General features: G+C 41.0%; 1 protein-coding gene and 2 pseudogenes across 1 annotated transcript; 1 reads left to right on the forward strand and 2 right to left on the reverse strand.

Annotated features, from left to right (window-relative positions):
• Window positions 1-21727: 21727 nt before the first annotated feature.
• LOC144251833 (olfactory receptor 2T29-like) lies at window positions 21728-22681 on the forward strand. The gene has a single exon (XM_077794537.1). It carries the CDS (start codon window positions 21728-21730, stop codon window positions 22679-22681), a length of 954 nt encoding a protein of 317 aa, XP_077650663.1.
• Window positions 22682-30698: 8017 nt separating this feature from the next.
• On the reverse strand, window positions 30699-31634 carry LOC144251829 (olfactory receptor 2T1-like; annotated as a pseudogene).
• Window positions 31635-65841: 34207 nt separating this feature from the next.
• On the reverse strand, window positions 65842-66528 carry LOC144251830 (poly(rC)-binding protein 2 pseudogene; annotated as a pseudogene).
• Between the last annotated feature and the right edge of the window lie 5561 nt (window positions 66529-72089).

The raw sequence follows: 72089 nt of genomic DNA on the forward strand, positions 1-72089 counted from the left end.
ACGGAAGGTTTCTACTCATCCTGGGGACAGGTAGACTTTGTTTCTATTTACATCAGCAGATCTGAGTAGGATGAGAAATTTGACTACTCCTATTGAAGGAATTCAAGACTTATGCTTTGTAAGAGAGAAAAACTTGAGAAGGTGTGCAGAATTTTATAATAGTGCTTCAATAGCTGATGGTCATCTTGTTTTTGTCCATTCCTGTCATTAAGGGGGGTTCTATTCAGTTTCTTTTACTGTTCCTATGTTCATTATTATCACTTATCATAGACCTGTGAAGATGATTTGTGTTTGGGGGGGTGGGGACCGAACTCATCTGTTCTAGAGCTTCTAGTTAGTCTACTCTGATACCTGTATCAATATTCACTCTTTAGAAATTCATGAACATTTTTTCCTATCCTAAATTTATTCTCTTCTTTTTTTTTGGGGGGGGGGTAGAGTATTGGGGATTGAACTTAAGGGAACTCCACAACTGAGTCACATCCTCAGACTTATTTTTTGTATCTTATGTGGAGACAGGGTCTCACTGAGTTGCTCAGCACCTTACTTTTACTGTGGCTGAGTTTGAACTTGAGATCCTCCTGCTTCAGACTCCCAAACTGCTAGGATTACAGACATGCAACACTATGCCCTTACTAACCTCATTTTCTTCTATGGAAACCTTTTTTTCCTATACTCAAGCAAGGAGAAACTGATGTGCATCATTTTTTGCCATCTCATGGAACCTTTGTTTCTTAGTTCCTTCCTGAACTCTGATCTAAGATAAGTTAAAGAAAACGTTATTGTGTAGAACCTCTGACAATTTTCATTGTTAATATAGGACTAGTCTTTTAGCTTTTTACATTCTAATAAAATCAGAACATCTGCTTTATTTCTAATACTATATCTGTACTAAATAAATATTTTAATGTAATAAAATTTGCTTCATAAAGGATAACTGGTAATGTAGATTTTTTCTAAATGTGATCATTCACTTCAAATTAGTATTTCTAAATTCTTTGGATAAACTTCCTTTCAAAATGTCAACCTTTACTATTACGGAAGTTGTAAACAGTGAAATTCAGCTTTCTAAAACCAATCATATACAAAATTTCTCCCTTCCATATCACACAAACACATATACACACATGTGTATACACATGTGCCTGTGCGATGCCATACACATTTCTATAAAGTAATGATATTCCTTTCATTTATGGAATATCTCAGTATTGTATGAGCTTTAAAATTTTTGTACTAAGTTGAGGAAATGTTTTAAACACATTAAACAAATGTATGTGCTATTAGTCATAAAACAACAAGGCATGTGAGAATGTGTTTGCAAATTCTATCTGGACTTCCACAAAGGTTTTGGTTTCTCTAACTCTTTTTTTCCCCTTCTGGTAGGAGTGCAAGTGTTTAATGCATGTATGAGTTTTCCCCTACAGAAGTTGGAGAATGTTTTTGTTGACTATTTCTGTATGCAAAAGTTGTATTTTTGTGTGTGTGTGAGTGCAAGACATTCTGCTTCTAAAGAAAAATTGGTCTCAAAATCCTTATTACTAAATATCTGATGCTAACTATAATATAACACCTGATCAATCAACAGAGGTTTACAAATTCACATAATCAATTATCAATATAGGAAATATATCATTTTTCATGAAATGATTCTGAAGGACAAGAATAAATTTTAAAATAGCAAATTTTTAAATAACTGTGTGGAGAACAATTACAGAAACATTTTATGGATACTACCTTCTACAGTGAAGGGAGACATATATTTTTGTTCATGTCAGTCAACTGCATATATCTAAAAGTACAGAAAACTCAAACTCATGCAAAATGGAGCTCATTCATTTCTTTTTTTTTCTTTTTCTGCATTCACAAAATGAGCTTGAATCACCCTTTCTGTGATTGCAGTTCATGGTTTCTGAGGATATAGGTGAAGCCAAACCACTAAAATAGACCACTGTAGCTTTCAAATTTATCAGAAAGAAGCAGAGTAGGTTTACTGGAAAATATACAGAAGAGTGAATAGGAAAGTGGTGGTGTTGTAAAATGCAAAGAATTCACTGCTATAGCACTGTTTTGGCTTCAATTAATTCTTTCAGTATGCATGTCACCAGCTTCTGCATCCTGTTCATGTCAGGTATAAGAATCAGAAGGATATGTGTAAGCATCTATTCATATGGAAAATAATTTAAAACTTATTTAGACATCAGTCCTTCTTTAGCTCTGTCATTGAAAGTGGAGATGTGCTTCTAATATGCTATCTGAGAAACAGTGAATTGGACAGAAACCTGACTGAAACTGAATTTAACTCTTTAAATTAAATATTTTATTGTACTAGCTTATTTCATTTTCTAAATTTTTGTTTCTTATTTTCGTTTCTTCCCTTTCAATAAGAGAAATGATGTGATTTAACAAATAAATTAACAGAGCTCCTTGAAGCAGTTTTGAAAACAGATTAAAAACACATTTTAATACCAAAGATGTTTTAGCCAGTTTTATTTTCTTAAATAAGAAGCAACAATGATATAAGAGCAACAGCAATAATAGCTAATATTTCATGTTCCAGGCTTGTGTGAAGAAATTTATTTAGTAACTTTTAGATTTGTGTCTTATGAATGGGAAATCTGAAGCAAGAGAAGTTATATAGATTTCTAAGGGATCTGTGAGTGCTCGTCACAGGAATTGAAATCAGTAGGATTTGAGAGCAAGCAGTCTTGTTTGAGAGTGAATATCTTTCATATTTATAAAATTTATACAAGGACACGATTAATTTTTTCAATATGGCACAAAAGGGCTATTATTTTCCACTAGAAAATAATTTTTAAGTAGAATAGTATGCCACCTAGTAATTTCTACAGCCTATACTTCAGGCTTCACAACAATCAACTACTTTGAAATGTTGGTGTTATAGTTCACTGCATATGTCCACTCCCCCAGATTTAACCTCCAACTTAATCAATGTACATTCTTCTTTTCTCAATAAAGGATATCACTTTGTAATTGTTCTCAATAAGAGATAACACTTTGCTGATGTAAAATCATTATGGTTTTAATAAAACTTGTGCTTAAGAGTGACAAATTATTTTGAAACACCTTATTTCCTTTATTAGCAAAACTCACTGAAATTGAAGATGCTGAAGATGAAACTATCAACTACTGGCCAGTTCTCTTCTCCAGGGCCCTTAAAATGCTCCCACTGTACTCCAGTGTTAAGTAGTCTGATTCTACTTAGATGACTGAGAGTTAAAATGTCAAGCTAGATTATTGGCGATTTGAAATTTACACAAATTCCCTCTGTGAATATTTGCAACTTCAATCTCCACTTTTAATTTACTCTACTGAACAATTCTCCCTTTAAATGCTTAGTGTTTTCTAGACCACTGTAATAAAACCTTTAAACATTTTGTCTCCTAATACCATATGTGTTTCCACTAAATTTTGGTATTAATTCGTCACTCATATGTTATAAAATATTTTAGACAGATAATTTAACTTTTCAAATTCCCTGTGAATCTCCAATAACATAAACAAAATACAAAGTAAGTAGGGAAAACACCTAATTGATTCCCCAGACACAGGGAGATAATGTTATGTTGATACTCACATAAGCACACATATGATAATGTAACTTGGGTAGACAAAATTGTCGATCATTTGATAAACTCATTTAAGAAAATGTAGCATGTGACAAAAATATTAGAGACCTACATCCTGGTTAGAACAATACTGCCATGTCATGTAAAGTTAATTTCCTTTCAGGGAAATTACAACAGTGCATTAACCCAGGTCATGTTCCTTTCTTTCAATTTCAGTCACTAATATACTGATACATACATGCTCATTTTTAAACTTAACTAGTTTTATCTATTTCTTATAATTTACTATCCTTTCTAGGAATTTTTAAAAACATGTATATTGAATAATGTACTAATGGCAAATTTACATGAGTTGAGTTACCCATATATTGAAAATAAAGATAAAGGATTGAGCTGATGAAAACAAATGTCATTACTCTCTGGAATCTTCCCACTTCCAAAAGTGTATATTCCATCACACATTAATTTTTATTATTATATACCATATTTATACAAACATATTCTCTTTGAATGGTACTTTTCTTGTACTCATATTAATATATTTATAAAAATCCCAACATGCCCAATATTAGTAGCCTAAGATACAAAGCTAAGGGAGCTCAAATATTCTTCAAAAGAATTAAAGAATACTGGCTTACTGCTATAAAATTTCACACATAAATCTGAGAGTATTATATCACACTCTAGCCATCATATTTACTATCAGTGGAAAATAGATTTGGGAGTTATTCCCAAGTGTTCTGACCTCCTCAATCAAACATTTATTATATCAATAGCACAATCACCACCATAGGGTAGGAGTTCAGGATATCAAGTATAAGCTTTATGATATCAATTTTTGCCATTTCCTAGTAATGTTTGCTAAAATAATATTTTTTTTCTGCCCTGTATTGATTTCACTGCATCTACAACCACCGAAATCCTACTAGCAAGGAATATATATAAAAGAAAACTTTAATATATCAATATAGATGTTTCTTTTTTCCTGATAAATCAAGTGTGAGGTCTTCATGTATTTTAAAAGATTAAACACTACTGAATTAAATCAAATAGTTAAGGAAGCATAGGGACATATAAAGAAAAGCCCATGATTTTAAAAAAAGGAAAAGTAATCTATCTGTCTTAAAAATCAGTGAAGCAGTGTAATTCTGGAATATGAAAACACTTAGTATGAATGTTATACTATGCCTTATGCATGAAGTATGTAAGATTTATAAAAAGTCATATATATATATATATATATACACACACACACACATAAACACACAGAGATTCATATTTCACTATAATTAGAAAAATTCTGATGTACACCTACATTTTTATTATTGCCTCTAAATTATGGAAGTGTCAGCTGATCTTGCTTCTTGGCTATTAACTTCACTTTCTTTTACACATTGGTTGACGCTGTAGTTTGCCATCAAATAATACATATTGGTTTTGATGTTCAGATAGGGTATAGGGTGGTGTTACATTTTTTAGATAATCCACAAAAATGTTTTTGCTCCTTTTTTTGTTAGACTTAATACTTCATAAATTAACTCACTTGATATTCTAGGCAACAGTAACCTCTTGAATATTAGAGATATAAAGGAGTTCAGAAATTAGAGGTATAAAGGAGTTTCTGAACTCCTTTATATCTTCGCAGTCCTGAATTAACCACTCTGAATTTGCTCCTATTCCAATATTGGCACAGTCCTTTCAAGACAAACACTGTGTACACATACCTCACACCTCATAGCTTTCAATTGTGGATTAGATTCATGGAATGGGTCTGTGTTCTTTTTGCTGTACTTGTATCCTGTTTATAGTTTCTTGTTTAATGATTAATTCATTACCTCAAGATAAAGACTGCTTTGCTAGTCCAATTCTTGGTATCAACGTGGGACAATCCAAAGTTCCAGATAGACAAACATCCTAGCCCTGTGAGATTTTGGTCTTCAGAATCTTTAATTACCACAGCCATATCTGATTCTTATTATCTTTGATAACTATCTGTATCCAAATTCAGATGTTACTACCCAAGTGCAATTATGCATCCTATTCTATTTTATTTTCATTTTTCATCCACTGATTAATCATATTATATCTTATTTAATTTTGGGGACCCTTAACTTTCCCTTGATTTGTTCATCAAACTTAGTCTTTCCTTCTATCCTTTCTTGTTGAGTTTCCAAAGTTCATTACATTTATAATTTTGTTATTTTTAATATTTAACAGCTTTTAATTTTAATTTTATTTTTATTGATTCTAACTAGTTAAATGTAACACTGGAATTCATCTTGACATAATTATAAAAGCGTGGAATATAATTTTCTCTAATTCAGTCCGCAGTATTTCCCATTTCCTTCCTCCCTTCCTTCACCTGTTCCCTTCCTTCTACTCCACTGATTTTTATGCTACTTATTTATAGTTTTATTTTTGTAAATTTTTGTCTTGTGGATACATGTGATGGTAAGATTCACTGTAGTGTTTTTATATATGTATATTAAAAAGTTAAGTCAGATTCATTCTATTGTTCTTCCCTTATGCTATCTATGCCAAGCCATCCCCTTCATCTGCTGTGCTGATCTTTGTTCTAATTTTGATGGAAGTCCCCCTGCCTGCAAACACACACACACACACACACACACACACACACACACACAGCATTTTCCTTTCTTTCTCTCTCAGCTTCCATATATCAGAGAAGATATTTACCTTTAACTTTTGGGAGCTGGCTTATTTCACTTAGTATGATAGCCTCCACTTCGATCCACTTAGCGGCAAATGGCCTAATTTTATTCTTTTTTATGGCTGAGTATTTCTCCATTGTGTGTATATATAAATTTCATAGTTTGTAATTTCTTATTTAATGATTAATATATATAACAATTCATATATATAATATATATATACAATAATATTAATATGTATACAACATTTTCTTTATCCATTCATGTGTTGAAGTGTACCTAGTTCATTGCTTGACTATTTTGAATTGAGCTGCTATAAACATTGATGCGGCTGCATACATATAGTGTGCTGATTTTATACCTTTTGTATATATATCAAGGAGTGGGATATCTGAGTTGTATGGTGGTTTCATTCCTAGATTTTTGAAGAATCTTCCTACTGACTCCAGAGGGGTTGCACCTATTGGCAGTCCCACAAACAATGTTACTTTTATGGCAAACTTCCTTGATACTTAGTCAATGTCAAACAACAAAACCAAAGATAAAGTAGTCTAGCTATACAGAATATGAACCATGCCAGAATATGTTCAGAAAGGCTGGTGGAGATAACACAATCAATCATGTGTTACTAATATTTGGCTTTCAAATTATACTGCTGACTTTGCCACACAAACCATGTATATATGTTCCTAATTAACATTTATTTCAGCTTTCTGCAGCAATTTTTCAAGTTTCTCCACTCTCTTGACTCTAAGAGATTTCTATTTATAACCCATTCCTCAAAGGTTATGAATGAGAATGAATAAATTTAAAGGAATTAAAATGACTGCTTCTGTCTTTCTAAAAATTAATACAATGTTAAACTGAAAATAGAATATACATAAATATGTATATGCAAAGATATATATTAAAAACAATATATATATACATATGAAAGGCATATATGTGAGATATATTTATAAAGATACATGAAATATATATTATAGAGAAAAATATATATATTAGAGAGAGAGAGAGAGAGAGAGAGAGAGAGAGAGAGAGAGAGAGTGTTTGTGTGTTATCTCCACCAGCCTTTCTGAACATATTCTGGCATGTTTCATATTCTGTATAGTTAGGTTACTTTAGCTTTGGTTTTTCCATGTTTGACACTGACAAAGTATCAAGGAAGTTTGCCATATATGGAAGATAAATGAAATCTTGGAAAAAATCAGATATACAGTATTGCATTTAAGAGTCAAAACGGTGCATAGAATCTTAATTGGTAGAAGGGGAATATAAAATTATGTGTATCAAATGGGAAAAAAATTGTACTCATTTTACTTGGCTGAATATTCTAATGAAGAGACAAAATTCACAGTATATATTATCAAAAGAAAACTGGATGTGATGACACACACCTGTTATCCAAACTACTCGGAAGTCTGAGGAAGAAGAATCACATAATTGATTCCAGACTGGGCAATTTAGTGGGAACTTGTGTCAAAATTAAATTAAAAATTTTGGAGATGTTGATCAGTAGTAGAGTGTTTACATAGCATGTGTGGGGCCCTGGGTTCAATGTCTAGTACAAAAAAAAATAGAAATTTTGAAAACATTAAAATTATTTTCTACTAGCTGTTTTGAAGCATACAGTTAATTGTTATTAACCACAGTTATCTTTTTTAAATTTTTTTAATTTTTAATTTTTTTGATACTGGGCATTGATCCCAGGGGCCTGGTCACATCCTCTTACCTTTCTATTTTCAAACAGGGCCTTGCTAAGTTGTTAAGGCTGGCTTTGAACTTGTAAGACTTCTGCCTTAGACTCCTGTGCTAGGATTTCAGGTATGCACCATCACATCTGGTTCCTCAAATATTTCATTAGTGCATTGTAGTTGTATATAATGGTGAGATTTGTTAGCACATATCTGTACATACACACAACATAAAATATCTGGCCAATGTCTTTCCTTAGTATTTTGTCTTTTCCTCCTCCCTGCACCTGGTCCATTTCCTTTAACTATCTCCCTTTCATTTCCCCCTACCCCATTTTATTTTAATCCTTTTTTAACCTGTTGCATAATTTATAGTATTTTAGGGGCAATAAGTATACTGACTAAACTATTGTTACAAATTATTATAGAATATATCATAGAAGAATAACCCCTTAGAATTGCCCCATCTCAATCCCTTTATTCTGTGAATGTTACACAGCAAAATGTGCTTGACATAAATAATTAAACTAAGAATCTGGAGATGAGGTTGCTGACTGTTCAGACAGGTCCACTATAATTACAAAAGACCATATGAGAGGAAGGTAAAAGGGATCAGAGTCAAAGAAGGAGAAGCTAAAATGGAAGCAAAGATCAGAGTGACAGGACGAAGAGTCCACTAGCCAAGCCATTAGGAAGACTCAAGAAGCTGGAAAACTCAGAAAAATGGACTCTCCCTGTAGCTGAGGACAGTAGCACAGCCCTAGTTACACCTTGAATTTATAACTTCTGACTTCCAAAGGAATAAATTGGTAAAATTTGTAAATTTATGTGATTTAGAGACACTGAATTTTTGGTGATTTGTTACAGCCATCACAGGAAGTTGCCCCAAATTCCAAATATCTTCTAACTCCACCCATGATTTACATTCTTTTAGATTCCATAAGGTCACAGTGCAGATCTTGTCCTCCAACTCTGTCACAGCTTGCCTCTTGACAGTTATGAAATGCATGCAACGATGAAAGGCAGAGTCATGGAAAGCAGTAAGCTGAGCTTCTCCCTTTTCTTCAGACAGTGCCAAGTCCTTTCCTGAGGGAAGCCACCCGTGAAATGAGTGTGGACTAGATCGGCATAGAAGCCACTGAGTGGGAAGATCTGATATCTGAAAACTCAAGGGGCACTCCTCCTGGTGAGATGGCCCAATATACTATGAATTCCCACCAGCTCTGCCAAAAGTTCCGCCCAACTGCAAAGAAAATTCTATCAAATCCTTTAATCTGTGCCTGTTTGATATAAATAAACCAGGTATGGGTTCTTTTCTTTGTTAGAAGCTGCACCCCTCTGGTCAGCTTGGCCCTTTGCTACCCCCTACTCTAAAACTATGTTCCCATGCCCTATGGCTATTGCATAGTACTATTTTCGTAACTTTTATTTCTCAGCCAGCCCATTCCTCTGGAGGGGAACCCTTGTCCCTCGCCCACACGGGACATGTGTGAGACTTTCCCATACACTCTTTTCCTTTTCTTGGCTTTGGGTAACCATAAAATTTATCTGTTCTAGTTATATTCAAGCTGCAAAGTTTAGTTTCTTACTTTGAAACACTCTTCACTATTAGTTAAGAGAGTCCACTAATTCAAGGCAAATAATATCTTGGTATATTTTTTAATCTTAAAATTTTTATTTCTCCAAATAAGCATTTATAGAAGTATGGTACTTTGAAAATTTCTCGGTATATCCTTCAAATTATGTCTCCTCTCAGTGGAGTCCTGGGGAATGAAAATTAAATTAAAACTTTATAGGAAATCACCCAATGCTCATATTGCAAATGAATATAGTAGAATGTGCAACAAAGATTCAATGCTTCAAATGTTATAAAAATCCAATTCTTTTTCATTTTATAGTAGATGGAGAATGCAAAACATTCTGTTTAGAGAACAGCAAAGGGACTTCAATAGATTTGCACAAAGCTTCTCATTATCAAGAATACATGTATTCTTTGAAACTTGATGTCCAGATAATATAAGGTCTCAGTGTTCTTTATAAACCAGTAAGGAGTTGATATTATTTGTTGAAATATTGCTTACATTATCTATTTTTATATCTAGAGTTTCTCATCATAGACTTAGTACTTTTAACTTCTCCTCCATATTTTCTAATTTTTAAGATTCTTATACAATGTTTTATGAGTTATGGCCTTCAATCAATAATTCAGTGCATTTTAGACAGTTATCTGTTAAGATTTAATTATATATATATATATATATATAAATTCATGTTAGAAGGCATATTGGCTTCTTTTGTATATTTCTCTATATTTTCTAATTAATGAATACTGCTTACTGGTATCTATGATTTTGTGTAATTTTTGGTTAATTTGTATGCTTCTTTCTTTACTCCTTTAGGTTTTCTGATAGACATAATTTCTGAAAGTGCTAATGCTCCTGTTTATAAACATTGACTCTCCCTCATAATAGTTAATTTCCTTTTGAAGTAGGAGACATTTTTAACTTCTTCTTGAGAGAAGCATCTTTTTTTTACTTCTTTTTATTACTTTCTTATAGAAATATCATACACCTTAGACTTAGAGATATTCCTTTAAACAATATGAAACTCTAGTTTACATCATTCTAAGGTCATACTGAGTTTGGACATGTGGCAAGTTATTTTTTCATTTATTTGGGAGTGATTATTCCCAAGTGGAAATGCAATTACACTTCAACCTTCACACCCAGGAGTGGGTACAGACTAGAATTTTCTACTTCTCATTGTTAACTCTTCCATGGCTTCAAACATGATCTAGTATGAAGCATCCTTTCACATGAAAAAGTGGAAATTTTCAAGAGTTACTTTACAATATTCACACAAATTACATAACAAATCCAAAGTAAAAATGGAAGAGGTTTATCTGGTACAGTGGCACATGCCCATAATCCCAGTGACTGGGGAAGAAGAGAATAGCAAGTTCCAGGCTAGCATCAGCAACTTCATGAGACCTTGTCTCAAAGTAAAAAAGGCTCTGTTATGGTTGCCTGCTTTTCCTGGACCTAATATTTTACCTTTTATTATAGGTAGCAATTAAAATTCCGGTCCTCAAGCTTCTAATCATATCCACAGATCATAAAGAGTTTCACCTCTAGCTATAATTTTGCTTTTTATTCCTTCGTAGTTTCTGTAATTAATGGGATTCTTTTTTCTTAAATTTAAAGTGTATTGTTTTTGTTTTAAACTACATATTATATTGAATGGAATTTTTTTATTATACTACTATTAGCTATTTGGACATAACTCTGGGGACAATTCAGCATAATTATTCTATATGCTATTCTGAAACTGTTGTATATACAGACATACCTTTCTCTGACTGAATATCTGATAAAGGACTATACTAATTATCCTCTGGATTATTCTTTGAATGTGGGGGAAAAGAGCATCATTGAAAAGGATCACACAGATATAGGAACATTGCACTCATTTAGAATGCTAAGGATAAGGAAATCTCTTTGTGATCAGTGGATCCTGTGAAGAAAGCCCACTCTGAAGTCTTATAATGTACCCCTCAGGAAGCTGGCTGCTGAGCAAATAAGCTATGGTATGGACAATTGTGGAACTGAACTGGACAAGCAGAATTATGTTTTACATCAGGGAATGCTGTAGAGTCTGTGCAGGGTCTTTAGTCTGCAGGGTTCCCTGAAGTATTTACACAAGGCATCCATGTAATAAATAGCTTTCTGTTCCCTGTCTTACAGGAAGTACTGCACATGTTAATCAAAAAGGAAACACCAGCAAACAGGGGTCATCTGCAGTGGATATGTAAATATGTCAGAGCTACTTAACATCTCAAATATATTCCTCTGCCCACATGAACATAGCACAGTAGAAATAGATAAGAGGAGAAGAGGAAACATCAGTCTCTGGAAGAGCAAGTGCTGAGTCTCTCATTTCCAACTCATTCCCACTGAAGCCTGGCCCATGTGCACAAGAGGGAGAAAAGCTAATAATAACTGGACAAGGGATATGATTCTAAATTTGACTAGGCCTCTTACATGCTTGAGCATGAAGAAATGCAATAGAAGCTGCCCACAATGTAGTTAAGGGAACAGAGAGAGAGATTCAATGAAGCATAATAGAAGGGTGTGATTGCAGAAAAAAAAAAATAAACTCAATTAATTTTGATGAATTGTGCAATAAAACAGTTACATATGCTTTTGTGCTGGGAGTGAAGCCTGTCTTTGTCAGCTCAGTCCTCATTATTGATGACATGTCATTTATTTTACAAATGAAATTATCTTTAGTGTGGTGAGAAAAGGATTTTGCAGAACTTCCTAGTGAAAATGTTGATTTATGTAAAGAACATTTCTGAAACTCTGGAAGCTTAAAAATATTGAATTTTTAAATGTATTATACAGCATTCATTACTGGGAATACATGTATGTTCTCAAACTATAGGAACAACCTACAGAGACACAGAGTCTCCTGCCTGTTGAACCAGAAGATGCATATTTTTACACAGAGCTGTTCCTTATCTACCCAACCTTTTTTCTAGTAAACCCAATATTTAACCAATGTGTTATTCCAACTGCTTAATGCCAGTATTCTGCTTGGATTATATCCATAAATCTATATATTTTTTCTTTATAGAATTTTCCTGATACAAGCTCACAAATCTATTTTATTTGCTTATTTTTAATGAGGAGCATAATAATAGTGCCTATGTAGAATGAAAGGGATTTTAAAATGTGACAATAGATTATGGTAATTGGTAAATTGATTGTAAAAGTAGTCTACTAAAATTAAAGTCATATTCTAGTAGATAAAAATCATATGATTTGTATCATATTTTCCTTATGACCAGCATGTTGTAGAAGAACCTCATTTCAAATCTTAGTTCCATATTTAGTTTTTAGGTAAGTTTAGACAAAACAATCACACTTTGAAATCATGCCTTGCTTTGTACTGAAGAGGTAAATGTGTTTGTGTGTGTGTGTGTGTGTGTGTGTGTGTGAGAGAGAGAGAGAGAGAGAGAGAGAGAGAGAGAGAGAGAGAAGAGATGGATAGACAAGGAGAAGAGGAGGCAAGAGGCGCGCGTGTGTGTGTGCACACATGAATGTTCACATTCATAGAAATATTCTTAGATAGTGCTTCCCTTAATAATCTATCTTATTGTATGACTACCACAGTGCAAGACATGTGATAGTCATACAATAAGATAGATTATTTTCTATGAATTCATATTCTCTTTGCATTGAGAACCAAGAAATCCAAATGAGAAATATGCAAAATAGGGAAGATTCTTGGGAAAAACGTGATCTGTTTTGAAACTACATATCCTCTAATTGAAAAAATAAATATATCACAGCGAAACATTCTCTTAATTTTCTTGGAATAATTGATAATGAAATCCTCTCCCAATCCTACTTCATATAATAGATACTATAACCACAGGCACTGACAATTACCAATGAAAAGACTTAAGGCAGATATGACAAGAGTAGTTTTCAATATCTTATACTTGGTGTTTTCATATAGGACCATAAGAATTGTCTCTTGAATTTTATAGGTCATTAGGACATTTCATAACACACACAACCAATGTGGATTAAGGCCTTACTGTGCAACATGATTTTAACTTCCTGAACTATCTCAACTACAGATCCTGAACATTAATAGTTTATCCTTGTATTTGTTACTTCTCTTCAGAATTTTTTTTTTACCCAAAGTGTATATTTTAAACTGATTCTACAACTATTTCCTAGTCATGTTGCAGTTAACTTCATTATTTTAATCATAGTGGGACACTATAAATAGTCACACTATCATCATGGGGTATGGATGTCTTTATAGCAAATAAAGATATATTCAAATTTCCCTAATTGTATTCACCAGTATTTTTCTTTTAATTTTTAATTTAATAAATTTATTTTTTCATTTTTTTTTGTGGTGCTGAGGATTAAATCCAGGGCTTTGTAAATGCTAGGTGATTGCTCTACCACTGAGCCACAATCCCAGCTCCTTTGTGTAGTTTTACGCCTGTATTCTCTCATAACACATGTATGTACTTTTAAGAGGACTATTTTCATTTCATGAAATTATTCATGTTACCTTCAAAGTCTTAGGATTGGTCTTTTTTAATTGATTTATTTGTGTTTCTGTGTTTCTTCATGTATCTTGTTATTTCTGTTACAATTTTTTTGTTTGTTTGTTTTTGCATTTGAAAAAAGAGCTACCTCTTCCAGACTTTGTGAATCAGTTTTGTATGGGGGACAAGTTTTCCAAATTAGTTGGAAATGTTGGAAGCCCCTCAAATCTTTTAAGAGAGTGCTTCTTTGTGGACTTGAATTATGGTTTCTGAATTAGACAGGTTTGCTTGTTTCTTTAGGAAGATCTTGTACTCTATTCTTCCCCCTGGTGTCTTATTGCAATATTCTAGAGTCTTAGACAGTCCTTTTGAGCTCTCTCTGGTTCTGAGCCCAACTCAGGTATTGAAAGTAAGAGATTTCCTCATATGAGCATTGAGATATGTAAGAAAAATCATTTCCTCAGACACTGTCTCTCCCTAAACAACACCTTGAATATTGGAAGCATATCCATTCTTCCTCCTAAGAAAGTAGTCATGAATTATGTTTATCCTGCTAGGTTGGGCATGGGGTTGACAACAGGTTAAAGTAAATGGCTTCTTTCCCTTCTTTAAATAAAACTGTATATTCTATGGAATACCCCAATTTCATAACTGGCTTCTGGTATGTTCCTACAGGATCATTGGACCATAATCTTGCTATGTCAGTGTTTGTGAGAAAGTGAGTTCTGGGGCTTTCTACTCTGAAAAATTGCAGACACCACTCATGAAAAAAAAATTTATTTTAATAAAAAATTAATACTGTTATTCATATTATAATGTGCCTCTCATTGAAGTATAATTTCTTAAATGTGAGCATAAAATTCATTTTATGGGAAAGCTTAAATACACTTCAGCTGCTTTTATCTTGTAACCCATTGAGTAACTATAAATAATAACATCATGATATTTGTGGTATTGTTTAAATATCCTAAACCTGTTGGGTTTTTCAAGTTGAAATATTTCATAAAATATGTAACATTTAAATTATTTTTCAATGCTGAATAGCTGAATATATCCAATTAAAGTCATATGCAATCTCCAAATTTATAATCCAATCTTCTCAAAAAAGATTAATCAAATAGTATTTTTCTGAGCCCTGAAATAAGGGAATCTGATGAGCACATTGAAGGTTTTTATATTCTAAGGTGTTAGATTATAAACCAAATCTGAAATCCATATAAATCAGGAAATTTGGGGAAGATAAAGGTTGAGAATCTTGGCAGAACAAGAAGAACTTTCTGGTTCATTTCAGAATATCAGATCACAAGTGAAGTTTTTCTTCAATGCTCTTATTAACTTCCAATTCTTTTTATTTTTCTGATACTCCCCTTGCCAGCTTTGCTGTTTTATACCTACGCTTCCCATTTAATAGAAACTTCATGATTTATAACGCCTAACTTAATTTTTGTCTTCCTAGCTAAAAGATATCATATAATTTAGATATTGATCTTTATTTTTCTATCATACTGTAATATCATGAAGTGATCTTTTTATGAATTAATGGGAAAAATTACTTTCTTTTACATTGAATGTTTTCCCATTTATTGTACCATATACATAATACATACATTTCATGGTTGCACATTTGCAAAGTATCTTGACTGAAATCAAGATGTAAGACACTGAATCTAGGGCTGGGGATGTGGCTCAAGCGGTAGCGTGCTCGCCTGGTATGCATGAGACCCGGGTTCGATCCTCAGCACCACATACCAACAAAGATGTTGTGTCTGCCAAGAACTAAAAAATAAATATTAAAAAAATTCTCTCTCTCTCTCTCTCTCTCTCTCTCTCTCTCTCTCTCTCTCTCCTCTAAAAAAGAGACACTGAATCTAGTTTTCCTAATAATAAGTAGGTTAATATTAACTGAATTGATAATTTATCATATACAAATCAGCATCATAGAAAAAAATATACTATATATCACATGCTGTGGTGATAATAGATTTTAGGCTATGGAAAACTGAGGTATTGTTTCATAGCTTTAAACATTAACTTTTATCTTATAATCTGCTCATAAGTGTCAGAGTCATACTCTAAAATACTTTCCTAAGATAACAATGAAGGATGGAAATTAATTCCAGTTGTGGATTTTGATTAGATGATTTTTGAAAATATATTAATGTCTCTGAACAATTTGTAGTTTCTGAAGTTCTAATTTACATAATTATTTGGAACTTATTTTTCTTCCAGTGTGTGTGAAGAACTTGTAAGTCATCATTCCCATGCTTCAACTAAGAGAAAAGAGTTAAAAACTGAAAATAAAAAAGTCTTCTTAAATACATCACAGAAATGAGATTCTATGACCAAGAGATGCTCTTAAAACTGGAAAGGTTGACAAATACAGAGAACCATAGCTTGCAAGGAACAGAAGATGCTGGAGCAGAAATGGAGGAATGGTTGAGACCCATCATTGCTTTGTGTGAGATAGCTTGAGAGCAACAAACTCCTGAGAATTCAGTCTCACTGTTCATGCAGAGTTGTAGTTCCAGGAGCTCTTCCAAAATTAATGGTAAAACTCTGAAAAAATTTCATGCTTCCAAAAGAGGCAGAGAAATTCACTTGTGTGGAATATGCTCACGGTAAAGAAACCATTGTGAGAGATTTTCAGGGCATTTGTTATTCTCTGCCTGCCCACAGAGAAAACAATTTTGTCAGAGTTTGTGACAATGTAGTGGTAGAGAAATCACTAGAGCCCCTTCTATCTTTTCTCACATCAACAGGCAGGTGTGGGGATGGGAGGGAGTTGAGAAACTTGAGAAGATTTCAAACCACTGACAAGTGCCCACTGAACTAGGATTTATAAGTTTATTTCATGATTGTTCTCTACTCATGAATTGAGATAACTATGGTTAATATGCTACAAATTGTGAGAAATAATTTATTTGTGTCAACTTGCATAAATGTGGTACTTAGTGTTTTAAATGTTGAAGTGAAGACATTTTTAAGATATGCTTAATATCAACAATCAGATTATTTTAATGAAGTATATAAGCCCCATTAATGTATGTGGTCACATCAAATCAGTTAGAAGCCTCAACAATCATAACTACTTTTCCTGGGAAAAGAATTCTATCCCAATGTTGGAACACAGAAATACTGCATGAATTTCCAGTTTGGCAGAGGTTGATGACATTCTGACTTGTGAGCTGCGACCAGTGGTTTTACTACATGTTTACAAACTCAGAAAGAGCACAATTTGAAAACTGGCAATAAAGAATTACAGGGAAGAGGTAAGGGGATCCATATCTCTGAATCGATTAAAAAATAATCATATTTGTGAGAAAAAATAACTGTGTACTGTTATTTCATATCACAAATATTTGAGATTTTTAAAAATGTTCTTTTGCAGATGTATACCATTACTCTTCCTCATTCTATGACTCTTCTGAAGTATTAACATTTTTTGGCCAGTGAGCTCTTCTCTCTGGTAAGAATAATAATGATGATTATAATCATGATGATATTAATAATATCCCTTTTTTCAGTGGGTTTTGAGTTAGCTTTATTTTCTTTATGCAATAATCTTACATTGAAAGCACAAATTAAAACAAAAAATGAAAAATTCAAAAAATAATTAGAAGACATTTTGTTTATTAAGAAATTTTAAAATTTTATTCAAGTCTCATTATTTATTTATTTTAGATGTAAAAAGAAATGAATTTGCATAAAGATTATATTAATAGTATGCAAAGATAGAAGATACACAAACAAAATTGTTGAAAACGCGGAACAAGAAAGTTGCAAAATATTTTACATTAAGCAGAGCGGAAAAATACTAATTTTGTCTAAAAAGTTCTGACAAGGGAATAATATAATAACTTTTAATGTTAACAAGAATTTTATTTGAAGATTCATTCAATGCTAACATGTAATTTTAGTTTATTAAATCCCATGAAGTTAGGAGTTGTTTTTCTAATTCCTTAAAAAAATTACAATGATGCAGGGAGTAAAATTGCAAAATAAATATTGATAACATGAACCATAATGTCTATTTTTTCATTAACTAATTCATAATCTATAGGACTATGTTTAGAACTATGTTGATAAGCAAATTGTGTTCTTTTAAATCTCTAGATGACATGTGATTTTAAGTGTAAAAATACATATTTCTTTTTTTTTTATTTCAAGATACTTTATTTTCAAAACAGGTCACAACTTTAAGCTTTTGGCCCATTCTGCCACTGTACAAGCTACAAATGCTTGCTGGGCAGCTGAGGGGGCACTCTTTAGTAGCTTGTTTGAAAAGTGAATAAAAATCCATATAAAACAAATATTCAAATAGTTTCCATAGGAACACAGATAAGTGTGACCCCATCTTCTAGTCATCCGTATTGCTGCATTTGTGCCAACCCTACTCTTACAAAGACATTTCAAAACTAGCAGTAATTAAGTTAAATTGTCCCCCCAGATCCCTTAACTTAAGCTAAATCTGTAATGAACAGCTACAGAGCGGCATCTATACGTTGATACTAGTGGAGGCACCTGCTGCCGGGTGAGGTTTCATGCTGCTTTCCTGAGCACAAGACATGGGCAGTGTGCCATCGTCCTGCTCCTCCACTTCGGGTGGGAAGCCATGGTTCTGGAATTGCTGCATGCACTGCCATGTTGGTCCTGACATCTCATAATAGATAGTTGGCCTCTGGAATCTATTGAAAGTAGAAGCAGCAGCAACAGTGTCTGCACCCATGTTTTCAAAAAGCATCCAAATAGAAATGTGTTCTCATCTTCAAATTTTCATATAGAATTTATTTGCTGCAACATCTTAAGAAATATGTTTTTATTTTGGATTATTTTTGGACATAGGAGGATATATTCCTTCTTATGCTTCAGATGGTGGTAGAAAGCTGCATTAGTTGTCCAGAGACTGCAACTTTGCAGAGGGAGAATTGCTGTCCTTGCTTCACATGGGGGTCACTCCTGAGGTCGCAGCAATGCTGAAAGCAAGTGTCCTGAGCATGTTAATTTTTCCCTGATGACACACACAGTGGGTGGACCAGTCCCGAGCTGTCCATGGCAGAGAAAGAACACTGCTTTCCAAGGACACTGAGGCAGTGAGGTGCTCTGCTGCACCCTGGGGTGGGACATGGCCCTCCCTTGGATCACTTGTGTGATGTTAGGCAGAGACCCTGAGACCCTGGATTGTCAGTCTGTACTAGGAGGAAATAAGAAGAGTAGGACCTCAGAGGCTCTGGGGAAGGCAGAGCGTGGTCAGCAATTCCTGGGTGCTGCTGGCTAATAAGGTGGCTCTGTGTTTTTCTACCAAAATTGTCACCAATTCCCCAAGTTAAAAGTGCATCAGGCTGTTGCCATGAAACGTATGCAGGTGCCTAGAGAAGAGTAAGAGAGCAGGTGGGACAGGCCCAGGATGTAGAGCAGACTGGGTCCCTGGTCCTGTTTGTTCTCGGGGTTCTGGTCTCTGGAACAGTGGCAGAGCCTCTCCATCACTGCCCCCTCTCTCCCTCTGTCCTGTCAGAAAATTCTGTCCCTGTATTCATTGCAGCTGTTTGTGTCCATTCCTTGCTCCACTTTGTCCACAGAGACTGACAGGACAGAAGGTGTGATTTCAGTTCATGGGAAAGATCTCAAATTCTCCAAAGAGCTCAGCCTTCATCTGCCAACAGGTTAGGATTTCATGGACAGGAAGTCTATCTGTCTATCATGTCTCTCTCCTCTGTCTGTCATCCACCTACTACCCCCTACCCACCTACCATCTCTGTCCCTGGGCCTGCACCTCTCCTGCTTTCCACCTCTGCAGTGGGTCTCAGACATGCTGGACCCTAGAGCTACAGCATATGAAGCCATGTAGTGTGTCCACTGCTTCAGTGCCTCCCAGCAAGGGCTGTCAAAAGTGGACTATCACATCTGATTTAGGAAATATCACAAGGGAGAAAATGTGCTTCAACTTTTCTTTCTTAAAAAATACCTCTGTATTGTAGCTACTGCTATTCTTTCTAGAGAGAAGATACATCAGACCCTCAGGCTGATAGAGAATCAAATTTAACAGTTAAGCTTTCAGAGGCAGAAGATTGGAAAGGTTTAATTTCTTTAATAAAAAATGTGGAAGAAGCCATTATTGATTTCCTTAAGAAAGGTGGGGCAATTTTATGTTCATTGCCCTTTTTACTTATTTTTTCACTATATAAAAATCCTGCCTCAAATATTATGGATGCTGTTTTCCCCTGTAGAGATTGAAAATAATCTCTAGAAGTGCAGACAAGGTTAACAAGCCCTTGACCTGTGTTCAGTGTCTACACAGAGGTGGCTGAACATCAAGACAAAGCAGGCAACAGTGAGCTGCCCCTGAGACTTCTCCATGCAGTTCTGTTAACTCTCTGTCTCTCAGTGTCCGTGAAAACTGATGTGGCTGTCAATAAAGCAGATGGTGTTGGTAAAACAGCTAAAGCCTTTCTGATGCATAGCAGTGATCCCCGAATGCTTGTTCTGCACCTGAAGATGGACCAGGAGGAGCCCTGCCTGGGCTGAATTATCATAAGAGCTTTTCCAGGAAGCTGTGCATAGTGAGGGTCAGACCAATAACTATCTCAGACAGTTGTTCATATTTACATTTATTTAAATATATATTTAAAGCTTCTTTATTTTATATAAAATAAATAACACAACATAAAAAATGTCAAATCCAAATCCTTTCCTTTAAAGTTGATTGTAAGCTTTACTTGCAGATCTTTTCTCATGAAATCTTAAAAATCAAGTATTGGATATATAAATAGGTACCCAAATTGGAGAAATGAAGGATGGTATCTCATTGTACAATAGCAGTGACAGCCAGGTCTAGGACAGGTTCTGAAGAGTGGGTAGTGCAGATGTCAATCAACAGCATGCCTGTTTCTTCATTTGTCAAAGTCAGAATTCAGGGAACTTTCATTTGTTTTCCTCACTTCATCCTCACCACACCTGGTGTCAGGTGTCATTCTCATCATCTCTCAGGCAGAGTGGACAAGGAAGGGGAGGTCAGAGGTAGCAAGAGTCAAGGTTGGAAACCAGTCATGACCTTGGATGTTTATGGGTGGGTGCCCTCAGGTCTCAAAAGGTTTAGTCCTGTGTGTAGAATGCAGTGTGCTGGAGAGAACAGCAGAGTCATTCCAGACTCACAGAACCTCCTGGCATGTCCTGGTCCTATAGGCTTGGGGGGTTCAAATGTTAAATGTGCATTCCACAAATTATGTCTAAGCAACTTTTTAAACATTTTGAATATACCATATAGATCTGAGAGTCCTTAGATTCCAGCTAAAACCAGATTATTAAACCAGAAATATTAACACTTATTTCACACTTGAATAACTTAAACTCAGGAATTAGTGATTCCCCTTGTTTTCAAATGTCCCCTACTTTTTTTAGCAATAATTCTAAAAATATGCGCTTGTTATTGACAAACTCCTTTTTTCAGGAAGCTCATGAACCTGAACTGTTGCAACCTCACTACAAGTTACCAACTCACTTCACCCACAGGTGAGCTTTCAGATACTTTTTAAAAAATATTGTTTACTACAGGTCATCTGAACTCCTAGGATCTGCAGGCTCTGGTACGACCTCTGGTTGGCACAATCAGACTGTTGCACAGGTGTGTGGCAGCTAAGAAGTCACTTCAGCCCTCTGTACAACATTAACTCAAAGATTTCTTGGTGACCAAGGTGGAACCTCATGGACATCACCACCTGGATGACCAACCACACAGGGTGGGCAGATTTCATCCTGGTGGGACTCTTCAGTCAATTCCAATACCCAACTCTGCTTTGTGTGGTCATCTTCATGGTTTTCCTGATGGCTTTGTCTGGAAATGCTGTCCTGATCATCCTGATACACTCCAGTGCCAAACTCCACACCCCCATGTACTTCTTCATCAGCCAGCTGTCCCTCATGGACATGATGTCCATCTCTATCACTGTGCCCAAGATGCTTCTGGACCAGGTGCTGGGTGTGAGTACCATCTCAGTCCCAGAATGTGGGATGCAAATGTTCCTCTACTTGACACTTGGTGGTTCAGAATATTTCCTTCTGGCAGCCATGGCCTATGACTGCTACATGGCCATCTACCATCCGCTCCATTTTCCTATGCTCATGAACCACAGGGTGTGTCTTCTTCTGGCATCTGGCTGCTGGTTCCTGGGATCAGTGGATGGCTTCATGCTGACTCCTGTCACCATGACCTTCCCATTCTGCAGATTCCGGGAGATCCAGCACTTCTTCTGTGAAGTCCCTGCTGTGATGAAGCTCTCCTGCTCAGACACCTCGCTCTATGAGACACTCATGTACCTGTGCTGTGTCCTCATGCTCCTCATCCCTGTGACAGTCATTTCAGGCTCCTATTCCTGCATCCTCCTCACCATCCACAGGATGAACTCAGCAGAGGGCAGGAGGAAGGCCCTGGCCACCTGCTCCTCACACATGATGGTGGTCACACTCTTCTATGGCACTGCCGTCTACACCTACATGCTCCCCAGCTCCTACCACACCCCTCAGAAGGACATGGTGGTGTCTGTGTTTTACACCATACTCACCCCTGTGCTGAACCCCTTAATCTATAGTTTCAGGAACAAGGATGTCACTGGGGCTCTGAGGAAAATGTTGAGTGTTGAGTCTTTCAGGAAACAGTAAAGTAGAGGATTTGGGTTCCATGGTTTCTCCTTCTCTCCACGTCAGATGATGAAGATCTCCTGGTGCCACCTCCTGGGCTCCTACTCCACAGTGCTGCACCCCTATGCTCCTCTCAGGGGTGATCCTCCTGTCCACTGCTTGTGCATTCAGGGTCCTCATGCAGCTCCCCTGGATCCACCTTATATACCTAAGTTGACAAGGACTTTCTCCTTCTAAGGGAACATATTCATATCATTACAAAATACATAGTGGATATTTAGAGGAAATGGTCATGAGGTGTTCTGGTATAGTGGAGAGAGAGGATATAAAAAAAAGGTGCAGGGTTAATCAGAGGTTAGTCTAGGTTTAGGTTTCATTGGAATTAGTTGTATTATTGTTTTTCTTGCTAATTATCTGCAAAGTTGAAATGATGTATGAATAAAAAGTTAAATAACAGGCTTTTTCTTTTTATAAAAAAGCAAATTTCTACTTTCTGCTTGGGGGCAGTGTGACATAGTATCTAGGAGACCATGCTCTTATCATTGTTTCTAATCTTTATTGAGACAGTGCAGCTGTTTCTCCACATTCCTTGGGGAACGTTCTCAAGGTCCAATCATGAAGGCATCCAGTGGATGATGCTGTCTGAGATCATTAGGATTGAGTAGTGTGATGAAGAATCAAGACCACATGAATGACCACGGGGGGAATGCCAGTCCTGGGTGGAAGGAGGGTTGGGGTAGGCTCCCTACCTGAAATGCATCTGAGGTGGCTCTTAAAACATGGAGCTTATTAAGGAATGTGGTTTGGATGTGAGGTGTCCTCAGAGCTCCTGTGTCAATGCAGGGATATTCAGGTGGGAAATGACTGGGCTATGGCAGGTGTAACTCTGTCAGTCCATCTTACTGTGAATGGACTGACTGGAAGTTAAGTGTAGGCAGGTGGGTTTTGTTTGGAAGAGGTGGGTCCCTGCAGGTGAGCTCTGAAGGGTGCATCTTCCCTTTGGTTTAAATAGCAGACATTTATAGCAGAGAGAGTACATCCTCCTGGCCACAATCCTGGCACTTACCCTCAGGACAGCTGACCTCGGCAGGAGGGTTCCTGGAGAGTTGAGGAAAACGGTTTAACCTGCAACCCTGGGAGACCTAGGGTGCACACTCGCTTTCTGCAAGGAGAGCTTCCCTGCATTTTAAATGCACCTGCACGCAGTGTCTCCCTACCAAAGGGCAGGTTGTTCATCTCGCTTGGAGGGTGACACACCCCTGCTCCAGGCAGTCCAACATTGTCTTCTCCAGGTCCCTTCTAGTGGCACCACTGAAGACAACTACCTGCTGTTGTATATTTGTGCTTCCTTTTGGATTCCCTGAAGCCTGCTTACAGAAGTTGGTTTTCCATATCCGTGATTTTGTTCTAGGTTTCAGGAGTGCGCCTGTTGAGTCAGAATGGCTTCGGCATTTTGTGCATTTTGGGTTTCCACTCGCTGGAAGTGGAAGTCAGCAAAACCTGTCCCGAGTTGGGGTCCACGCTGAAGCCCCAAGGTTGAGGCCTGGTCCCTGCTGTGCTGCTCATCTACCCTCGATTGCTGTCTGCCATTAACATGACCACAGTATTAGGGCCAGCACAGAAGCCCCTTTGAGAAATTGGTATGAAAGGAACATGAAGCCAAGGTCTCTGGACACATTGCGCTGCTGTCTCACACTGCTGTCTCACACTGCTGTCTCACAGTGGTGAGAAAGTTTGGGGCATCAGAGGTTAGCAATCTGGTCACTTCCCTTGAGGTCAGGTCCATTGTCCTCCAGTCAGACCTGTGCTGCAAAGGGAGCTTAGGCCTTAGCATGGGCTGTTCCAGGCACTTGGCTCCCAGTTCTCACAGGACAGCCTGGGGCCAGAGCTGAGGGAGGACCCCTGTAGATGCTGCTCAGCACGCTGGGCTTTAGGTCCTCGATGGGGTCTTTCCAGCTGACACTTGGAGTCTCTGAAATTTTGTGGCTGGGTACCGGCCACAGCACAGAGGGACAGCCTAGCTGCTGTCCAGAAGTTGTTCAGCCACGGCTTTGGCAGCCTCCCTGAGGGGATATTAAGCCTCCTCTCACAAGAAGAAGCCCTGAGCCAGCCAGGTCTTCTAGCCTTGCATTTATTTCTCTACAGTGTTACTGATCCTTCATGTTTATGAGTAACTGCAGAGGGTCAATAAATTCCTGGAATTGGAGAGGAAAACATATAGCAGCATTAAAATTCCCTTGAAAAAAATTTCATAAATTCTCATGATTTTTCTCTTAGATAATGAACATATGCACCTCTTGGATATGTTCAGAGATAGTGTGGGATGACCTGTCAGTTTTTATTAGATCATAGCATGTCTTTCTTCATTTCAGTGACAGGGTTGCAGAAAAGGTATATCTCTGTCAAATGTGTTGGCTACCAATGATAAAAATGTGTTTTAGCAACAGGAATAACCTGACAGCAGCTGTCATGCAGTTATGCCATGAGGAGTGGATCCGACCTAGGGATGGCAACAGGGATGGCCTTCTCTGATCCTCGGGTTCCTTCAGTAAGAGATGATATCATACTACTAACCAACAAGTCAAGGGTTACTTCTGAATGAAGAAAAGTTGGGCAAGGACAGCATATTGGGATGTAGCCACTCTGGGTAAATTTTGTATAAAAAGACAAAGATGTGAAGAAAGACCAAGAATTGTGACATTTCATTCCCTGAACCAGAAAGAACAATTGGGTTGGTGTCATGAGCAAGCTGTGCCCCTAACAAACACATTTGAGTCTCTCCACAGTGTCAGAATTTACTGAATAACTATAAATTCACAGGCTACCCACTTTTGGCAGTAGTAGGTCACTGGATACTCATGGGTCACCTGGTAGTCACAAGCTGGGCAATTCTGAGCTCTTTAATTCCAGTCTTAATTACTAATGTCTGGAACATTGAAGTCACTCATCACACTTCACACAATGATAAACAAAGATGATAGAAATGATAAGAGAGGGTTAAGGTGGCCACAGGGGTCCAGGAGGCTGAGCTGAGAGCAAAGGCAGAGGGCAGATACAGATGCAAAGAGTCACCACAGGTGGTCAGGTAAGATTAGGAACTAGCCAAGAACTTGTTCAGGCACAGAGCTGTGAAGCCCAGAGCTTATTCTAGGCCAGGGTCCAGAGGGCAGAGGTTCCACAGGGCCCCTGAAGATGTCAGCTTGGAGTGGGTTGTATGTGGTCACACGGGCAGGAGAAACCATGCTGTGCTGAAGCAGAGATCCAGAGGTCTGTCTTGTGGCAAATGTCCTGGTCAAGGCTCCTGAGGAGCAATCAGGTGACCCGTCAGGGTGCTTCCCTATCCAGTCTTGGGATGTTCCTCCTTTTACAAGCCTCAAATGAGGGGCTACTTCATTTAGTGGTCTGGTGTTTTTGATAAGCTCGTGGCCTGGGTTTCCTGGTATGATTCTGACATGCCCATGAATCCCTTGCTTATGATGAATTCACAAGTGGTACACGGGTGGTCATTCTTATTAGCATGGTTTCTTTATCAGTTTGTGCCTCATGGCTGTGCCAGGCAGGTGGTGACTGCTTGCTTGTACAAATAAGGTATGGAGTCATTCTTAAACTAAAAATAGAATTGCTCATGGCTAACTGCTTTGCAAAATGAAGTAACCCAGATTTAGGCCTGAAAAGTCCTGTTCTATACTTCAGCAGTAACCAGAAGAGGACACAGCAAGTTCTCCACAGCTGGGCACACACCAGCACTTCAGATGCCTCACATAGGCTAAGGTACAGCAAATTGGAAGATACCCTGCATCTGCTCCAGCAGTGTCTGCCAGAATGCTGGACCTGAATGGCCCAGGAGGGCTGGAGAACAAAATGCCTTTAAAATGCAAGACACTCTTAAGCAATATGAAAACCAGCATGGAGGTGCCTCACAAGACTAGGAAGGGTGTCACCACATGAACAAAATATGCTACTTCTCAGCATTATCCTAGAGAGGATAATTAAATTTGGCATGCTCTAGTGAGACATGCATACCCACGTTTTAGCAGGACAATTCACAATAATCAAAATATAGAACCTGCCTAGGTGTTTGTCAGTGGCTGAGAGGCTCAAGAAAATGTGCTCTATATACACAGAGGTTCTAGTCAGCCATTGAAAAAGCATGCAGTTGTGCCATTTGCAGAAACATGGATAGAACTTGAGAGCATTATGTTAAGATAAATAAGCTAAATACAGAAGGTCAAGAGTGGTGTGTTTTCTTTCATATGCAGCAGCTAGAGAGGAAAGAGAAATAGAAAGTGGGGGTAAAGATCTCATGAAAATCAAAAGGCGTTCAGTAGAGGAAAGGGACCAGGTGGAAGGGTGCCAGGAGGGGAAAGTGCTGGGGAGGATACTGGCCTAATTATGTAGCTCCCACTGCCCCATTGTGGGAAGTATAATGTAATACAAAAAGTATTAAACATATAAAAAGTTTGAACTTGATCACTTTTCCGAAACTGAACTCTGAGTGTGAAATCAGCTTTCCCATTAAGGAACAGAAATTAACAGTTCCCACCAGATGCCTGCCTATGTGCTGTCCAACTGCTGACCCTCCTAAATGTGGGCAATTTTGTTAGCTCTCTTTAACACAGATGTATTGTCTGTGACTGAAGTTCACCTAGCGTTCACGAGACTAATCCCTGTGATTGCAGGCAGTATTAGAACATTTCTGTGTATTATGTAAACATGTCCCACATGTTGCTATGGTAGCAGGTGCAAATATCCATGAGAGACACATCTCTGAGTCAAGCAAAGGTTTATTGACAGAGGATATCTCCCGGGCTGCCCTTTGCAAGGCACAACAGTCTGCTAGAACAAACTTCCTAAGTATATATTCATGTATATGGAGTAATAAAAAATAACCTCTCTGTTTCTGTGGTTGTTAATTGTTACTTGGCATCTTTATTGTGGTTTTGATTGTTAGAAACTCTTTGGGGGCAGGCCTAATGAAAAGGCCATGCCTTTGTGAACAGGTGCTGATTTTCAAAATGGAGTTACTTTGCCCTAAGGACCTAACACATGCATTTATCCATTTCACTCTCCCTGGGTTCTGGGCAGCTTCCATATTTGGTGGGCTATTGTACATCCTTTGGTGAACATCATGCACAGGTGTCTATTAGGAATCCACTCAAGGGTGGCCATGCTGGGTTCAGGGCACAGATATGTTCAGCTGTCTTCACGGCTACTGTTAGGTAGGAGCTAGCAGTGGGCAGTGAGATGCATGGTAAGGTCACAAAGTGTTCTTTAACTTGCCTCAGGTCCTAATTTAAACTATCTTAAGATATCAAATGGTGGCAGTTTATCTGTAGAAAACAAACAAAGCAAGAGAGCTCTTTGTAAGACACGAAAAGAGAAAAGGATTAATGGGCTAATTATTGACAGGGTCCACTGAGGTTGATGTGAAGCTAGGAATTATGGCCATAAGTGTCTTCAATTTTCTGGGATTGAAGATTCCATTAGTAGCGCAGGCACACTAAGATAACTTCTGACCAGCTATTGACCCCAGTGTCCACATTAACATGGGATTGAGTTGTAGATGAAACTTCCCTAAAAAGAATGGCCACTATGACAGTTCCAGAGAGGACCAAGTAAGATCCATAACTCCATCACCCAACATGAAGGAAGAGTTGAACACCGAACTGGCAAAGAGTACAGAAGAGGGCCCCCAGCTCTCCTAGTGAACATCAAACACTAGTGAAATTGGGGACAGCATTGTCTTCTCTGTCATTCTCTGATTGGAGACAGCCCACTCTCTCCCTTGAGAGTGCTCTCGGCTCCAGCTTCACTTTTATTTTACTGTCACCTATAATAAAGTTCTCCTACATGATTTTTGATGTCTGTCTTTAAATTTTCTTTTGTCAGAACATAAACTGAGATTGGGAGTTTTAGCTCCCTGCTTTCCTGGGACACTCCCCCACACAAACTGGCTGGGGTACTAAGTTACTCCCCTTGCTTTCCTGTTTGAGTTGCTCTCTTTTCATAGTTTTTACTATAACAAAATTTCCTGAGTGCAGGTGCTTTTTCTTGCTCACAGCCATAAAGAATAATGTGAATAAATGCCTGACTCAGGGAGCTACATCTGCACACATGGTTCTATCATTCAAGGTCCTTTAAAGACAGCAAGGTGTGTGTCCCCCCAGACACACGTCACCCCAGAGAAGTCCCTTGCTTGATACACACTGTACTACACCTGCCTGCAAATGAAAACTCATGATCATGAAGCTGGGGGACAAAAGGCAGTCAATATAGATAATAAATAATTGGGTTCGATCAGGAAAGTTGGGGCTAGTTGGAAAGCAAATCAAATGCTGCCCTTTCCCCCTCCTCTTTCCAAGACCCTTCCCCCTGCTCCTGCTCCAACCTGTTGCCCAGGTAACCTGTACCAGGAGTGGCTGTTCCTTACAGGGAATCCTAAGAGGTGGCTGTTACCTTAATGCTAGATCATTCCAACATTTGGCCCTCCCCTTGCCCAACTGGCCCTCACCATTTGGCTCACCCTGGCCACTGGTCATAGACAGGCTGGTGAGAGATAAGGAGGAAGGAAGGCACGAGAGCAGAGAAAATCTAAGATGTACAAAGGGGCAAGACATTCCCACTTCTTTGGATACCATCTATGTCCCCCTTCTCCCTCCAGGGAGAAGTCTGTTTCTGTCCTTGAAATAAACCTTGTTCTCTATACTCCCCTTGGAATTTCTCCAGTAACCAGAGGTATCAATGCAGAGCTTAGAGGATGATGAACTGACAGGCATGTGAATCGTCACCTTTCACAGAGAGCCTGACCAGTGTGCTTCTAGCTATGCCCTTGGTTAAGTTCTTATGACAACATTTCCACCTGGACACTGGAGACTGAGCAAAGTCACCCCTTTTCCCCCAGAATGAACTCCTTGTATAGGCACATGATGCACTTCTCATGGCCTGCCACATGTTTTTTGGGAGGTGCTGAAATGGAACCCAGGTATAATAGGCGAGCACCCCACCACTGAGCCATTTCCCAGTCCCTGCCACAGGCCTTCTGTCCTCAATTGCAGCATCAGTGGAGGATGGAGAGGAACTCAGCTGACCTCTATCACCTGGGCAGGTTAACTGGCGATCACTTAATGCACTTGAAATGTGATTTGCCATCTCCCCATCTCAGGTTTGCATGTTTCTCCATATTGAGCCCCCTCCCACAGTGTGTTCATGTGCCCTCTGGGCAGTGCCCTTTACTTTCATACATCAGCTGTAACTTATAAGATAAATCATTTTCACTCATGTGCTACAAACAAAAATTAAATGCTGAATTTTTACTGGAAATAATGAGCACCTAGTAATTGTGGTGCAGACAATGATCACTGGAGGAAACTGCCCAGTGGCTCTTCTTACCACCTATGAATGAGCCCGGAAGGTTCTCAGAAGATGATGTTCCTCTTCTCTTTCAATAGTGAGCTAGACTTACACCCGAGTGTCCTAAATCCCAAAGAACCATCTTCCCTCTTGTATTCCCTTTATTTATTTAGTACCAGGGACTAAAGCCAGGGCCACTTAACCACTGAGCCACTCTCTAGCCTTTTTTTATTTTTTTAATTTTGAGACAGGGTCTCACTAAGATGTTTAAGGGCTCTCTAAGTTGCTGAGACTGGCCTGGAACTTCCCATCCTTCAGCCTCAGCCTCCGTAGTTGCTGGAATTACAGGCAGTGCACTCCTCGCTACTGCCCATGCCATTGAAAATTCCGTATGACTTAAAATACCTCCAGAAGGTAAAACCCCAGGGGAAATTTTCCAACTTTTGTTTCTGGAAACCACTGGGTATTTATTTTTGCGTACATGTGAACTGAGTAGGACAAAAAGGAGATGTAAGAACAGAAAAAGAGCTGAGAGAGGGAAGTACAGGGGACACATTTTCAAGTTAGCTGCTTTCCTCCTGCAAAGCTGAACCCTTCCCTCCAGTTCATTCCTGCAGGGGGAGCGTGGCCACTAAACCAGGTTTCCCATTGCCATCTGCATGACCAGAGGCGGCTGTCAGAAGGCCTCTCAGGACACTCCTTGAAAGCCCCGGAGTCTCCTGAGTCTCCACAGGGCCCTCTGCAGAGCGCCGCCACGTCCTTGTTCCTCAGGCTGTAGATGAGCGGGTTCAGCATGGGCGTGAGGATGGTGTAGAAGACGGAGAAGACTTTGTCCTGCGCTGGCTGGTGGTAAACCATGTAGGTGTACATGGCGGCCCCCGTAGAATAAGGTCACCACGATCATGTGGGAAGAGCAGGTGGCGAAGGCCTTCTTCCTCCCCTCAGCTGAGCTCACTACGGCCAGGATCCGCGCGTAGGAGGCGACCACCACCGAGGACGGCGTCAGCAGCATCAGCACGCAGCACGCGTACATCACCATCTCATAGAGCGCCGTGTCCGCGCAAGCCAGCCTCAGCACCGCAGGCGCCTCGCAGAAGAAGTGGTTGATGTCCCGGGAGCCGCAGAAGGGGAAGCTCATGGTGATGGGAGTGAGCAGGAAGCCTTCCAGCGAGCCCCCCAGCCAGGAGCCCGCAACGATCAGCCAGCAGACGTGGGCGGCTCATGAGCACCGGGTAGTGCAGCGGGCTGCAGATGGCCACGTAGCGGTCGTAGGCCATGAGGCCCAGCAGGAAGAACTCGGCGCCCACCAGCGTCAGGTAGAGGAAGTGCTGCGCCATGCAGCCCGCAAAGGAGATGGTCCTCTGGCCCCGCAGGTAGTCCACCAGCATCTTGGGCACGATGGTGGAGATGTACAGCATCGATGAGTGACAGGTGGCTGAGCAGGAAGTACATTGGCGTGTGCAGGCGTGCGTCGGCGCGGATCAGCACGACCATGACCCCATTGGCCGTCAGAGCCGTGAAGAAGACGACACAGACGACCGCGAAGAGGAGGCCCCCAGTCTCCTGGGTGCCAAACAGCCTCCCCGAGGGTGAAGTTCGCGGAGGACACGTTGTCCCCTGCCATTGAGGCTGCGGTGGCGGGAGTAGCCCAACGTCTTCCAGGTAGAAGGGTGGCATTTCCCAGGGGATTAAACCAGAACATTCAGATTAGTGGTCAAGCATCACACTTCTAAGAGATGGAAGAAACAGTCTAAAATGGCTTTCTTAATAGTTCAGAACTGATAAACAACAACTAATCTGTATCAGAATGTTAATCTATACCGATTTTTAGTAAATTTGATCATTATTAAGCCATAATTCATTAACTATATTGGACAAGATGTCAGCACATACTACTGTATGACGATAATACTGGTAACAGTACATAAAGATGTAACCTATGCTCTGCAGCAACTGAGTGTACCATGGTTGTCGCTCTGTGTGTGTGTGTGTGTGTGTGTGTACACATGAGTGTGAGCTCACGTTAATGCAGATCAACTGGGACTGTTGTTAAATGCCCCTCAGTCATGGTCAGCATAACCATCATCTTCAAATCATCTTTATCTGCCTATGAGTTGTCTGTCTGCCATTCAGCCACATAGGGGGTAATCTCCCATTCAGTCCAGAAGTTATAGTGTACATCTTGAGGGTCACAGGAGTCAGAACCTACATTTTGAGGGTCACAGGAGTCACAGGCTACATGTTGAGGGTCACAGGAGTCACAGGCTACATGTTGAGGGTCACAGGAGTCACAGGCTACATGTTGAGGGTCAAGGAGTCACAGGCTCCATCTTGAGAATACACTTAGTGTCAGTTCACCCATGTTGTGGGCAAATTGTGTGGGATAAGTGAATGGGGGGATGTGAACCACTCTTGCAAATTCAGATGCAAAAGGATCATCCACTATAGGAGACTATTGCTAACTTTTCTTTGTTTATTTTTAAGACAGAAATGTTAATGTTAATTTCAGGATAATGAGGAATTGATATTAGGATTGAGAAGCCTGAGAATTAGCAATTAGTGCTATCAAGAATGATTCAGAGTAAATACACAAGGAAATAATATTGAGCTATAAAGCACATGTACTTTTGGAAATTTTAAAATTTTAAGTATTTCTTGGTTAGGAAAAACTTAGTGTGTCTCTTGTAATTTCAGGTTTTGATGAAGAAAAACAAAGAAATCCCTACAAACTTTATGAAAGTAAAGAATGGTCTTCCATGTATTTTAAGGCTGAATGCATGATAGATATTTTTCTGAACTGAGTTAATTTGACCAAACTAATCCACGGCTCCTCTAAACACTCCAAACCTGTGAGCCTCCGAGTCAGTGGCACAGAAGCACACCACTGAACAGTATTGACACCATTGTGAAATCACCCTGTGCCAAGCTGAGCTGAAGGATTTCCACACCTATTGGCTCTTTGGTCTGCAGTCAACCCAGGAAGAGAGGAGCTATAAAGCTCCTCTTCCACCAGTGACCAAGTGTCAATGGCAAACCATCAATTAGTGGGGGAAGGGTGTCCTGGATGGTCTCAGTTCCCTCTGTGTTCTCACCCATCACATAGGACAATAGCTAGATAGCGACTGCAGCTATCAAGTAAAACATGACAGCCAAGTGGTCTATGACATTTTTAGCTTCATGCAATTGAAAGAGTCCCTTTAATTTTTTTTTTTTCTTTTGGCACTGGGGATTGAACCCAGGGACACTTTACCCCTAGGCTGCATCCCCAGCCCGTTTTAACTTTTATTTCCAGACAAGGACTCACTAAGTTGCTAGGCTGGTCTTGAACTTGCCTTCCTCTTGCCTCAGCCTCCCGAGTTTTGGGGATTATAGGCATGCACCACTGTGCCCAGCTAAAAGTAAATGCAATTTCTGACAATTGTTTCTCTGTATCTGCTAACTTCCTCATGCTGACAGCCAAAAACTGAAAAACTAACTATAGTCCCAGGGGGCATCCAGGAAACTAAGACTGCCATGATCTCTGGCCAGGCCAGCCTAACTAAATCTCTGCACCTGGAACTCCTGGCTTTGGTTCTATCAAGTTATGCTTCTATGGGACCAGGGAGAAACGACATAGCTGCTTCTCCCCAGCTTTGTCAAAGTACATAAAATTAATTTTTTCCTTTTGTAACATTTTCTTATGTAGATGGATAATTGAATGCTACCAGCTAGGGTCCAGGCAGGGTCCCTGGCTGGGCTCCAGATAATCCAGATAATATAATCATAATCTGTGAAAATTATTCATAACTGAGAGATACCATAAGTTATTTTAATCAGAACTGCTATTTCTTAAGAGTGCAAATAATGTTGACCACATTTATTTAATTTTTCTAATTTTATATTCTTTAGCGCCAGTTTTCATAAATTTCCTTGATACTAGGTTCAGTTTCATAATTATTTACAATAGTCTTTATTTTCTTTTTGTATTCTCTAGCCATCATTAATGGAGCCTATTATAATACATATGTTAAGGGAAACGCTGTCCACTCATGGGATGTGCTAGGCAGCAGTCTTGGTTCCCTTAACTCCTGTCATACACTAAAACCTCAATAACACAGAGAACCGAGTGTTGTAGTGTACTCAAATGCCATTCTCTGCTCTGTTCCTACTCACTCCTAAATATTCTTTAAAACTTTGTCTGCTGTGCCTCCTATTTCTTTGTCAGCTTGCTGTGTGTGCCTAGTGGTGAAATTCCAGGGCTAATTCTAAGGGCTGGTCCTTCCTCCAGCTTGGCAGTCTTCTGTTGTTTGCTCACAAAGGCCTAATTTGTCAGAGAGCAGTCTTCCTCAGTGTGAACTGGGACTCTAAATCAAATACCTGGTTAGATCATACACTCTGGGGAAGCAGAGGATCTGCACTGGTTGAATAGCTGGGTGTCAGTTGCTTTTGATGTGTCTTAGTACTTAAGAATGTATCAGGAAGCATCTGGAGTGAGCCCCTTTACACAGGATCCACTCCTGCAGTCAGGGAGCAGACGTGCAGTGAGACAGAGTCACATTAGATGAACCAAGCTCTTCTGTCGTGACACTGATGAATCCTGTGGCCTTGGACTCCCCTCAAGCCCTATGAACCTGGTACCTGCTCCTATTAGGTTGGGATCACAAAATATTCAGGCTGCTTTAGAATTAAATTAAGAAATTTTTAGCTACAGGTGAAAATATTTCCTACAGTGGAAAGTAAAAAGTCAGTGTTATACATATGTGTGCAAATTATTTCAAAACTATTAGTAAATATGTGAGAGTCCCCAGTCTCTTCATTGAAGCAATCAACATATGCTACTAAGATGCATGGATTTGAATTGCAAATACCTGCTGTTCTTCAGGTATATAAACCCAGACAATCCAGAGAGAGAAGAAACTTCCACAGTCAGATTCTGTAACATTTTCCACAGAATATTTCCTTACATGAAGAAAATGGCGTTTCACAGAAATTCTCAGGAAAGTGCATATATTGTCATTAAGCCTGAAGAAAATCTAAATGTCTTTCAGGGCCATAGATATGCTCAGCCTGCCAAATAACAAGAACAAGAGAAAAAATATACAGGACAACATTGGCAAGCATTTATCTGATAAAACCTCTCAGGCTGACTTTAATTACCTCTCATCACACAGTGCCACACACCGGGGGAAGGGAATGCATGTGTTCCACCCCGACACCCACAGATGGCCACTCCTGCTTCACAAGGGACACATGGCTGCTTGAGTTCCTGTACCACAAATTTCTTCCTCCTACGTTGCTGCAATTGGAAGTTGTAAGGTCAAGCACAGGTGACCAAAAGGAGGCAGATTAAAAGGCTGCTGAACGAGGCTATATTGAGATTGACTCCTGGGCGAGACCCTGCAGTCCAACAGAGTGGGTCTGGGGAATTCCAGGAGGCTCAGCACAATTGGAATTTTTATTGTGCTTAGGGCAGGAAGGGAGGGCTTGGGACAGGAAATGGAGGGCTTGAGACAGGAAAGGGAGGTTAATTTTGGAGTCCCTTGTCCTACAGGGGTTGGTCTGGAGAGCTTGCAAATTTCTTCCCTTTGAATGTTGAACCTTCATAATGTAGTACCACTGCAGACACCCTGTGTTCTTTGGCAGGTTCTGCACCCCCAATTCACATGTGCATTCATCTATGGCCTCTTTGCCAAAGTCCTCAAGTCCTCACACTTAGAATGGTTTCTGCAATGTTCAGTTTAAGATGCAATCACAACAGTTAACTGTAGGTGCAGTTTTCCAGTAGTGAAAAATTTCCTTGATTCTAGGTATGGTTTCATAATTAATTTCAACCGGCCTTATTTTCTTTTTGCATTTTCTAGCTGTCATTAATGTAGCCCATTATAATACATAGGTGAAGGGAAATGCTGTTTGCTCATGGACAGCATGAGAACACTATTTTCTGTTTTGATGTAGACACATCACATTGTTGACTCATTATATGCACATGAAAACAGTTATCTTCACAGAACAGTTGTTCAAGCCAAATCAACAGAGTTGTGTAATTTTGAGACAGAATATAAATGCATGTTGCTAAGGTTACAGAGGACTCTGTAAAACAAAACTTACCAACCAAACACAGGAACCTTGTGCACCTACACTAGGGTCAGAGAATGAAGAGACTTTTCAAAGAGGGAGTTCTTTGGTTAGAGGAGAAAATGATACACTCAGAGGTCATAGTTTCTCCTCCACTTTATACTGAGAGGAATTCACAGTTGTGAGAGTCCTTCAAGGTCTGGTTCATCCAGTGTTGTCAGGGTGCAAGACAGAACACGAGAAGTCTCGAGCCTGCTAAGAATGTTGATACACTTGCTTCCCATCTTCACAAGGAAATAGCACATAAAGGGATGGAGAGTGGTAAAAGGAAAAAAAAATTAAAAGCAGGTAAAAGTCTCACTTATAAATGCTGAATTCACCTGGATTTTCCACATTTGGGGACCCTAGCATGACAGGGAGTGCTCAGAGTGAGAGGGGACAGGAGTTTACATAGTTTTCTGAGAAGGCACTGAGAGCTCCTGGGCCGAGCAATTCTCTCCCTGCTGACCTCAGGAGCCCGAGACACACTTGTCACAGTTAATGAGCCTGGAACCCCTGGGAGTGCACAAGTGGCCTCAGAGTCATACGGGCTTTGAGAACAGCACTTCTGTTGGGCTCCAAAGTATCAGACTCTGTTTCCTGAGCACTTCATCAGAATGTTCCCTGGCAGCTCTTCCTCACAGAGAAATGTGAACAAAGGTGCTACTTAAACATGTAAATAAAGACTTAAGACTGAAAATATCCCAAATTGGTTGAAAAAATATTAGCCTACATATCCAGAAAATGGAATAAACTCCAAGTAGGATAAATGCAAACAAATATCTACATCCAGACACATTGGAGTCAACGTGTTGGAAGCCAAAGATAAGAAAATCTTGGAACCTGTCAGGGAAAACAATTCATCACACACAAGGGAAACCCAGTAAGATTGGCATCTGACTTCTCATAACCCACGGAAGACACGATCAAAGTGTTGACAGCAAAAACCCTTGACTCCACAAATATACTTCCATATTTCTAACACGAAGGGCAAATAAACATATTTCCAGGAAAACAAAAACTGATAACATTGATTGTTGTGACCTCTCTTTTAATAAATACCAAAGGAAGCTCTTTGGACTGAGAGTAGGTGGCCTAAGACAGTGATCTGAACTCATACCAAAGAAAACAAAGTAGGCAATTTCATAAGTAATCAGGAGATGGACTATCTGCATATTGCATTTTCTGTGTTCTCCAAGATGCCATGAAAGCAATTGCAATAGAAATGTTCGAATTTACACTTGCTCATTGTATCTCCTAGTTTCTTTAAAATACATTATAGGGTATTATAGGGTAATACCCAAAACAATGGTTTGTTGTGCTTATAGTATATAAAGATGCAATATGCACAACATGCTAGCCCGGGAAAGGGCCAGACTGCATGGACCCAGGGAGGGCCAGGTTTCTCTCCTGGAACCAAGTGGGACCATAGTTGGAGCTGGTATTTTATCTTTCTTTCCGAAGTTGGTTTTCTTTTTAGTCTGTTAATTTGGTGGAATACATTGGTTGAATTCCAGATGCTGAACCAGCTTTGCATTCTTAGAATAAACCCCACTTGGTCGTTATGTATAATTTTTATGTATAGCAGGACTCAGTTTGCACATATTTTGCTGAGATTTTGAGTCTGTGTTCAGGGGGTTATTGATCCATAGTTTCTTTTCTCTTTTTATATTGCTTTTATTTGGTTTTGGTATCCTGGTAATCTTGGTCTCATAAAATGAGTTAGGATGTGTTACCTCTCTTAATGTCTGGAAGAAATTGTATGGAATTTGTTTTAATTCCTCTTTAAATGTGTGTGTGTGTATATATACCCAATTCGTAACTATTGTATATCTAACAACCTCTGTCTATTAAAAAAAACAAATTCACACTGATGCCTCTAATTTCAACCCAATCACAAGATTTATTCTGGCCTTCCCCCTTTTCCAAATCTATATCTCCCCTCACCAATAGTGAGAGTCCTGCCTCTATTACCCTCAATGCACTAGCTTCTCTTTACTTTCCCAGTAAGTAACCAATCTCCTGACCCCCCTGGCTACATCCAAGGGCTCCATGACCTCCACTCTCTCAGCCAGATCTTTAGCCATCTGCTCAACCCCATCTCTACCCCTTAAATTACATTTTAGATAAAAATACACTTAAAATATAGTGGCCATCAACATCTCTAAAATTACTAAATTTAATAGTTTATTTGAATATTCTTTGAATTTTCTTCATATGCAATCATGTCTATGATAGTTTTATTCCTTCATTTCTTTTTTTAATTGCTCTTGTCAGGACCCTGTAAAAGGCCAATGGAAGGCATAGGTTTGTTCTCTAGCTCAGAGGAAAAGTGTTCCTAGTTCATTGATTAGATACACTTCTTATTGTAATTTTTTTGTAAATACCTCATATATAACTTAAGAAGTACCTTTTTTTTTCTAGATGGTTAAAAGCTTTAAAAATCATGAATGGAGTTTAATTTTATGGATTTTACTGTGTCCACATTTCTAGAGGTGAGCTGGTGGACTTTCTTATTATGTTAATGTGTATGGTACCTCAATTAATTTAAAAATCTATAACAACCTTGCATCTCCAAATAAACCCAACTTGTTGAAGGTGTATTCTTATTTTTATATATTGCTGCACTAGTTTGATAATTTTAAGGACTTTAATATCTCTCTTCATCAAAAAGAGTGGCTTACTGTTTTTCGTTCTTGTGGTGCCTGACAGGTTTTGGAATCATAACTAGGCTGGTCTCACAGACCAGTACTGGAAAGTGCTCCCTCTTTTCCAGTTCACTACAATACTTTTTGTTGTTGTTTTTAAGGTTAGGGTTATTTTCTTTTAAATGGTGAGATAATTTTCCAGAGATCTGCTCTGGGTCTAGCATTTTCTTTGTGGAAGGTTTTCAACTACAGATTCAATTATTATAGGAATTTGTCAGTTTTAGGATATATTACAATTTTTTGCATACAGTCATTCAAAATATGCTCCTGTGATACTCTTAAGATCTGTAGTATCTGTGGTATTGTCTGCTTTTATTCATCATGTTGGTGATTGGTACCTTCTCTCCTATTGGTTAGTTGTACCTTCTCTCCTATTAGTCAGTTGTACCTTCTCTCCTATTGGTTATTTCTGCCTTCTCTCTTACTGGCTATTGGTACCTTCTCTCCTATTGGTTATTTGTGCTTTTTTGATATTTATAACTTGTATCTTCTCTTTATTTTGGACAATTCTAAGGCATTGTCTATTTTGTGTTTTAAAAGAATTGAGTGTAGGTTTGGATCATATCTTTTGTATATTTAGGGACACACCCACAACACCCACCCTACCATCTCTGTCCTCATCTCCTTCCACAACTTCTTCACCTGTGGAATACAAATCAGGTCGCATCATTCCCTGACAGGCATCAGAGATGGTGATCCACAAGGAGGGTGGAGAGTGAGGTATTTGAAAGGCCTTCAGGTTTTCCTGTGTCTGGGCCCCTGTGAGCCTCTCCAGTCTCAGCTCACCCCCTGCTCCCTCCTGACGCCTGTCCCCAGCCCAGAGCCTGCTCAGTTCCTCTAGCCTCCCTTGCCCTCAGCTGTCTCTGGGTCTTTGTATACTACAGTGATTGTCCTACTCACTGCTTCAGGATCAAGCCACTGCAAACTCCCAACCTCTTAAGCCAAAGCCTTCATTATGTTCTGTTCTGAGAGCCTCGTGTTTTAATTTTGTAGACTGCATTGCAATTTGTAATTAATTTGTCTGCACATTTGATTTATTGTTTCTTTCCCTAAGGGGTTAAAGAACACCATGAAGAAAGGATCATTTGTCCTGTGACCAGGTACAGTGGCCCCTTGTCCCTGGACACCTTCCTCTCACATACCATCCCTTCATGCACTCTCAGGCCATGATGTCCTCCAGGCTCATGGTGGTAGAAACGTGGGTCACACTGACTTCAGTGAACAGGGTAACCCCCAAGGAAAATGGCAAGAGAGGGGCAGGCTAACCAGAAGCCACAGCCAAGTTTAGCTTTCCCAGAAGCCTGCAGGTGGGGACTGCATGTGGGCAGTAGGGTGTGCCAGTGGCTGATACTTTACACACTGTACCTGTTGTGTATTTGACACCAGCCAAGATGTTGACACTGTTCCCCAAACTGCTTCAGTCATAGAGCCCCAATCACAGAGCTCCATTCTGTTTATAGAAGCAGCACTTCAGAGTGAGAGGCAAGTTCTGACATCACTGTCTGTTCCTGCAAATTATCTGGGGACCTGGTGGTCTGTGTACTGCCTCTCTAAACTTTTAATGGTTTTATTAGTACATTAAATTGGGGTTCATTTCCACCATTCATAAATGCATGTAACATAATATGCTCCATTTCAATCCCCAGGACTTTCTCTGTCTCTTCTTTCCTCCTTTCCTATCCCCTTCCTCTGCTCTCTGGGTCTTTCTTTTCTCTCTTTATTATTTTTATTTACTTATTTTTATTGTTGTTGTTTTTAAGTGGTATGGGGACAAGTGCTGCATGGAACACTGCATACATGGCATACATTAAAAAAGGGCATCTGAGTGGCAGGCCACTCCTGTTGTGCTAGGCGAATGAACAGCAGGACACTTACCTCACAGGCACAGCTCTGGGCATGATGCCATGTGTTGCAGTCCCCAATGCTTACTCCATGGCCCACTCCTAGATTGATTGCTGCAAGGACAGTTAGCATAAATTGCATTGGTGGCTGCCTGTAATCTGCTTAGCTACTGCCTGAGTATATATATATGGTAACTACACAATAAAATCAGACCTGCTTCCCGCTTGGTCTCTGGAGGTCTTGAATAGCAACTCTACAGCCATACTCTCCTCTGCATTGTTTTGTAGACTGCCTCTATGGACAAAAGAGAGCCCACATGAACTGGTGCATTATGGGTATACATAAATTGCAGCTCATTGTGGTATATCTGTACATGCACACAGCATAATTTGGCCAATTCCCAGCTCCTCCCAATCTCTATTTCTACCATCCATGCTGGAACTCTCATTCTGAGAGTCTCTTTTTCAATATTTGTCAAGACTCCATGATCACAGAGCAGATTTATCACTGATTCTAGGTTCAATAAAATATTGGGGGGGGGGCATGAGTATACAAAGATAGGACCACACATCTAGGAGTCAGTGGGAGAAATGTTGCATTTCTGAGCCTCTGGAGTTCTGTAAGATAGGCTTTGCTCCCAAGTGTTAGTTCTCGATATTTCACCCCTGGATTTCTAGGAATCTGGACCTTTTACTCTAGGAGTCTTTACCTCTGAGTCTTCTGAAAGAAGACTACAAGTAGATTCACAGGGCAGTTTGTCAGCAAACCCCACTGCAGTGAAGTTCAGATGGGCAAAGGCTGATTGGACCTGCCTCTGTGGTGTTCCTTAAGCACTTCTGAGAGCTGTGAAAATCTGTTACTGAAAGAAGAGGAAGATCCCTGAAAGAAGATCAAGTCCCCCACTGTGCATGCATATTCTGCTACTACAGCATTTGAGATAATTATCTGCCTACAATTACTGGCCGCTCCCTTTCTAGTATTGATTACTTGAGGATATTGTCCAGCAAATACATGTGGCCACTGGAGAACTGGTCAATAAGTTGTCTAGTGACGTTGAAAACACAGCTCTGTGGATGTTCCAAGAATCACAAATATTACAGGAATGTGTTTCCAGCAGTTCCAATGACTGTGTGAAGGAGCAAAGCAGTACAGGTCCAATCCAGAGCCTCAGGAAGCTTCATTAGGAGAAGTGCGGGTGTTTGGGCAGTGATGAGAAAGAGGAGAAGCAAAGGGTCTAGAGAGCCCCATAAAGCTAAAAGAAACCCAGGCAATAGTGGGAGGTGAGTTGGAGAAAAACTGGGTTTATGAAAGAAGATGAGGTATTGAGATGCTACCTTTATACCCCCTTCTGTCTAGCATGTATCTGGCACATAGTTAACATTTAATAAGACACAAAGTAATTTTCTAGCCCATGCAAAAGTGAATGATTTATATTGAAATACATCCTCCTACATGGACTGTGTCAAGTTCCAGGTGTCTGCTGTCGGAGGCGTTGTCCCTGGGACAGCTGAATGAGTGGAGAATTTAAGAGGTTTATAAACTTTTGGTCTGTCTCAAGCCAAGACAAAGTCTGAGATGGGAATTCCCTCAAATTCTGGCCTTCCCCACTTAGATAAGGCTCCATGTGTCCACTCTGTCCCTCTTGCTCTCAGAAAGAGGTGCTATGCTATGTGTGGGGCAGCTGACTACTTCCATTCTTCTCCATCTGTTGTCTCTTTTTTCTCCAATATCTAGCCCATGCCAGAATTTACTGGCTTGGTTAAAACAACAACATTTTTTTCAGCTGAAAACTTCTAAAGAATTAAAATTTTAAAATCACATAAACAAATTTAACAAATTCACATAAACAAATTTACCAACTGACATTCCATGTCCTATAGCAGCAAAGGCTCTCACTCCTTATTGATTCACAATTCCAGAGGCAAACAAATCAATCAGGACAACAGGTGTCAATGAGAAGCCTGCAAGTGTTGGTGGCTGCACCAGGGATGGATGGGTGTAGTGGGTACAACAGGTGCTCAGGTGACACCTTGCAGAATGTGAGCCGGAGGCAAGCAGGAGGCTGGCTACACACTGCAGCGCTAGTTAGTATTTGGGGCATTAACAAGCCTGAGTTCTCAGAAGTCATGTTACAACAAGCTGTTTTCATGTTACACACACTTTCCTAAGCAGTCATTAATTTAAGGAGTTATTTAATGGCAAGAGGAAGTTTTTATTATACAGGTATCCTGGAATTTAATTTAACCATGTCTCCACTGTGGGGACATTCCAATGACTTCCAATTTTTGCTCATTGGGAATTACATAGACTAAATCCCTTTTCATCTGAGTCACTGTGCACCTCTCTGATTACTTCCTTAGGACATAGTTCCACAACTGGAGTACTGGGTCAGTGGTAGAGTACTTTTGGGTGTTTTGAGGAGTGCTGCCACAGCCTTCTGAGAGTGCCACAGCAGGGCCCAAGCCTTTACACATGGACTTGGGGACAGTTCAGGTCCAGCCTCTAACACTAAGAGACCTTCTTTACAGGAAGTACTGAGGGACATCCTTCAGGTTGAAAGAAGTGATCCAGGCAGTAACCTGGATCCACACCCAAAGACAGGAGCACCAGGAAAACTAAGGAGGTCATGGAAAAAGCACTACTAATGCCCTAAATGTTTTAATTTGTGTCATTTTACTTATAATAAACCATCTTTCTTATTTTAACTGATTCAAAATTAATGGCATAAAACAACATGCGTGTGGCATGTTGTTGGGCATGTAGCTTATAGAAATGTAACACAGTTCCCAGAATCACACACAGATGGGTGGGTAAGAACCAGAAATGGTGAAGAAGGTTAGAATAAAACAGATCTAAGAATGCACTTGCTCTACACTTGGCTTCTGAAAAAAATAAAAGTATATAAGGTATATAATTATAAAAGCACATTTTTGTAGGTTTGCACAATTCTTATGTATAATTTTTTTAATAGTAACATTAAAAGAAGAAAAGTAATGGAGTCATACAGGAATGACATTTCTGTCCTTCTAGCATGAAGTATCAATATAAATAGTATTATGACAAAGTAAAATACATATGGCCAACCCTGCAAGATAAATAAACATACATAGTGAAAGATAGCTGCGGAAATAAAATAGTACATCAAAATTTACTTAATGTGGAAAGAAGTAGTTAAGGGGGATAAAGGAACAACAACAGCATAAATGACACAGGAGAACAGGTAAAAGGGCAGAAAGAAATCCCACTGTACCATGATACATCACAAGTGGACAGAATATGAAGAGGATCCAGGACTCAGCACGGGAGGTCCTGGGCTGCATTCCCAACACAAAACAAAACCAAAACAAAGAAGAAAAACCTCCACAGACCAATTGAATGCAGAGTGTGGGAGAGACACAAACATTTGGACAGTAGAAGGATGGAAGAATATGTGTTGTGCCCCTAGGAACCACAGACAGCTGGATCAGCAGTAGCAACAGGAGACAGAATAGAGTTCAAAAAAAAGTAAAACTAGAGAAGCATTTCCGGATGAGTAAAGGGCTGATGGACCAGGAAGATACTTTGCTATAAACACGTACACTCAGCAACAGCTCCAGAACGTGTGAAGTAAAACCCTCAGGAATGAAGGGGAAAGGGTAGTTCAACAGTAAGAGTTGGAATCTTCAATATTCACATTCATCATGGATGGAACAGCTAGGAAGTCAACAGGAACAGGTGACTCAGCAGCACTACTGACCAGCTGGACGTGATGGGCATGGGCAGAGCACCCGCCCAGCCCCAGGGCTCAGGGAACAGCCTCTCCAGTAGCTGCAAGGTAGATTAAAAAAAATATTACTAAGTATTTTTCTACTGGAATGAAGCTGCAGAAGACTGGAGGTGTTCGGGTGGACACATATGTCCTAGGCAAGAGTCAGCACAACCACAGATGTGTGCTCCAGGTGGTCTTCATGGAGCCAGCCTGCCAAGGCTCAGGAGGATGAAGCTTCAGCTGGGACCCAGGCAGAGGTTGCCCAGCTCAGCCCAGCCCCAGTTGCTGACTCATAGAGACAAACAAGTAAAATGGTTGTTTTTCATAATAAATTTTGGGTCATTCATTACACATAAAATATTAACTGGTGTCTCCAATTCTCCAGTTTTCAATGTTTTTATCATATTAAAGATTAGGGGAGAAATAATTGAATGTTGTATCGAATTAAAAAAAATTGCACAAGCACATGTAGAAGCTTTCATAAACATAGGAAGTGAGAACCAGGTGACCCTCACAAGGTTGTGGGCACCAAGAGAGGCTGTGTGAGCCCCCAAAAAGTGGTCTGCAGAGCAGAAGTCTGCATTGACTGTTCCCACAGCAAGAGCCGGCCACCTACACAGGGACATTTCAGTGTGTTTCACTTATATTCACAAGACTAGTTAGTAGCAATTGGGGAATTCAGTTTAATTTCCCCAAACTTTTTTGTTGTTGTTGTTGGGGGTGAGCTGGGGATGGAAGCCAGGGGTGCTTAACCACTAAGCCACATCCCCAACCCTTTTCTATATTTTATTTAGAGATAGGGTCTCACTAAGTTGCCTAGGGCCTCACTAAGTTTCTGAGACTATCTTTGAGCTCATGATCCTCAGCCTCCTGAGCCACTGGAATTACAGGCATGTGCCACCACCTGATTTCACAAATTTTACATTATAGAGAATAATTTTCTTCTAATTGGCTTTAGAATTTATGGTTTTCCAAGGACAGATTACAGATATTAAGTGGGAAAAGGTGTTGTTATTAAGTCCCTGGTCATACCAGCCACAAAAAACACTGGGGGGAAAGGAACAGGCATATTCAGTCAGTCTGATGAAGCAACTTTTCTCCCAAATTGACTGTACTTTCTAAAATTGATCTGAAAACACAGAGGAGTTTTCCCTTAAGTGCAACAAAACAGATAGCACTGAGCCAGACGTCGGGATGCCTGGCATCCACAAATCATGTGCCTGGACGTTCTCACTCATCTCTTCAAGTCCAGTGCTTTCCTTCTGTCATATGGGCCCCAAAGATGTGACACAGCTCCTGGGCTATCAGGAAAGGCCATCTGGACAGGTCTCCAGACATCAAATGGGGTGATACACTATGCTCTAGAAAGCCCTGATTCTGGATACAGAGGGAGCTGTCCCTCACCCTGGTCACACCTCCAGACTTCTCCAACAAACAGCACCCCCCCCCCAGACTGATGCCTGTCTTCACTGGCCCAACTCTCATCCTCCTGAGCACTGGTCTATACCTTCTGACCTCATGGATTCTGTGCTGGCTCCTGGATGAGATGCTGCCACTCCAATTTCCCTCACTCCGGGCAGTGGCAGCATTAGTTGCTTGGGCCTTTCAAGCCCAGGACATTCGTCTGTCTGTAGCCTTTCTGCTGGTCACTGGGTAGATGGTCATCTGTCTATAGCCTTTCTGCTGGTCACTGGCATGTTCTTTTCAGTGCAATTCATTTTCAAGAGGTTCCTCTTTCATATTCCTAAGGACTACTTTGATCCAAAGAAAACAGGACCCTCATCCTGCCCCTGAGTGTCCCTGGTAGAACTTCTTGTCCTAGGAACAAGGTCTTGTATCAAGTTCTGAAAACTCAAGCCAGGAGTGCTAGGTAGGTAGAACATGCTGGGTGGAAGCGGAAAGGTCACTAGCTCTAGAGATGTCAAGAAGTCAACCTAGTATACCTGCCTTGAGGCCAGGCTCAGTGGGCATGAACTTCACTCTAAAGTCTCTCCTAATATGAAAGACGTTCTCCAGCCTGGGAGGGAACATGTCCAACAGCTAGGGAAGCCAGTGCTGCCTGGGACATGAGGATGCTTCAGTGACATCAGGGACACACACCTCAGCGCACACCTCCCAAACCACATCACAGCACACCTACAACAAACACCTCCCAGGACCACACCACTGCACACACCACAGCACACACCTCCTAAACCACATCACTGCACACACCTCAGCAAACACCTCCCAGGACCACACCACTGCATACACCTCAGCACACACCTCAGCACACACCTCCCAAACCACACCACAGCACCCAGCACACACATCCCAGGACCACACCACAGTACACACTACAACACACACCTCCCAAAACCACACAGCACACTTGCCAGCCTGTGTCCCCTTGGAGACAAGCCAGGGGACCTTAGCTCCTTCCTCTTTTTCTGTTGTCACAAGCTGCCAGCTGGAGTGGCCTGGACCCAGACTAGAGGAAAGAGGTCTCAGCCTCCCTTCTCACTGGGGACACGTAGAATGGGGTGTAAACAGCTCTTAGTCTTTCTTCTCACTGGGGACAGGTAGGCTGGGGTGGGAAGGGCTGTCAATGGGAGCTTGTCTGGGAGACCAGACAGATGCACTCCCAGGGCAGGACAGACACAGTTATAAATGGGAAGTCCCAGCAGCTGGTGCTCAGCTCACATGTGACTTGCAGAACTTAGAGGCATGGCAAGTGCTCTGGGGAGATTAGATCAGCCCACCCCAGAGGCCAGGCAATGAGAGTTTCCACCAGTCTGCAGTCTCTTTGCAGACCCACTCAGCATGGGTGACCAAACCTGCTGAGGTGTCACACTCCCCTCCCCACAAACATGGCCTCCCTGTTCCTGAGTGCAGTAGCACTTTATAGACCCTCTTCAGCTGGTTGTGTGGGCCACCAGACTATTCAGGTCATTTGCTTATTTTTCCATTGAAAAATTTATGTTGTTAATTTTTATGAGCTCTTTGTGTATTCTGGATATTAATCCTCTATCAGATAAATATCTGACATTTTGTCCAATAAGTTTTAGCTTCATTTTAACGATTGTTTCTTTTTTTGTGGTGCTGGGAATTGAACCGAGGGCCTTACACATGCGAGGCAAGCACTCTACCAACTGAGCTATATCCCCAGCCTCCCAGCCCTTAACAACTATTTCTTTTCCAATACAGAGCTTTTTAATTTTAACAGAATACCCTGTTTCAATTCCTCATTGTTCTTTCTGAGCAGCTAGGGCTGAGGGCAGGCCATCAGTGCCCACACCAATATCTAGAAGTGACCTCTGGGGTTCCATCTGCTTTCCCGCCAATGTCAGGATTTCAGGCTGCTTCATGACTGGCTTCTGAAAGAGACTCCCTTGATCAGAAACACCACCATAGTTAAGAGTGATGTCTGAATACCAGAATTCAAAGTGGGACAGCCTGTGACATCCACTGGAAGGCACCAAGCACCTGGCAGGTTCTGTGGACTGATGCTCATTCGATGGCTGTCAATCTTCAGGTGCCCTGTTTTATTATCATACCTGAGCCTAGGGGAGGCAGCAGGTGGATTCCCCTCCTCAGCACAGCAGTGACCACTTCTGGCCTCCATGTGCTCATGCTACCGAGGTCACTGAGGGCACTGCAAACAAGTCTACCTTGATCCACAGGCACAATTCACTGAAAGTTTAAGTGCTTTGTTAAGCACTGTTCTCAGCACACAGGGTCAAAATAATTCTACCTCCCTATGGCAAAGATTATCAAGCTTTCCATAGAAGCCTGGCAGACAGTAAGTAATGTAGGCTCTGATACATGGCATCTGCTGCATGCACTCAGCTCAGCCCTGGGAGATGAAGATGGCTGGAGAAGGAGGCAGCAGTGTGAGTGAGCAGTCAGCAGGCCCTGAGCTGCCCGCAGTCCTGGGAGGCTGCAGAGGGGGGAGAGTGGGGAGCACAGGCCCCAGTGAGCCTCGCTAAAGAGATTTGGCAGGCCAGGCACAGACTTGATGCCCCCCAGGAAGCCTGGCACAGCAGCTATGTGGGCCGAGCACATTTGCTCTCTGCCTGAAACCCCAGGAGCCCCTCCAGGGCTGCTGCTGTCCCTGCAGGAATGTGGCCTCCCAGGATGGGCTCTGTGGCAGGAGAAACACCCCAGGGGTGGGGAGGAGTTCCAGCAGATCCTTCTGCTCCTTGGATGGACTAGTCTCCAGCAACAGAGGGATGTCCCCCAGCTGAATGTGGGGCCGTGGATGTTTCACCTAGATCTCATGACCCTCTGCTTGGAGGTCCTGAGGGGGTGGACTTCTCTAAAGGACCCTTCTAAATCCCACCCTGCTGGTCGCAGCACCCCAATTCACCAGCTGCTCCTGGGGGTCCCCATTATGCTATCCTGCCCTCTGGACTTCCTTGGCCAGGTCAGGAACCTTGGGGGCAAGACCCCCTTGGAGACCTGGTGCTACTTGCTGGAAAGCATGTGCCTCCCCCCACTGTTCCTCTCTCTGGTCCTCTTACCTCAAGCTGTCTAAGCAAAAAGGAGAGCCCCTTCCTCTCAGGGGCTCAACATTTTTTCCTCCAGGAGGAAGGGGAGGAGGATATGAGTCTGGGGCAGGTGGAGGCATCTCAGGACTGTCAGCTGGAGGTGCCTAGAGAGGGTCATTGGGAAAGCCCCTGGGTACTTGGAAGTGAGGCATGGAACTGAAGTGAGTGGCGGGTTGACCAGTGGGGGTGGAAGCAACAGTGCTTTGTGGACTGGGGATTCCCTGCCACCTCCCTCTCGCTATCCTGCCATCATATCTCCAGCGCAGAAAACCTAACAGTTCAACTGCTGAGGATACAAACTCACTTAGTTTAAACAAACACCATCTCTCTTCTGTCCTTGGCGCTGGCCCCTCAGGCCTGGTAGGTGGCCTTCCTGTGGCTGACTGAGCCATCACCTCCTGGCTGTCACATTAGCCTTTGTCGTTCCTAGAAAGGTGTTCAGCTGAGGAAATAGGCTGTGAGGAAGAAGGGAGAAGGCCCAGAGACTGAGAGCACGGAGTGTGTCCTTTCCTTTTCATTTCCTCCCCAGATGAATTTGGTATCCCTGGTCACCAACCACAGAACTTGGCATGCTCAGACTGAGTGTTTCTAAAATAAGTAGGCTACAGCTGCCACAGCCAGGCCTACAGGGACTCTGAGGACTAGGCTTGGACAGAGCATGGGGTGGGGCTGCCAGCATACCAGCATAGGGGAAAGGGACGTGGTCAGGCCTGGAGCTGCTGGAGGACACCTGCACCAGGCCCAGAAGCATGCCTCTGGCTCCTGTGCTTTGTTCAGTGGCCCTGAGTCAAGACTGAGGAGGCCTCTCTTGGTGCCTCAAGCAAACCATGGGCCAGCAAAGAGCTGTGTGCATCACCATGCCTGAAGACAGGGGACTTGACACACTTGTGGGCATGCATATCTACAAGGACAACAGTACTGCTACCCAAAGGAGTGGTCTGCGAGTTTCAGTGCCTTCAGAATCATCTGGAGGGCTCTGTGAACAGATAAGTGATCTTTCACCCCCAGTGTCTGATACGCTCAGTATGCGGGGAAATTATTACAGGAAAATTATTTTTAACAAGAGGGTTAAAATAAAATACTGGGAATAGCAATTTGGAACTACTAATAAACCTATGGACACAACTCTCTTAGTTTGAAAAAATGTACTGAGTCTAGAAACAAAGATCTACAGTAAAATAGAAATGCAAATCCAGTTCACCCAGATCCTTTCCCTGGGACATGATAATTAAAAGCAGTTCGGCAGCATAGAAATGGAGCCAGGTTTTGGTGTCCTTGTGTTGACAGTTCAAGAGATGGTAAGTGATGGGGAAGCATCTTTTTAATAGACAACCTTTTCAGTACTGAGAACTCCCCTGCCTATCTTACTCTCAGAAGTATCTATGAAGTTGATATTGAACAAATTCTATCTACTGTCCATGTGAGAAATAAAAACCCAGATTCTCCAAGCTCTCACAGCAAGATTGGGCAAGGGTCTGAGACAGGAACTAGAAACAATCTCCCCAGTTGCTAGTAAGCCAAGGCTGGAGGTGGCATCTTGAAAGAGGTCCTGCAGCTCCATGGTGGCACCTCCCCTGGACCATGGGGCTTACGAAAGGCACAAGTACCCCTGGCTTATCTTCCAAGATTTGGAGAAAGACATGCTGTTTTTTACATTTAAATGCACATTGATGGACTTTCAAGTTAATATGGCAATCATTTCAAAGACAATGTAGGACTCTGAAGGCAATTTCAGGGGATAGTGGTCCTCTTGCTGAGATCTCAGCAGGAGTACATCAAAACCCAGAACATGACTATCATTTATTTTGTCTAATATGGCTTTAAAATTCTTGAGACAAAAGCAGAAACATGCGGATATGATGGACACAGGCTGTGGCTTGAGTCTGTTTCTCCTCTAAAGTTTTTAGAGACATAAAATCCAATGCTACAGTGTGAAGAAGTGTGGCATTCAGGTGACCAGGTTATGAGGACTCTGGGTGGGATGAGTGACTTGTTGTCATCTAGGACATTTTTGCCCTCTGTCCCCTGTTAAAGGAAGACACACCCAGCAGGCCTTTAGAGCAGAGAAGTACCCTTCACCATACACTCAATCTACCAGCTTCTTGACCTTTGACTTCCTGGCATCATCTATGAGAGATCAGTTCTTGTTGTTTGTGAATTTCTCAGTCTTGGAAAGCTTTTATACTACCACAGGAGGGATAAGACAACACTGAAGGCAAAAATCAGAAAATAGAAGCTATCTTGAAGGTTTCCACTATACTTTAATTATCAGGCAAGGATGTGAAAGGAGCTATTGTATACACATTCATGGGTGCAAAGAAAAACAGTCTCACAATGAATTTTATATGTGGACTATCTTCGGAGAAGTGAGAAGTATAAAATAAATGAAAGAGATAATAAAATGATAAAGTTTGATTTTGAGCTTATCAGAAAGTTAAAAATAGAAGAAAAATCTCTAAGACAGAGTAAAAGAAATTTTCCAGAAGGAAGAAAATTGGTGAAGAGCTTGAAGAATGCACTTCAGATACCTGTGTACTACTTGATTCCCAGAAGCAGAAGGGAGAGAAAAAATAATGTGGAGAAAAGAAAAGAAAAGCAAATAAATGAGAGCATGCAAAAATGGTAGAAAGCTTACATTTTTGCTCCCAGCAGTGCCAACATTCCCAAAGAAAACAATCAGAAGCAGACAAGCACATCATAGTCAGACTAGAAAATCTAGTGATGGATGTTATATAAGTTGTGTAAAGAAAAAAATAACATGAATGGTGAGGCATCTTCAAAACGAGGCACAAAGTTAAAAATGTGGTTACACTTTCCAGGGGCAGAGAGAAAGCTAATGTCAATACAGGAATCTCTCTTCTACTGTGAGCATTCAAACATGAAGCAAAATTCATGATGAGATAGCAATTAGCAATGGAAAAGGTATAAATGAAAAATAAAATTTCAAGTACTAAATGATAGTATTGATTTGGAAAATCAATATTGATATGCAAAATAGAATAGTAATAGTTTTGAAAAACAGTTTACTAGTATTTTATGGAATTCAAAACACTGAAGAATCACATACCTAGGTATTCACCAAAGCAAAATAAGACCCACGCAGAAAGACTAGTACTACATATCATACGTGGAAACTACGGAAGTTCAGCTGGAATGTGGAAGGTGATAAGTAGAGGCTGGGCAGTTTGTGGGAGGAGGACAAGTAGAGCAGGGCATGTTCAGTGAGTGCAAGCTGAGTGCACGTGTGGAGACAGCACCCAGAACCACACAAATGTGAGCAATTGGCACATTACCAAAATACAATAAGATTATTACAAGTAAATACATGATAAAAGTATACTGAAATCTGTATATGTACACATATAAAATATGGAACTTTATTTGTTTACCTGTATTTATATCTTTCAGCCTGAGGTGTTTCCTCATGTTAAGTAAAAGAGAAAACCTTAATTGGTAGCAGGTGGTGAGGGGCACCTGAGGGCCAGGCCTAGCCCTGGAAGACCTGGCTGTATCCAAAGAACCAACCCAAGTGCTAAGCCCCACTAAGGGGCCACCATGGTGCTTACAGCTGAAGAGCACTCCAAAGCAAACAGCTGAAAGAGCAAACCCTCTGTGGATGTGCAGAAGAGTCCTTGGGACCCCTACAGAAAAAACAGTAGAAGACAGAGTGGGCAAAATACACTCAGCAGCATCGCAGAGCAGAAGCAACATTTCCCTGCAAAAGGGTAACTGGAACAGAGGGACTCCTCTCAGGAGTTGGGGCACGGTGCTCAGAGGCTGTGCCACAGGACACTGTGGAGGCCAAGGTTTCATGGGAAAAAGAGTACTGCTCCCAGGGAGAGAGCAGGTCTCCTGAGCCCTTGATAATGAATAAGAGTCTAAACATTTTAATACACAGAATTGACCTGTGGAAGAAAAAGGAACACAAAGTAGATGACTCCTCACCTGCAGATAAGGGAATGTTGCTGCGAACCAGATACCAAATAAAACTGGAGGAGAAGAGCCAGGACCAGACATTACTATATCAGCAGAAAAGACAAAAATAAAGAGACAGGAAAAGAAGCCCAAGAAAAGCTCCGAGGAGGTTGGAGCTGAAGAACCAAGTGATGGAGATGAGAAACCTGAGTCCAGGGCAAAGTCAGGAACAGAGAACATGCTTGAGATCTGGAAGATAGAATCCCAGCCTCCCACAGCAGAGGAGGAAGTGAGGGAGAGAAGTGTGGCAGTCCCCACAAGGAACCAGGAAGAGAAAGAAGCAACTGCAAATGCAGACTTCAGGTGTCTGAGGTCCAGGAAGTCAGGTCTGCAGCCTAGAATGAAGAGTGAATCTAAGGGTCACTTGAGGTGCCAAGAGATGTTCGGGAAACCTGAAGAAGGATAAGGACACAGTGGGCACCAAGAGAATAAGAAGCAGAAGTCACCGAGAAAGGTAAGACACTTAGCAAAGAAATTTAAGAGGGAATAAAGTATAATAATGTTAGTTTAGTGATAAATTTTTAGTATGATTTTTGATACCTGTATAAAAGTGAATTCTGTAAATAATGATATGGGTATGTTTAAGGGAAGAAAGAATTTTCAGGCTCTGATTTATCTTTAGAACAAGGGGCATTGCTGGCCAGTTCCTGAGTGGTAACAATTTATGTCTGGGGTAGGTGGGCAAAACATGTTTCCTCCATATTGCAGAATAAAGCCCTGCTTCCTAGAAAAAAATAAATAAATCTGTGAATATGCTGAAAATCAAATGGAATGCATATAATAAAAAATTAAGACAATTGTATTACAAACATGATATAACCCCAAGGATAATGTTGGGAATGGAAAGTCCTTAGGTAAGTAATATTGGACCAGCATGTTGAGTACGCTCAGACTCAAGAACAGTGTGCAAAAACTGTACCTAGTTGCTAAAGAAATTCTCCTATATGTTGGCAAACAGATTATAGATAATTATGTCTATTTTTTCACAATAGTAGAAAAAAGTTACAGGAAAACAGAGAACACGGGAATAAGCCTTATTGTCTGGATTTTATTGTGAACATCTGTGTGTTTTCATCCAGAATTAAAGAAAAACAGAAAAAGAAAAAAAGAAAGAAAGGGAAGAGTTATGCCCGGGTTTGCATTCACACATGCATTTCCTGCATACCCAGGTTCATCTGCAACAACAGTCAAATTAGCTAAGCCATGAAATCAGTGTGTGTGCCATGAATGAACAAAGGAGAAATGGTGTGAATACACAGTAGAGTGTTGTCCAACCAAAAAATTATGTATTCCTGTCCTTTGTAAAAAAAAGAATAGAACTGGAGGATACTATGGTAAGTGAAATAAGCCAGTCACAGAAAGACAAATAGTGCATAAATGTTTTGTCTCAAATCTGGAAGTTAAGGAAAGTCAACCTGGATGTAGACTTGGGCTGACAAAAGGTTGGTAGGGGCTGGGGAAGGAGAGTGGATAAATGGATAAAATTTGCCAAATGTGGTTTCTAACAGTGAGAAGTCAGTGTCCATAAATTCTCCAGCTCTCAGACTATGGTTTCTAAATATAGTTTGTGTCATCCTAAAAAAGAATAAAACTTCCTGTCTCTGAAATGCCCCTTCAGTTGCCCAGAACTTAGCTGAGTCAAGGGGACAATGAAGGCCTACATGGGCTGGAATGCCTAGACACGCACTGTCTTACAGGAAAGGGCTTTCCCTCACATGTGGGGGGAATTCAGGCTGCTTTCTGGCACACACTGCAGGATAGATGCTCTGTGGGATGCTGGTCATACAAGGAGCAAAGCAGACTAAGCAGACTAAGGATGTCACTGCTTCTGCAGCCTCACTTACGGAACTCCTCTCTGCAGAGACCAGTGAAGAAGTGCACAGTGTGGAGGCTAAAGGCTCATCCAGTCTGTTGCCAGGGACAGAGTGCCATGAGAGGGAGTGGTGCTGTTTTCTGGTGAACCGCCACAGGCAGTGTGAGAAAGGAAGGTGCCACCTGTCATCCATCACCGCTGCACCTTCTGCAACATGGAGTCCCATCCCTGCCATAGCACAAGGGAACTGCAGATGCCACATGTTCACACCCAGGATGGTCTTCTGCCTCCATGTGGGGGTACAGCAGTGATTATGGAAGTTAGGGACAACTGTGGGTACAGTGACACTATAACCCCCATATTGGGGAGGGTTACTGTCGCTCATTAGTTAGCAATGAGCTTTACATGAAGGGAGTGAGCAAAGATCATTGCAGCCACAGGCAGCCCCTTCCTGCAGCAGCACAGTGGGCTGGAGGAGGCTGAGCTGTGGGGAGCTGCGCTCAGCACTCTGCTTCCCTCCCTCCCGCCACCATGGCTGACTCCTGGTGCAGGACTGTGTCAGGCTGGGCAGACTCCTGCACGTGCTGCCTGGGTGGGGTAAAGTGTCAAGGCTCCCCCTGCCACTTCCTCACCCTGCTTGGAATCCACAGCTGTGGCTGAGAGAACAGCTGGACTCGGCCCTGCCCAACTGTCCATCCCCATGGAGGCAAATCGGCTGTGGTGATGGTAGCAGTGGCAGAGAAATGAATGGGCCAGTGCCAGGTTTGCAGGGGCAAAGGAGAGGAGACCAATGGCCCATGCTGCCCCAGGCCCGGGCAGCAATCTCCATAAAGGCAGAGCTGTCTGAAGGGTGCTTACTATTGGGCCTACCGTCCACCTCCATTCTGTGTGGCCTTAAGAAAGGCATCACTAACTACAACACCCCCCAGGGGACACGGCAAGGAATCCAACTGGATCTTACAGGCCTGGCTGTGTTGCTGTCTTAGTCTTCTCACCTAGAGAAAGCAGTTTAAATGCTGGTGACACATCCCCAAGAGAGAGGGCAGCTCACCAACACCTCCAATCGCAAGGACCTGGGTTTTCTGCAAACCACATTGATTGGTTAAAGATAAGGCAGAGCCAGGTGCTGCTGTAGGTGAAGTCCAAGCTTTCCCTCCCCTCCAGGACTACTCCCACACAGGTGCAGACCTCCCTATGCCAAGGTCCTGGCATCTCCCAGTTCCACACTCTGAATGCAGAGGCTGGTGGGCCTGGGAGCCTGGGCACCTTGAGGCTTATTCCCAAATGCACACACCTAGAAAGTAATTGTGAGCCATGGACACATTCATCAGCCCAAGAAGGATCTTGTGAATTGTGTGATTCTAGCTACCCAGTGGGTTTGGGTGGAGACCATGGCAGTGATATGGTAATAAATGAGCTATTCCCTTAGGATCAGGGTCACAGCTATAGTTCAGGGTCTTAGAAAAGCTGAGTGCTATAAAGCTGGTGGTACAAGTTGAGACCACCACTAAGACTATTGCCATCAGAGTGAGCACACATCTGCTATCTTTAGATGGTTGCCAGATTTTTTCAAAAAGCCTAATTCTGGATCACCACCAACAGGCACGGCTGCCCAATGGTGAGTGTATTTTACAGCAGGGATACCACACCAATATTCAGCCCTGTAAGTGCAAAGGTACATACTACACAGGTATACCAGTGCCAAAAAGATGTTAGATGACATGCTGGAACACACCCCTCTACCCAAGGTAAGAGGAAAGAGAAACCAGAACTTACCTGGTCTGTGGATGATGGGTCAGCCAGAGGAATGGCTCTGAATTGGATGGTGCTGGCGGTCTTCTCCTGCCACCATGTGGTTTGTTTGAGAATTGCATGGAGTAGCCCCTCTGTGTTTACACAAGCCAGACTGGAAAGTCAGCCTGGGCAGCTTGGCCAGGCCCTTGGCAACTTCGGATGATGATGATGATGATGATGATGATGATGATGATGATGATGATGATATTATATCATATAGCAGTTGGGTTCTTTTTAACAAAATCACACATGCAAGAAGTTTTGTTTCAGTCCCCATTTCCTCCCTCCCCACCTCTCCTCCCTCCTCTGCTCTATTGATTTCCTTTGGCTCTTTTTCTTTCTTGTTTTTTACTGGTACTTTCTGCATATGCATAAAGATGAAATTCCACATGGTGCGTTTACATATGTATGTAACATGGCTTTGTGAAATGCATTCTGTATCCTCCCCTTTTCAATCTCCCTAAAATTAAAAAAAATATATAGAAGCTATTCCAATACCTGGAGACTAAATAATATGTTACTGAATGACACATGGATAACAGAAGACATCAGAGAGGAGTTAAAAAAATTCTTAGAGGTAAATGAGGATTCCAATACAACATATCTGGGACACTAGGAAGAGAGTACTAAGAGGAAATTTCATAGCATTAAGCTCATTCAGAAAAGGAATCAAAAGTCAACAAATAAATGACCTGACTTACATCTCAAAGCCCTAGAAAAATAATAACAAACAAATAGCAAAAGTAGTAGAAGACAGGAAACAATTAAAATCAGGGTGGAAATCAATAAAATTGAAACAAAAGTAACAATTCAAAACATAGACAAAACTTGTTTTATGAAAATATATATAAAATTTCCAAACCATTAGCCACCCAGTTGAAGAGGAGAAAGAAAACTCATATTACTAAAATTTGTGATGAAAAAGGAAATATCATGACAGAGACTACTGAAATAAGAGGACAATTAGAAACTATTTTGATGGATGCCTTGCTAAGTGAAATAAGGCAGGCACAGAAAATCATACTGTGTGTTGTCACTCATATGGGAGAGCTACAAGTAGATTTCACAGAAAGTACAAGAGTAGTCACCACAGGCAAGAAGAGAGAGGAGGGAGAACAGGGTGGTGGTATTAGGTACTAGTACACACTCAGGAATGGCCAGCAGTGATGCCCTCCAGCACAGTAGGTGACGGGGTGCCCAGCATGTCCCTGTGTATTTCATAATAAAGCTGGGGAGCAGTTCACAGACAACAAGAAATGATAAAGGTTAACAGATGGAAGAGCTAAAGCCCTGATCTGATTATGATACACTGGAACAGCTGTGCAACTAGCTCACTGCTCCTCATCTACACGTGCAACTTAAATGTGAATCAACACAGAAACAAAAAATGTTGTCCTTTTTAGGACACCCCAAGGAACTGTAGAAAACACCTGCACATCTGGAGAAGTGTAAATACATGGAAAGAATAATAAAAAAAAAAAGCAGCCGACAAAGCTCAAGCCATCAGCATGACACAAACACACAAATACCTGGAAATAATGAAAGTCCCTAACGGGCCACAGGTCTACAATATATGAGGTTAACATTAGATTTGAGGCTGAAGGACAAAAGGATCTCTCCATGACAACAGAAATAAGTCATGGATGCCTGCTCTCACCACTTCCAGACAAGACAGCAAAATGAGAGCTAGGGATGTGGTTAAGTGGCTGAAGGATCAATTCCTGCTATCAAAAAGAAAATAAATAAATAAGAGTAATCAGGTGCATGGCTCATATTCCAGAATTTAGGAGACAGAGGTGGGAGGATCACATGTTGCATCCTACCCTGGGCAATATAGGGAGAACCTGCCTCAAAATGAAACATAAAAAGACCTGGGGATGTAGCTCAGTGGGGGAGTGCCCCTGGTTCAATCTGTACTACAGAAAAAACAAGAAAGGAATGTCCACCAGCACCCTGTGTCCCAGGGAACTGAGGAAGCTCATGCAGGCCAGGAGAAATCCTTTCAGAGAGGACCAAGACCCACATGCCCAGCACTGGCTGCCCTTGAGGCTCAGGTCTGCAGAAAACTGAGGCTGAAGGGGTATAAATAGTATGACCACGTGCTAAAGCAGCAGTCCCAGCTCCACTATCCACAGGCCCTGGAGGAGCTGAGCTCTTGCTGTTTCTTCTGTTTTCTTTCCAGCTATTTCCTCACAGAACTCCATCAAAATTCAGGCTCAACACAAGCTAAGAGAAACCCTCTGAGTACACTGAGCAACTAAACTACTGTCTCCAAAATTACTTTGGAAAGTCACTCACACAAACATGGTGAAATCTGGTGGCAGGTGGGAGACACCAGCAATCATGTGACAGTGAGTGACAGATGGAGCACACGGAAGAGCACTTAAGATGACATTCTGGCTCAATAGCACACCCACCACAGGTATGTCATGGATATATGTAGGGCACTTCAATTGAGAATAGTAGAGCACACAGCCTTTTAAACATCACAGGAAATTTGTCAAGAGCAGCCACATTCAGCTACAACAGGCATTACTGTAGAAAGCTAGCAAATTCCAACAGGTGCACCAGGAACATGGAATTACCATGGGTGTCAGTAACAGTAACAGAGCTGGGTAACCTCTAGATAACTGCCAATCAAATCCCAAAGTTCTAAACAGCACACAGTTCAAGTGTATCTCAAGATTGGTCTAAATATTTCAAAGGAAAAGAACTGAAACTGCATCATAAGAAACTTTGTGAAACAGAGCACAGGCAGAGCTTAGGGGGCATTAGAGGTGCTGAAGGCTTACATTAGAAAAGAAGAACAAAAATTAACCATTCAACCTTCCACTTCACGATCTAAAGAACAAAGAGCAAGGAGAACATACATCCGATGCTAAGCATATAAGACATCAATGAAATTAAAATCTTGAAATTAATAGAGAATCAAAATCAAAAGCAGGTTTATCATGGATATCCTTATAATGATACACCACAGTTAAGAAAAAAGTCAAAAACTTATGCAGTAGAAATAAAGGAAATCATTATCAATTCTACAGGGAGTAAAAGAACCATTAAGAAATATTTTTAATAACTGTATGGCCACAATTTGAGAAATTAGATATACTGGACCAACTCCTGGAGAGAAACAATCTGCCACAACTCACACACAATGAAGAACACACAACACGGACAGGCTAATGAAGTGATAATAACTGTAGCCAGAGGAAAGGCATGGCTCAGTGGTGTCATGGTGGATTCTGCACCAAAATAAAGAGGAAATGAAAACTATCCAAATCCCTTCTAAAAGGAGGCAGGTAATACTTCAAATTCACTCCTCAAGGTGTGGCCTATATGATATGCCATGATGTGAACAGTTTCTGGCAGCCAGGCCAGGGAAACTGCCTGGACCACAGATGGCTGAATTTGTCTCCCTGGGTACAAAGAAAATAAGAAATGATGAGAAAAGGATAAATAAGTTGGATGCACTTTGATTAAATGGTGGAGAGGTAGGTCGATTGTTTTTCTAGCTTCATTTCTTAAATTCTGTGAAATCCAAGAACAGAAAGGGTTTCTTGAGGAAATTCAGAAAACTACTTCTATAAGTGGAAAGACTAGAAAAATATCTAAGAGTAACCAAATGTTCAGGAGTCTTCAGCAGCATATAGAGAACATCATCAGGTAGTATTATAGACATAAGGTCCACACACCCCAAAATTCACAAGGTACAAGGTGAACTCCCATTGGGATGGTATTAGGAGGGGGCATCTGAGAGGGACATGGAAGTAGATGAGATCATGTATGATGCTTATGAATTATTAGTAATTTCATAAAAAAGCTGTCCTGTTTAGAAAACAGAGATGTTATTTAATAACAATTTTCATAATACTGAATCAATTTGTTAAAAAAAAGATTACATTTTAATATTTCAGGCTATTGCCATGTTTGTCTAATAAAATTTATTGTTAATCTTGCAGTTTCAGAAAACAGAAAGAAAAATAGATTTATCCACCTTCAGGAGTTCTTCATGGTTCAAAGGAATTAATATTCTTATGAATCCTTATAGTTCAAATTCACCTATCATTCCTTTTTTGGATACGCAATCACTTTCTTCAGCAACAAAAACAATTCTTTTTTTAAAAAACTCTTCTCTAGAAGCATACTTGAGACTAGGACCTGTAATTCCATTGAATTATAAAAAGGGAGAGATCGCAGAAATGTTTTCACACAGGCTCAGAGGAAGCAGAAAGGTAAACAAAGTTTGTATCAAATATAAAAAAACTAGGTATTATCTTTAAATCTTTTTATCTATTCAGAAAATTTAACTTGCTCAGCTCAGAATATGTACATTTCACATTTGACAAAAACCTGGGTCTCTAATAAGTGAGCAGATCATTTCAAAGTGAGAAAAACAGAAAGGGCTGGTGCTGAGGGAGCACAGATTTTTCTGCTCAAAGGGCAGGGAAGGTCGCTGCCAGCTGGACATCCTCCCACCTGGTCCTGCTCAATGAAATATTCCTTGGTGTATCACCCTCCCAGGAGATCTGGACCATGATTCCAGTCTATGAGGCTTTTCAGGATTGAAGAACACGTTAATGAAGTGAGTGGTTCTTATGCTCTGGGAGAGATTTTTTTTTCTCTTGCATAACTGTGAGAGAATGCCAGGTGAAGGTATCATATTTAACCTGACTCCTCAGTACCAGCATCTACAGGCTGACTGTTCACCTGTCCCCAAGAAATGGGGAAAGGGCTTAGGAAGATAATGTTCCAACAAGGGAGCTGTCTAGATAAGGCCTACTCAAAAAGATTTCTCAGGCCCAGGCCCAGGCCCTCCAGATTCTCTCTTGAGATTTTACACTCCACAAATCAGGCTGTCCTCTAAAAGGAACTACCTCAGGGCCTGAAATTGTCTGCACCTGAAGTAAACTGGGCAGCTATGGACACAATTTGGTAGCCCCAGGAAAGGACAGGAAAATGGCAGAGGACACAGGACCCTGTGAAAAGTCAAATGGAATTTCAAACCAAAGTTAATACATTACCTGTGCCTGGGAAAGATAAAAAAAGGGAGGCACAAAGTATTTTAACACTGGCATTCCAGGTGGCTGTTCTCTGCTTTCACCACATGGCAAATTTCCAAACAGAAAACAAATCTTTCATACTGGGCTCACCTGAATGCAATGTGAGGAGCAAAGAGTTGATAATACTGTGCACTGGATAGGGAGGTAGAGTATGGAAATGTGAGGAGAAAGCAAAAAATTTAAGGATCCACTGATCACCCAGGCGTGAGCTAGTTTGGAGAAAGCAAGGTGACTACTGGGCAAAAGATGGTACACAGACTCCTCAGACCAGTATCTTCCACCCAGGAGCCCCACACCTGAGGCAGGATCCATTGAGACTCTCTGCCTTTACTTCACACTGACAGCCTAAGGCTGGGGTCCACCTGTGCAGAGAGGGTTCTGCCAAAGCAGCTGCAGACCAGACAGCACACTGGGAAACCCAACCTAGACCAGCCCACACCATAACCTGAAGGAATCAAGGGCTGAGCTGTAGCAGTATCTGACTCAGGTCTGGGTTGGCTAACTCTGAAGGTGAGAGTGGGAAGCCAGAGTCCAGCCATAGCTGGTTCCCACCAGTTCTAAACAGCCCACCTCCTTCCTAAGCATACTCACCATTTCCTGCCTTCTGGGGAGTCCTGACATCCTTCCTGTGGACCTCATGACCTCAAAACACTTGCAGGTCACAGGGAGACATATCTGAGCCAGAGCAAATTGACCCTCACACAGCAAAGAACACACAGTCCTGGAGATGGATTCTGAGTTGCACAAGGTGAGAGATAAAGGTCTCTGAGACTGTGGAAGGCAACCCCTCCCACCAGCTGCCTGCTGACTGGCCAGGGCACCACAAGACCCTCTCTCACCCCAACCCAAATATGCACACTCTGGGGCCCTGACTGACAGGAGATGTATCACACTCCTGATACATAGGCCAGGAAGACAAGGTATTGGCAAAAGCCCTTTTCAAGCAGGACTTCCTCCCTGCAAGGGATCTGCCCCACCATGGGGACATTTCCACTCATGCAGAGCTGAGCCTGACTTTCCAAAGCAGGCCCTGATGGCTAGGAAGCTCTTCTGGGCACAGAGTCCCAGGCATATGTGAGGAATTACAGCCTTGGTTCCAAGGCAGCCTACCATGACCACAGAGAAGGTGTGTGCCTGGTCAGGCCTGACTGGGAGGGAAGGAGCCAGGCATAAATCACTGGGGAAGAGGCCAGGACTTCATGGGCAAGGCCTCCTCACACTTTTACTCTGTCAATTCATTTTAAGAAAAAAATAAATAAAAAGACAATCAGGGAATACAAATATTAAGTGCATAAAAGCTAATTACATGACAATAATAAAAAGAACTCAGTGAAAGAAAAAACAAATAATTGCACCAACTCAGGTAAAGAGCCTGCCTAACTCACAGTTCAGAATGAATACCCACTTGCAGAGAGGTAAACACATTCCCATGTTGGAAGTCACACTCTGCTGAAATGTGACCCCAGGAGGGTTCATTCCTGTGTCCAGGAGGGGACACCAAAGGATTTATCTCTCAGAATCCACCATGTCCCCTGTCCTATAGGTTTTCTTAATGAGAAGATAAAGGGAATCAAATAGAAGAAAGTGATACACTCAAATCTAATAAAAATGAGGCTCCTTCATGAAACTGCAACAGGGTGCAATTGCTGGTGGGACTGCAAACTGGTGCAGCCAATTTGGAAAGCAGTATGGAGATTTCTTGGAAAGCTGGGAATGGAACCACCATTTGACCCAGCTATCCCCCTTCTCGGTCTATTCCCTAAAGACCTAATAAGAGCATGTTACAGGGACACTGCTACATCGATGTTCATAGCAGCACAATTCACGATAGCAAGATTGTGGAATCAGCCTAGATGCCCTTCAATAGATGAATGGATAAAAAATGTGGCATTTATACACAATGGAGTATTACTCTGCACTAAAAAATGACAAAATCATAGAATTTGGAGGGAAATGGATGGCATTAGAGCAGATCATGCTAAGTGAAGCTAGTCAATCTTTAAAAAACAAATACCAAATGACTCCTTTGATATAAGGGGAGGAAACAAGGACAGGGTAGGGATGAAGAGCTTGAGAAGAAGAATTACATTAACAGGGTTGAGAGGTGGGAGGGAAAGGAAGTGAGAAGGGAAATCGCATGGAAATGGAAGGCGATCCTCAGGGTTATACAAAATGACATATAAGAGGAAAGGAGGGGTATGACAAGACAATACAAATGGAAGAAATGATTTACAGTAGAAGGGGTAGAGAGAGAAAAGGGGAGGGGAGGGGAGGGGAGGGGGGATAGTAGAGAATAGGACAGACAGCAGAATACATCAGACATTAGAAAGGCATTATGTCAATAAATGGAAGGGTAACTGATGTGATACAGCAATCTGTATACGGGGTAAAATTGGGAGTTCATAACCCACTTGAATCAAACTGTGAAATATGATGTATTAAGAACTATGTAACGTTTTGAACGACCAACAATAAAAAAAAAAAGATGGCTGCTCTACCTCTGGGTAAATGTCTGCAGTCTTTAAAAGAAAATTGAATTTACATAAAAGAAATATTAAAAGAAAAAAAAGACCTCACAAATAAATTAAACATGAGAAAATTACTGAAATTTTTTCCAAGAACATTGAAATACACAGAAAAATGCCCAAATTGTACTCTGTAAAAAGAAACATATAGCAATGTGGAAATAAACCAGGTTAGACAGGTGTAAGACATAAACACACATATATGGACAGTCAGAGCTAATCCAGACATTGCACTGGAATTTTCTAGTAATTTGAATTTATCCATAGTCTATAACCTGACAATGTTTTTCCAATGTGTATAACATTATAAAGTGTGCTCACTTGAGGGCCAAATTTTAAAAAAAGAATGAAATTACCAAGAACAATAAGTTAAACTGGAAACAAGTGAGGTTCCTGAAACAGGAACATGGAACGGACCTGGGAGACCCATAGCCTCAGACAGCAATAGGAGTCCAGCCAACTGAGGCAGAGAATCCACACAATGCATATTACAGCACCACAATGGTAGAGCACTAATGATAATATTCAGTTACTGAAAACTCAAATAAGACAAAACCAAGTAAAATTCTGCTTCCTTACTCATGGTTAAACTATAAGGAATGACAGAAAGAACTGGCACTGAGCTTATCTCCAGGCAGAGGTAGGGAAGGGCAGTGAGAGAGAGAAGTGGGTCCAGGGCCATTCACCTCTTTTTGGATGGGGACATATGGGTGTTTAGATTCATACTAAACTGAGAATTAAAAAAAAATTATTTCAGCGGGATATTGTGGCTCATGCCTGTAATCCCAGAGGCTTAGGAGGCTGAAGCAGGAGGATCAAGACTTCAAAGCTAGCCTCAGCAACTTAATGATGCCTTAATTAACTCAAGGAGACCCTGTCTCTAAATTATATATATATATATATATATATATATATATATATATATATATATATATATATATACAGCTGAGGATGTATCTCAGGGGTTAAGTGCCCTTGGTTTCAAACCCCAGATTGGTCAAAGGGGAGGGGAAAGAGGGGAGAGGACCTGGGAATAGAAAATATAGTGGAATGAGATGGGCAGCATTATCCTATATATATATATATATATATATATATATATATATATATATATATATATATAGTTGAACAAATGGTTTGACTCTACTTTGTGTACAACCATGGAAATGAAAATGTGTGCTCCATATGTGTACAATGAATTGAAATGCATTCTTCGGTCATGTATAACTAATTAAAATTTTAAATCACGAGTGGATGATAAAGTGTGTAGAATATTAAGATTTACACACTATGTAAAACCTGAAATCACTGACTGTTCAGAAACTACACAGATGGATCATGGGTGTTGGTGAGCAGATGAAAGGGATAAGAGATCAATCTGCATTGTTCCAGTGGCTCCCCATGTCACCTCTCTCTGAGGAAAGGCTGAGCTTGATGAAATTCTGAGCCAGGCTAGTGCTGGCAGCAGATTCAGTGATGGTGAGCTGCTATCAGTAGAACTTCCACTGGGCTCACAATATTCACCTGTGCCCCAGACATCTGAAGGATTTCATTTGTTTTGGCAGCCAATCAAGTTGTTTGGGTCACTGAGTTTAGGAGTAGCCTGACCAGGTGCATGCAAACCTGTCAGACAGCCTTTCAAATCTGAAGAGCTGGAATCAATGCTGCTTAATCTGTTATGATCATGTGTCATGGGACAATGAGACTATTGCATTGACAACTTGTGCAGCTTGGCCAAGACTAGCTATGAAATGGCAGACTGTCCTTGAAAGGCACAGGTCTCTAGAGGGGTCCCTCTAGATAGGGATTGAAGCAAATGGATGAGGTGCTGTGGGAAAAGGTTGCACTCTCACTGCCTGTGCTGTACTTCTCCTGATCCTTTGTAAATAGGACTGCAGAAGGTGGTATCTTGGCAGTAATGGGATGCCCAACCCTACAGGGGGACCCCAACATGACCATGCACATCTGTTTGACACACTCAGTGACGGTTCGTGGAATGTCTGCAATAGCAAAAGCCCACCTGCTACATTGGGGAGCATATCCTTGTCACCTGGGCTTGAGCCCCTGTGCTCTCTCAAATCTCCTTCATCTTATAACCACCTTTTCCAATAAGGGAGCCACATTGCAGGGACCACCAGTCTCACAGTGACTGGGGTCTACTGGCAGCTGTGCTACTGTTCACAGTGTTGCTGGTGTCCTCTTCCAGTTTGTCAATGATCAACAAAGATTTCAAGGTGGCATTAATGGGTCCAGCCAGTGTGACCATTCTCTCAGGACAATTTTCTGCAACATTCATATGTGCAGCACTCTCCTCCCACATCTTCTTAACTGATTCTCCTTTCAGGAAGATACTGCCATCTTCCTTTATATGCATCAGTAGCTGAATGCTGAGAGTGACATTTCATCCTCCTTTAATCCCACTGGTGTCCATGTTGAGCAGAGTTATAAGGAATTGGACTTTGAGTGCTCAACTTTGGTCACTGGTGGGGGTAAAAGCAGGTGTAGTGCTACTGAAGGAGCAAAAGATTGTGCAGGAAGAGGAAGGAGGGGCTGGAGATGAAGAATAAAGGAGCACAGAGGAGAAAGGGGGTGGAGAAGGAAGGGGTGGAGAAGGAAGGAGCCAGGATTAGAAAAAAATATGGAGGAATATAAAGGCAGGAAGAAAAATGGGAGTGAAGAAGAAAGAAGGGAGGGCTGAAGGGGGTAAAGGAGGAAGGGGAGGAGAAAGAGATGAAGGAAAAAATGAAGGGGTAGAAGACTGGAGAAAGAAGAGGGAGGATGAGGAAGTGGAGGAAGAAGAGAGGGGTGTAAGGAAGGGAGTGGAGGGAAGAGGAGAAGGTGGAGAAGAAGGAATGAAAAAGGGGAGGAGGAGGGTTGGAAGAGAAGGGGTGGAGGAGTAGAAAATGGTGGAGTTGGAGGTGAATATGGTGAAGTTAGAGGCACAAATGAAGAGGAGGGGTTGGCAGAGGATGGGGTGGAGGCAAAGGAGGAGAAAATGGAGGAGAAAGAAGAGGGAATGAAATTGGAGGGGGAGAAGAAAATGGATGTAGGAGGAGAAAGGGGAAGGAGGAAGGTGTTGGAGGGAGTAGAGGGAGGGAATAAGTGGTGGAGGAAGAGTAGAAATGAGGAGTGGAGGAGGAAGGGTGTGGAGGAGATGGTGAAGAATGGGGGAGAAGAAAGCAGGGAAGAGGAGGAAGAAAATAGAAGTAGAGGAAGGGTTGAACAGGAGGACAAATGTGGACAAGGGATGAGGACAGAAGGAGGAATAGAGGGAGGAAGAGGAAGAGGGGGAAGAGGAAGAGGGGGAAGGTGGAGGAGAAGGAAGGGGAAGGAGGAAGGTATTGAAGGATTGGAGGAGGGAAGGAGCAGGGTACAGGTGAAGGAATTAGTATGGAGGAGTTAGAGGGGTGAAGGAAGAGGGGGAGAGGTTGGAGGAGGAGGAGTTATAGGAGGAGTGGGTAAAGGCAGAGGAGAAGGAGATGGAAAAGGAGGGGGTAGAGGAAGAGGAGGAGGAGATAAAGAAAGAGAGGTGGGATAATGGGGAAAAGACCTGGGGCAGCAGCTACCTATGCTGGTCTGTATAAATTATATATATATAAACTGTACTAGGAAAGAGATAATTTACATACAAAAAAAACCCTAGGTAAGCTGGACACAGTAACACATGCCTACAATTTCAGTGGCTCAGAAGGCTGAGGCAGGAGGATCAAGAGTCAAAGCCAGCCTAATCGAAAAGTGGGGTGCTATGCAATTCATCAAGACCCTGACTCAAAAAAAAAGTACAAAATAAGGCTGAGGATGTGTCTCTGTGTCAAGTGCCTCTAAATTCAATTCCTGGTACCAAAAGAAGAAAAAAAAGTATATATATATATATATATATATATATATATATATATATATATATATATATATATATTTATATATATATATATATATATATATATATATATATATATAATATACATATAATACACACAGACACAACATACTAGGTAGGACACTGATCAGCACCAAGCATCATTAATTATTCTTATGAAAGACCTTATGAAACTAGGGATACTGCCACACACATGTGCCACCAATTTTTGCCAGGGAATAAAACTACATTCTTCTATCCGGTTGTTTTATACCAAAATGCATTAAAGAATCTTCTTGAAATTATTCAAATAAACATGCTGATTGGAATAATAGTCAATGTCATTGTAAGTGGAGTTTAAAAAGTAGTGTTCTAGTTCACAGTCCACTCATCCCTCACACTCCTTCGCTCAGGAAGCATTTCAGCATGGGAGATGTTACTTTGATGGACACTCACAAAGCAAATTGTGGACGCATGGTTATAGGATTTTAGATCTGACATGAAATGATTGAAGTCATGATTTTAGTGTAGGAAAATGAGTGGCACTGGACAAAGGTCACAACAAATAGTTACAAATCTGAGAACACAGAGGGATGAATATATTGAGGAGAGGTCTGAAGTGTCATAAGGCAACCCTTATTTTCAAAAGCGAACTGATGGCTCAGATACAAAAGTGTGTCACCAGAAAAATAAATACTGAGTTTTCTCAGTGAAATTGTGAAATAGGTTTAGTTGTTGTTGATTTTCAGTATTAAATTTACTAGCATGAATTTAGTGGGAGAAATGATGATTTTGAGGCAGGTGTTCTCAGGACTGTGTATACCCTTCTGGTTGGTCCAACATAAGTTGAAGCATGGACCATTTCTGACAATAAAGAGATTGACTCAGACCTGCACCAAGGCTGGCTGTGTCACTACTGCCTCTCAACCTTCCCTTCCTCATCGATTGACCCCACCAGTGTGAAGTGGAACAGCCCTGTTAGTAACAGCACAGGAGACTGAAGGAGGGAATCAGGACTTCCACAATTAAAGAAGGTATCTCGGGAAGGCATGTGCACATCCCAACCCTCTGTGGCCCAGGGAAGGGAGTGGTCATTTCCACCCTCCCTCAATGCTCCTGTTACACCAGATGGGGCCTAGGAGGAAATGCCACCTGCATTCTTATTTCAAGGCTTGTCCTGCCTCAAGGCTGCATCCTATCAAGGAAAGTTCTGTCAAACTGAAACACAATCTCACACAACCATGTAAGACAAGCAAATCATTTGAGCCAATATTGAGGATGATACTGTGGGGAATCAGGTATTTCAGTTGCCCAGAAGCAGTGTCCTGGGATAGTCTCCACAGGGTCTGCCTCTTTCCCTCTTTTTCACAGGAGCAGCCTCCAGAACTCAGCCTTATAGGAAGAAGATGTGGCATGTCTCATTCTATAATTGCTTCCCCACCCACCATCCTCTGGCACCCCATGCTTCAGTGGAGACACAAGGCCCTCTTTCAGGTTCCAAAGTCAGCTGTGTTTTTTGTTCACCCTTGAATCTTTCAATTTATAAGAATTGGAAAGGAAGCTTCTGTGCATGGGCTCTTTCTCATCCAGTGAGGAGGTCCATGGAACTTGGTAGAGGAGAGTGTGGCTGTGGAGTCACTAACCAAGACCTCCAGAGACCAAGCTGGAAGCGGGTCTGATTTTATTGCACAGTTACCATGTATATATACTCAGACAGTAGCTAAGCAGACTACAGGCAGCCACCAATACAATTTCTTGCTAATTGTCCTTGTAGTGACCAATTGAGGACTGGGCCATGGAGCAAGTGTGGGAACTGCAACATGTGGCCTCATGCCCAGTCTGTGCCTACAGGGTAAGCAGTTTGCAGCTCACATACCTAGCACAAGGGAGTGGTTTGCTACTCAGCCACCCTTAATGTATGCCATGTATGCAGTACTATATGCATTTATCCCCATACTTCCATATCTAAGGGAGGCCATGAGAAAAGATCCAGTTTTTGTGTCTACTGGACTGTGTTCTTGCTTCTACATTAGAAAACCAAAATTCAAAGTAGTTTAACTTAATTCTACACCCTAATTAAACACCAAGGATTCCCTATACAATTAAATACTTAATTTGCCTTTCTTCTGGACACACCTTTTAAGTGTTTTTGTGTAGCCCTTTCATTGAGCACTGAATCACCACTGGTTGATTCTGATTTGTGAGTTGATATTATTTCAAATAACCAGTCAAGGGAAACCTGGAGAGTCCCTAAACTCACTGATGTCTCATTGCACATTGATGTGTCCCAAAGGTGTCTCTCAGATCTCAGTTACAAATATTTTTGTGAGTTCTGAATTTACATGAGTATTTTAAAATTCAGATTATGCCCAGAAGTGGATTTGAGATCAAAGTCAGTCAGAATGGGCCTGAGACAAACTGGACTGCGCACAGCAGCAGGTCTCAGGGAGGTAGTTAAGGTCTAGAAAGACAGGAATATATATACACATATATATGTATACATACATGTATAAATACTCATTCTTCTATATGAATGCAAGAATTCTACAACTTCTCCACTGTGGAACCTGTAAATTTCCAGAAAAAGAAGTCATTATTACTAAAGATCAAATAGAATTATAGTGATGAGATTAGAGATGTTTTAACCTAAAAAAGTTCTAAATGTATCTGTAGAATACAATGTATCTGTAGAATACATTGGAGAACATAAAAGAGATAACAAATGCCTCTGAATCAATGAGGTGCAGTTTTTGTTCTAATAAAATGCTAAATGAGTGAAATGTCATCTCACTAAAATCTACTGACAAAGGTGAGAATATTACTCTCTCTCTCACACACACACACACACACACACATACACTTTCTTGCATTTAACATACATATATGCATATGACTGAGATGGCTATAGGGATTAAGAGGACCCTGCATACATTTTTATACCAAAATTGTAGGTTCCAACTTAAATAATCCTCTGTTTTGAGAAATCACTAGAGTGTTGGAAGATAAACCCTCCATTGTAATGCTAGACTTCTGAAGGATGCACTTCTCAACTGGACTACTCCCCTAAGAAAAAGAGATCCTGAACCCTAGGACAATACACAACAAAACTCTGAGTTAAGAATATGTCTCTGGTTGGAGTTTCTAAAAAGATCCAAATTAACCAAAGTAATAGCTAATAATTTGATACTTTCCCTATTCCACCAGAGTCCCCCTTCTCAAATCCCTGGTGACCATGTGCTCTGCTAACACTGTTGATCTCTTTCTTATTCTATTTCTGCTGCACCACAAATTTCTTTTTGGGAAAAAGACAGTGTAAAAAGACAAATAAATGTCTTACTAGAAGGCAATATTATAAGTACTCATGCTGAATCCAGGCATAGAAAGTACTCCATAAATACCATGGTACTCACTGTGATTTTACAAATGGAGTTGAAACTGAGCAAAAACTGAGTAAATCTTCTTTCATTACCAATGCTATTATCACCTGCCCTAGAGGTCATCAGGCTGAGTGTATAACCCTATTGACTTTTCTATAGATAATACCTCTGACACATAAGTCACAATGGTAGTGGTCAACTAACTTGTTTTCATGAACTTGTGACATGGGAGTCTTAAGCCAAATGCCTCATTATGGGGCTCTCAACTAATCATCTGGCCATTCACCACCAAAATCAAATAGAAAATATAATTGTGCAAAGTATTTAAAAAACTAATAAGTATGGTCACAAAGGGAAATCAAAAGGAAACCAGCATCTCTGCTCTGTCTTCCAGCCGCTGACATGAGATTCAGGTGTAGAGGTATGAATGGGGCAGGGCTGAGAGGTCTGCATACTTTAGTAGTCATGGATCACCTCTCAGTCCTGCTTCTGTGAGGAGGCTCCCTCCAGATTTTTTTTTAATTGCTAAAGGGGCAATTTCCCCTTGGTACTCAGGATGCTTGTCTATCAGACCTGTGATCCTGGAAGAAGCAATTCAGTCCCCATGAGAGAACAGCTCCTGCTTAGGAAACCAGTCCCATTGTGGGTGATCTGCCTGCCTCACATCATTCTTGGAAGCTGCATGACGAATCTTAAAATCTATAGATGCCACTCCAGGGGTCTGAAATGGAATACCCCAATTTTGCCCATCTTGAGGGG

The sequence above is a fragment of the Urocitellus parryii genome, unplaced genomic scaffold (assembly GCF_045843805.1).
Source record: "Urocitellus parryii isolate mUroPar1 unplaced genomic scaffold, mUroPar1.hap1 Scaffold_240, whole genome shotgun sequence".
NCBI classification, from domain to species: Eukaryota; Metazoa; Chordata; class Mammalia; order Rodentia; family Sciuridae; genus Urocitellus; species Urocitellus parryii.

Coding starts and splice junctions, on each gene's coding strand:
- LOC144251833 (XM_077794537.1), top strand. CDS start 21,728: ATGGACATCACCACCTGGATGACCAACCACACAGGGTGGGCAGATTTC.